At 51.3% G+C, this 71,394-nt stretch overlaps 1 long non-coding RNA gene across 2 annotated transcripts; it reads right to left on the bottom strand.

The window, feature by feature from the left end:
• Positions 1-40,486: 40,486 nt before the first annotated feature.
• LOC122203563 lies at positions 40,487-41,452 on the bottom strand. 2 transcript variants are annotated; one of them, XR_006195240.1, is made up of 2 exons: positions 41,243-41,452; positions 40,487-41,128 (listed from the first exon to the last, which is right to left on the bottom strand). It is a non-coding gene; the product is annotated as an uncharacterized LOC122203563 (long non-coding RNA). The 2 variants fall into 2 exon arrangements; XR_006195239.1 differs by having other exon boundaries at positions 41,257-41,452.
• Positions 41,453-71,394: the final 29,942 nt, after the last annotated feature.

Below are 71,394 nucleotides of genomic sequence, written 5' to 3'. Positions count from 1 at the left end.
GTCACATGGCCACCTTGCATTCGCGGGGTGGAGAACAGGATCTGCCTTCTCCTGGGAAGAGCTGAAAGGTCACATTGCAGAGGAAAAGAGGAGCGGAAAAAAGCATCCGTGCTTACAGACAGACCGCCTGCTACCATATAACCTAGCTGCGAGTGGGTCAGTTTCAAGGTTTCCGCCCTACCATCGTCATAAACCATCGGCATGTTCTACAAATACCAACCCTTTGGCGTCCACCCTTGTTCATCAGTCTCTTGTTTGCTAAAGTGAAAAAACCAACCCCTCTTTTTCATTGTATGTGGCCCAGATCGTAGCTAGAAATGTAAAGCCGTCAGTAGAATATTTACCTGGCGACTTTGGGGTCTGGGACCTGGATTCAAATCCAGGCTCTGCCGGCTACTTGCTGTGTGACCGTGGGCAAATCACTTCCCCTCCCTGAACCTCGGTTTCCTCCTCTGTAAAATGGGACTCATTAGACTGTCTGTCACGGGGCTTTAGGAAGGCTTATGGCGTATGTCCTCGTCACTGACTTCACAAGAGCTGGCTTCCTCAATTATTATTGTTATCATTACCATTATTGTTATTGTTATTCCCACCCCCATTGGCAATTGGAGCTATTTTGTTTCCTTCCGTCCTCTGGAAATTCCTGAGGCAAGAAGTGAGAACGACAGACCATGACCTGTAATCGTGTGAGGAGCTACGGACAGCCGTTTCCAATCCCATTTCCTCCTGCGTCAAGCATCAACGAAGACACCTACCTTCTTAAGTTCTTTTTCATGTTTTTCTTTATTTTTGAGACAGAGAGAGACAGAGCATGAGCAGGGGAGGGGTGGAGAGAGAGAGGGAGACACAGAATCGGAAGCAGGCTCCAGGCTCTGAGCCATCAGTACAGAGCCCGACGCAGGGTTCTAACTCACGGACTGTGAGATCATGACCTGAGCCGAAGTCGGACGCTTAACCGACTGAGCCCCCCCAGGCGCCCCATAAGACACCTACCTTCTTGAAGCCAGAAGACCAAGACGAAATAAATAGCAGCCGAGTGCCCTATTTAACCTCTTGGTGCCCCTGAGAGGGGAGACCGGCAGGAAGGATCAGAAGGCCGGTGGGAAGTACGGAGCGTCGACAACCGCTTTTGGGGCCCAGTCTTTCTTTTTCTTCCCCGCCCCCCCCCCCACACACACATCTCAACGGTAAAAGACCCAGACTGGGCAGTCGTACCACCAGCCACATTTGAAGGCTTTCTGGGCACTAAAGGGAGGGTGATCCGGCCAGAGAAGCCTGTGCCTGGAGGCCTTCCGAGCCCGGCTCTGTGGCTCTGGCGCGTGGGGATGTGTTTCTGATCGACACCTCAGCTCGGAGCCACGCCTGCCAGCTCCAGATAGGGGCCTGACCGGGGCTGGGGCTGGGGCTGGGGGAGGCGGGGGTACAGGTTTCCACCAGCCAAGGCTCTCGGGCTCACCTTGGAAAATGTGCCAACTCTGAAGATCCTGCCCCAGATTCCCGATCTTCCCCAACTCTTTCGTTGCTTCGCTTGAGCCCGCAGCTCGGCACCAACCTCTCTTCTCCGACAGCACCTTTGGGGCTGGGGACCGGGGACAAAGAGGCTGCAACTCTGAGTGGAGGCACGGGCTGTGGGGCGGGGGTGGGGGGGCTGCTTGTGTGCCCTGAACCCCTCTGATCGCTATCCGATCCCTTCCATTCTGGCGGGTGGGTGGAACGGGCATTACTGTTTCCTTTCGTCGGACAGGAAAGCGGGGGACCTCGAGGTCTGCGCTGGTAACTAATGTTTGCCGAGCATTTCTTACGAGCCGGGCAACATGCTAAGTGCTTCCGATGCTCGGGTCTCATTCCAGCCCGTCCATTTTTTCCCGTTTTACTAAGGAGTTCGCGGCGGCCCGGGAAAGTGAAACCACATGCTCCGGGCCACACAGCTGGGAGGCAGCACAGATGGGCTGTGCTGTCGTTCAGAGTCGTGAGCGGTTTTTCTAAACCTTACGGGCCAGGGGTTCGGATGAGCTAATGAGAAGGCCATCCCTCCCCCCGATGAGCTGCCCGCGTGGCGTAGGCTGGCAAAGTGGCCAAGCTTTTTATTTCTTCCTTTTAAATAAATGGTTCTAGGTATCTATTGCTGCATGAAACTAAAACCAAACAAAAAACTACCCGCACGTCTGGTCGAGTAAAACAACCAGTGCCATGATTTTGTAGGCCGGATATATAGTCGCGGCCGAGTAAAGAGGTCCCCGATGGCCGAGGTCTGGCCGGGATGGCTTGTCTGGAGCCGTGTGTCTGGGGCCTCGGTTCTGGTCACCAGCTTGGTTCTTTGTTTCTATTCCACATGGCGTCTGTTGGGGCCGGAAAACCCAAGATGTCTTCTTCCCGCCGCATGTCTAGGCTAGGAATTCTGGAACGGTTGGGGGGACAGTTGTGTCCCTCTCCACGTGTGCCCCTCCGCGTGACTCTGCCAGGATTTCCTCACAGCATGGCCGTCTCAAGGTGGCCAGACTTCCTCCACGGAGGTCCGGGCCTCCAAGGGTCCGTGTTCCAAGAGGTCCAGGGAGAAGCCGGGAGGATTCTGAGAATTCAGCCTCGAAGATTCCAGAAAGTCAGCTAAGGTCCTAAGTGTAGCCGCCACCGAGGAGGGTATCTTGCACCTCCCTGAGAATTCGTCATTCAGCTGTGGCACGTTTTAGGGGCCGCTGCGGAATCCCGGGCAACGGGGCCTCCAGCTGGGGACTGAGCATGGCGGGGGGCTCCAGGGCCCGGCCATGTCTCCCCAGGGCCACACATCACGAGTGAGCGACACTTCCTGTGGCGCTCCACGTGGGGTGGCCCAGGACGACGGATCTGGACGGTGGGGTAAGGCTGTCCCTGCCCAGCTCGGCTTCCATCCCCCTCCCCGCCCCCCACCTTCCAGGGAGGCTTTGCTTCTCCCCGAAGACGCTCTTGCACTCCCAATGCCGTCTCACCATCTAAAGACCCCAGCTGCCACACCGAGCCAAGCGCAGATCCGAGGGCAAGCGCCAAGAGATGGGCAGCCGTCTCCCGCCAACCACGCCCGCTCCATCCATGTCTAACACGCACTTCCACGAAGAAGAGTCCGCACGCGACCAGGGTTCGGCTCAACGAACCGCCACAAGGCGGACACACGTATTTCCCGTCGAGACGAAGACATGAAACTATCCCAGCCCTTCCAATGCCCTCCCTACCCAGGCGATGCCTTCCCGGTCTCCGACCAGCCTCCTACCCAGAGGTACCCATCATCCTGACTTCTAAGACCACAATTTAATTTGGCTCCTTTTTGTGCTTCGTGCAAATGGAATCATAGAGCGCGTCCCATTTATTTTGTGTCGGGTCTCGTTTGCTTTGCGGTGTGCTTCAGATGCAGAATGTGGGTGGTGGCATGGATTCATCTTCACGCCATGCCGTCGAGGGAGCGTACCACCATTTATTTCTTTGAGCGTGCGCTGCGCATTTCACACGCGTCGCCGTGGTCCCGGTAAACTTCGGACGTTGTAAAACATATGCAGACACACACGTACCAATGGTCAAAGATGAGCGTATCTAGAGCGTTCACTATTTTCTTTCTGCATCCCCGTGGATCGTACACGCGCCCAGCCCTCTGTTGGCCCCTGGCTTGAGGGACAGGATTCCGGTAACATAGCTACACCGACAATCATGTGACGTGATTGGATGATCATAGGCTTTTGAAGTCAGGCAGACCCGGATTTGTCTCTGTTTACTAGCCGTGCGGCTCGAAATAAGGAATGTTATTGCCTCGTGTATGGGGGCGCGCGTCTGTGCCCTTGCATTCATCCAGCAAAGGTATCATGCGAACCTACTGTGTCCCAGGCACGGCTCCGGGCACCGGGAGGATAGCAGAGACTTCACAAAACCACAAAGCAGCGGGCAGCGCCCTACGGTTCGAATTTCTGGGAGAGGCGGAAGGACTGGATGCAGCGATCCAAAGAGACCGCGGTGTTTTGGGCAATTCTCGGCGAAGCGCCGTGTTGGGAGCAGACAGCACGGGGTCAACCAGCCCACAGCCTGCCTTTCCCGGGGTTGTCCCGCACCGGACCTTCCATCCACCCAGTGGCCTCTCTGTGTCGGGGCTCTCCCTCCCCGGGTCTGTCTTCCAGTGTGCGGCGGGAGGGGGCCAGTCTCTGGCAGCAGGAGGAAGAAGTCAGAGGAGCTGGGGGAGGCAGGGATAGAGGGGTGGAGGGCGAGGTGAGGGGGGCAGATTTCCGAGACCCCGTGGCTTCATCAACCACCCCCTCCGCACGCCCACCTAATAGTGCCCTGCTTCTCCCTCCCTCTGCCTGAGTTATCTGGACGTGGTGTCTAATTGAAATTGAAGACCTGTTTAGCTGTGTGCCTACAGTCTGCTCTCAAATGTGGGCGACCACAAAGTATGCGTGGTTCTTCACGTTCCCAGGAATCTGACAAAGTGATTGATGCCCAGTGAAGCTATTTCTTCAGAGGTCTGGAGCCAGTCTCTTGCTTAAGCCCTGGAATTGAAGATTCATCCAACACGCCAGTCTTGTGTTGCCCGAGCCTAAGAAGCGCGAAGCGGGACGGGTGCCCGGACGCCCCTGAGAAAAGGCCGTGTGTGTAAAGGCTTGTGTGAAAGCCGGGGTCCGTGCTGTCAGGCCTCCCGGCTAACAAGCCCTGAGATCTCACCGGCCCGCAAAACCCTCGGAGGGACGAGGCCGGTCTGCGAACGACAATAGCTCCCTATCCACGTGATCGCGACAGGTCCGAGTTAGGGGACCGTTGTCTCGAACGAGCAGGCATTCTTTTTTTGTTTTCATCGCAAATCCCTTGGAAAACCTGGGAAAAGATTAGAAATCCTTTAATCAGGATGGATAACATTTGTGCGTACGGTTTGAATAACGGCAACGAATCAGACTTCAAACAGGAGAGGCACTCTTCCAAGGACTTACGTTTGCTTCCTTAATCCTTGGGAAAAGCTCCGGAGGTCAATACCCTTAGGTTGCCTGTGTGTTCAAGGTTGCTCAGGTGCTACGTGAGGGAGCTGGGACATGAACTCTGGAGTCAGATCGGTGGCCCTGCTCCTGACCGGAAGCGCGTGCTGCCCGGCAGGGGCCCTGGTGGGGGGCGATCTAGTCACAATTCTCCGTGGAGCCCATGATAGCGTGTCACGCTTGCTTTCGAACATTCATATTTTACACGTTCGGGTAGAAGCCTGTTGGTTTTGCCCGTCCGATGTCCTTTCCTGTGTGAACCACCTCCGTAAGCGCCCCCCAGCCCCATTTCAGGCCCGATTGTTCAGATCGGCTGCACCCACCGTCTACGCAGGTGGTATTCTAGACTTAGCCAATGAGAGCCGGCATTCCCCTGGCCACAGAGGTTGGCTTTAGAGGCGGGTACACAGTCCAAGCAAGACCGATTGAGTGCCTGAGTGTTGGTTGGGGGACTTTGGATGGAGCTCCGGGAACGAGAAAGTCTCCTTTCTGCTGGGGTTGCTAAGAAGTACATGTCAACATTGTGGATTGATCCAAGGCATGAGCCCCATCAAGCATGAAACGAAAACAGAAAAAAAAAAACAACAACAACAAAACCAGATGCTAGAAATAGAGGGTCTAGATAGACGACCACTCTTCAGTTATCACATGGTCACCTTGATCCATCCATGCCTGATTTCCTCTTCGGACAATATGTGTGTGTGGGGAGGGGGGTAGTTGTTCTGTTATGCAACTGAAAGAGTCCTGAAAAAATACACAGATGTTTTAGCATCTTCTTCCTTTTTCTATCTCTAAACGCACTCAGTCTCTCTCCAGGACACAGATGACACATGGCACAACACTGTTTGAAGCACTCACCCCTTGACCCCTCAGTTATTTTTCAGACCCCTAGGGTAGGTGTCACGTCTCAAATATGGGTTCCCTACATGCTCGTATGCATAGATTCTTAAACAGTAGGTGCTCCATAATTGCTTACTAGCATAATGGGATTAAAAATAAAGCCTTTGCTATCTTGGAATGTGAGCCAAACTTCAAAGAAAGGGGCTGGACCCACTTTGCCGGACAAGCGGCAGGAGCTGAAACCCTGGTTCTTATCACCCATCAGAAGGGGAGGAACGTGGTGGTGGGGGGGGGGGGGGACACTGGAGAGAGTCGTTAACATGCTGTGCCTTTCTGTTTCGGCTGTCCTCTCTCCCAGGACTCTCCTTCCCCTTTATGCAGGCGGTGAATGCAGTTTTCCTATAAAACAGCTGTGGTGTTGCCCTCTAGGGAGCTTCCCATGGCTCCCACATCTAGAGCTCTTGCTCCTATCCCCTGACCTTCTTTTCAGAGCCCTTCATGTTTATGTGGGTTATAGTGCTTGAAGATACACACTAATAGTGTACTGGTGTGACATGTCTTCTCTCTCTGAGACTAACGGTGCCGACCTGGCACGGACCTGTGCTGTTCACCCCTGTACCCTGGAAGTCGGGCGTGGGGTGGAATTTACGTGGCTCTGTTTTCCCACTAAAGGAAAGAGCTTTTGTCTTCGTATACATTTCACAGGTTTGGATACGCAGACAGGGGCTGAGAGCTGAGTTTGGGAGAGAGTGAAAATCCCTCTGGAAAATGGGGCATGGAGAATTCGGAGCTCGGGGAGGTGGAGTGTAGAGGTGGGGTGGCGGAGGGATGAGAAGAAGAGACAGAAGGAGGGGCGCCTGGGTGGCTCAGTCGGTTGAGCGTCCGACTTCGGCTCAGGTCATGATCTCGCGGTCTGTGGGTTCGAGCCCCGCGTCGGGCTCTGTGCTGATGGCTGGGAGCCTGGAGCCTGCTTCGGATGCTGTGTCTCCCTCTCTCTCTGTGCCCCTCCACCGCTCATGCTCTGTCTCTCTCTCTCTGTCGAAAATAAATAAAACATTAAAAAAGAAAGAGAGAGACAGAAGGGAACACACAGACGGAGGGACGGGAGACCAGCCATGGGGCCAGGCTGCCGCATACAGTGAGCGGCCAGGAAACGAATCCCCCGCACCGAGGGGTGGCCAGGGGCTGCATACAGCAGGGACGTCTATTATTAACTTGAATTTTGAAAAATCTTTTTGCGATATAACCCTCACACCCCGCGTCTGGTATCTTTTCGTCTTAAGTAGGAGCTCTGACGTAGCCAGAAATCTTAGGAGACTGGTTTTGCTTTTATTCCTTGCTTGGGTGGAAAAGGAAAAAAGGGCCGTATTCACAACCGGGCTGGGGCTGACGGTGTGACAAAGGGGACAGCCGAGTGATCAACAAACCACGATTTCAGCAAGCCTGACCCTCGAGGTGAAGGATGACAATGAGATCGTATGTCCTCTGGGGGGCGCCTGGCTGGCTCAGTCAGTGGAGTTGCGTCTCTGGACCTCGGGGTCATGAGTTCGAGCTCCATGTTGGGTGTAGAGATTAGTTAAAAAAAATAAAATATTAAAAAAAAAAGATCATAAGTCGTCTGGAAGTTGCTGATATCTGGAGCAGAGCTTAAGGCATGGAATGGGGGTTTGGAGCCATCTCGTATAGAACTTACGGGCAAGGGGATCCTAGTGCGGGCTATTTACCACGTGCCTGGCCCAGGGGCTCTCCAAGTGTGGTTGCTACACCAGCCACAGTAACGGCAGCAGCGGCGCTTAGGAACTTGCCAGAAGTGCAAATTCTTGGTCCCCATCCCAAACCTACCGAGTCAGAAACTCTGGAGGTGGCGCCCTGAGAGCCGAGATTTACAAACCTTCCAGGTGATTCTGATGCATGCTCAACTTGAGAACCATGTGCTAAGCCCTCCGTAGCTTTGTGTTGAGTTAGTGAATACAAAGCTAGAGAGACTGAGTACTTTCATGGCGGCCTCTGTTTTCGTATCTTTGAAAAGGTTTTAGCTCCGTGCCGAGTCGTAATTCATCCACAGCCAGGCTTCTAGTCCACAGGAGCTAGAGTGGGCTTCCTCTCTAACCGCCTGAAACCAGACCGCTCGTGTCCCAGGTAGAGGGTGAGCCTCGCTGTCTTTGGGTCTTACAGTGAAAGTGGATATTTTGAGGCCTCCCTGGGCTCACAGTCCGATGGCAGATTGCCCACTGGACCCAAGAACTCGGTTTTGCTCCCTGATGCGTAAGGAGAGGATAGTGATGGTGTTTCTTCAACATGCCCAGGGACTTTTCGAAATCGTCCGCCCTGGCAGATTCTCTGCGAGAGGCACATTGCTCTGCCTGTCAAGCTAGGATATTAAATTAAGCAAATTTCATCAGATAACACATCTTCTGGTTCGTGTAAATGTCCCACCAATCGCTGAGCTCGTAACTCAGCCTGATTGAAAGCAAGCTGCTAATCCGTTTCACTTTGTAGAAGGGTCCTGGGCTGGCTGGGAGCTTGTCCTTGTCCAAGAGCCCCGTGACAGCCATGCTGGATTGCCCCCTCCTCCACCCCCTTCTCTGTCGGGCTGGAGGTGCTGCCTAGCATCCACTCTCCCCGGTCTCGGACCCCATAACCACGGGAGCCCCTGTCCCCGGGGTTGTAGAGGAGAAGGGCCCACGGCCCAGTTCAGGACACCATGGAAATATAGTTGCAACATGCGTGACATTTGGCAGAACGTCTTCCACCCCCCCTCTAACATTCTGCCCAAGTTCAAGTTCAGGGACCTAGTCCTCTTTCATGCACTGGCCCCATCAAATGTTGGCTCTAGCTCTCAGTAGCTGCCTGCTTGAGTTTCTTTATCTTTAAAATGAGAAGACCACACTCCTTAGAGTGAATATGTATACAACATAATATGTATAATGGTAAAATATGGGTCTCAATAAATGTGGGTGTTCTTGCTATTATTATTTTTAATTTTTTAAAAATTTGTGTTTTTTTTTTAAATTTTTTTTAACGTTTATTTATTTTTGGGACAGAGAGAGACAGAGCATGAACGGGGGAGGGGCAGAGAGAGAGGGAGACACAGAATCGGAAGTAGGCTCCAGGCTCCGAGCCATCAGCCCAGAGCCTGACGCAGGGCTCGAACTCATGGACCGCGAGATCGTGACCTGAGCCGAAGTCGGACGCTCAACCGACTGAGCCACCCAGGCGCCCCAAAAATTTATGTATTTTTGAGAGAGAGAGAGAGAGAGAGAGAGAGAGAGAGCACGAATGGGGGAGGGACAGAAAGAGACAGAGACACAGCATCCGAGGCAGGCTCCAGGCTCCGAGCTGTCAGCATAGGGCCGGATGTGGGGCTCGAACTCACAAACCATGAGATCATGACCTGAGCTGGAGTCAGCTGCTCAACCGACTAAGCCACCCAGGCGCCCCGGGGGTTCTTGCTATTATTTTTGTTTGCTCTATGTTTTTATCTCTAGGTGTCTGTCTCTTTAAAAGAAAATAGATTACCACCAGGCATTGGGTACTTACTCTATACTAAGCATCACTCAAGGCTTTTGACACACCACTCAGGTGATCCGCCGGTCCCCAGGTGACCCATGCTTTCCACTTTGCCTGTAAAATGGGACATGGTTTCTGGGAAGATTTGCAATAGCATGAATCGGGCTTCTCATGGGGTGCCCCGCGGAAATGCTGGAGAAATGGGAGAGATATTATGTTACATTTGATGTGTTTGGAGGCACACGACTTGGGAATTGAGAGCAGGGAAATATGACTTTGGGCGAAGGGGGATTGGCATGGGTTGGAGAAGAGAAGGGAAGGCGTCAGGGCAGGAGGCATGGCCAGGTAACAGGTGCAGTGGTGGAAATGAACATGGGGTGGGTGTGGTCAGAAAAGAAACGTATTCCCTGGTATTGTCTCTCTCCTTCTTTGGGTGCATGGGCAAGAATGGGACGGTGGGAGCCTCCTGATAGGAGGGCGGCACCAACAGGTACTGAAAGGTTGACTAGACCCCGAAGCGGTCAAATTCATGTAAACACATCAACTACCCTGTTTGTCACACCCACGCTCCCGCCCCAGCACCCATCGCTGTGTCAAGCGCAGAATAGTGCCCACAGGGTTTGTTGACTGAATTCATGGACAAGAGGTTAAGATCCCTGGTCACAAAAGGAACCTTGCTTTCCCAGGTAGAACTCATACTCGACCAATTAAACCCAGCCTATACCCGCCTGGGTGGTGTAAAAAATAGGAAGGACTCAAAAATCACTCTGGGTGCCCACCTGAGACTCTGAGTGCGCACTTGGGACGCCGTTCTCCCAGAACGGTCGGCATGCACCCACCCATAGGGTCACCAGGTAAGAAATAGGATGCTCTGTCAAATTTGAATTTTAGATAAACAACATTTTTTTTCTTAGTATAAGTATATCCCAAATATTGCATGGGATATACTTATACCAAAAAAAAATCATCGATCTAAAATTCTAATTTAATAGAGGGGCTCATATTTTTATTTGCTAAACCTAGTGCCTGACCTAGTCCCTGACCTCCCTCTGCTTGGCCAACCACAGTGTAATGCTTGGTGATACAGTAATATTATTGCATAATTCCTTTTATCTGGCATACGGGAATTTTTTTCCCTCCTTGTGGGATGAAACCGCCAATCGTAAATTGCAAAGTTGAAGTTTTTTTCCCCTAAATTTATGCTTACCATAGAAGATCGAAAATCATGAAATAAACCATAATTCATCTAGTTAGAGATAATCTCAATATCCGATATTGCCTTTTGCTTTCTCTTGGGGACACATAGTTTCTTTACATAATTGAGAAAAATACATAATTCTCTACCATGATTTTTCACTTAGCCTTATACTATAAATATTTTTATGTCAATAATAATTCTGACATTGCCTTAAAAAATTTTTTGCAATGTTTATTTTTGAGAGAGAGAGACAGAGCACAGGGGAGGGAGGAGCAGAGAGAGCGGGAGACACAGAATCCAAAGCAGGCTCCAGGCTCTGAGCCATCAGCACAGAGCCCGACGCGGGGCTTGAACTCGCAAACCGTGAGATCATGACCTGAGTTGAAGTCGGATGCTTAACGGACTGAGCCACCCAGGCGCCCCTGACATTGCCTTTTTAAATGACAATAATATTCCATTGCATGGGTATACATGGGGTTTTACATGTTTTAATAATGTAAGTGCCCCAAAGATGAATATTTTTATGTGTAAAATTGCTTTGTGGGAAAGCAGATTTTTTCAGATGTTCCCCTTGTTAATGGGTTCTGAGTTGAACGGCTATGAGCATCTATCTATTTATTGGTTTTTTTTTTCCCCTGTGGATTGTAAAATAAATTCATGTTTTGTGGGTCAAATTTGGCATATGCAGAGAAAAGTGTAAAGGTGGCAATCAACCCCATTTGTAACCCCACTACCAGTAGGCAATATGCCAACGTTTGCCTGTGTCTGCTTCTGAAGGAAGACTCCCGAAGGTCCTGGCATACAGTTGTTTTCCAGATAGGTTGTATCATTTTACATGAGACCCACAGAGAACAGGCTGAAAGTTTTCCACAATGTCACCGTTACTTAATACTATCCTTAAAAGGAATTAGTAATTCCATAGTTGTTTTCGTTTGGGGATCTTTGATTTCCTGGTGAGTTGGAATATTTTTCAAAATACAGTATACGCTGCCGTGTGAAAGACGCGTGCATGTTGCAACTGTCTGCCATCAGACGATTATCTGTCTTTCGTCACTCCTTAACAACCAGCCAGTGCGTGTCCGTTGGCCAAGAGTGAGCTTCCTGCGGGCTGGGACCATACGTACCTTTCCCTCTAAATTCCCCTTCAGTGATAAGCGCCTAGTAGGCACTTTAATCACTACTAATTAATCATCAGTTGACTCCCTCCAAAGATCCCTCCAGAAAGAAATTGCTCTTCAAGGACAGGATTCCTGAAGCCCTCTGGAATGCTATCACGCCATCATCCACTTTGGCTCACTCTTACCCGCGTTAAGAGGAATAGATCGGAGGGCCTCCTGGAGGTATGTAGTCACCTATGAAAGCAGCAACTGAATAGTCTTGATGGCTAGATGATGGAAATCAAGAGATCTCAGACTTAGGTAGACTCTCTTCTCTGTGCCGGGAAAGACACACACACATGTTTCTCTCTGTGTCTGTCACTGTGCTAGCTTAGCAGAGTGGATGAGTGGTACCCAATGTGGATGGAGAGCAGAGAAGCTTCATGAGGGCAAGACCTCAACATCCTGCTGGCATTTAGGGCTCGGAGGGAAAAGGACGGCCGTGGCCCAAAGTGGCGGACAGTTGGGGACCACAGAACCGACCGGTCCCAACGCTGAATCCCAGTGCCTTTTCTTAATGTTCAAGGGGTCCCTTCTAGGCATTGCCAAGTTCCTTCCGCTGAACAGGCACACGGATATTGAAGGGGAACATCTCTTCAACACGTATTTCTCCAATGTCTCTTTTGTAGCGGGCACTGAGGTCCAGCAGTAAACGAGGTGAAGGAAGGTCTTTGGTTCTCCTCTTTTAGAGTCTGCGAAGAGATCGCAACACCCTTAATCAGTGTGACTTAGACTGACTTCTGTCTGTCTGGCTTGGTTCTAGAGAGCAGAGGTTGCAGGGGCAAAACGTGGCCAAGGCAGGATTCCAGGTAAATGAGGTTAGCGCTGGACACGGTCATGATCTTGGAGCAGCGCTTCCCTCCCCTGAAGAGGTTGCTCTTGACCCATTCCCCAAACTACCGCGCTCCTCTAAGACCTTGCCCGGCTTCCTGTGAACGTGAGCCACCAGACACAGATGGGGCCAACCAGGACTGGAAACTAGACCAGTGAGAACCTTTCTCTCCACTCCTGAGATGACCACGCCCATCCCGATGATGCCTGATTCTTTTTACAGATCGGAGGGCTTTGTTCTGAAATGAGATTTCTTCAAGTGGGTTTTGTGGGGGATACGGATATTTACCATGTGCCTATTCCATGCAAGATACGGAGTTACACAAAGACGGACAGTTGCCTTTGCCTGCGGGACAGCTCAGAGCCTTTATTATGCTAACGTGCGCAGTGAGTTTCAGGGAGGGTCAAGACAATGCAGCATTTCTCAAACTCACTTGACTGTAGACACCCTGTTTATTTTCGTCTTTCCTCTTTTGTTTGCAAGACATCACAACCACTTCGGTTCTATTCCACAATGCCTGTTAACCCATAGATCTGTGCATAATGTGTTCACGTTGATATTCTGATATTAACACAAAGCAAAGTTAAACATGGTCACCAATGTAAAAACCTAGGAGAGAGAGGAGGGGGAAAAACCCCACACCAAACCGGGAAGTCCTGCGTAGATGCTTGGCCCAAAGATTTATGCCCGACTCTTAAGAGGCCACCTAATTGAATAGTTACAAGCCTAAAGGTTAGACCTACTGTTCCCTGACTAGTTTCTTCATCTGGGCAGGATTTAATTGTGACATCTACACTTGGCCGTCCCTTCCTGTCATCACGGTTAGACAAGCTGACTTCTTGAGAAGCAGCCATCCTGTGGTGTCTTTTTTCTTTCCATGAGAAAAACGCATGGGGGGGTTGCAGTTTGCAAAGCGTCCCATAAGCCAAAGCTGCCGCTTGACCCCGCTCGGAACTTTGAGACCCTCGGATGGGCTTCATGCAAGAAATCCTGTTCGACGTTCTAACCTTGCCTCTTGGGGCAATAAATTAAGAAGGCACGGGGGCTTTCCCCCGCTCCACGTCCAAGTGCTCAGTGGCTGTTGGTGAGAGCGGATGGTGCGCTGGGGTTGCCGCAAGTTCCTACTGGAAGTGAATGAATCTTTCTAGAAGCTCGCTGCTGGATCCCCAGGGGAGGTGCCTCTCGCTTTGATCTCTGAGACCAGAGCTTCACAGAAAAGCGCAAAATGTTGTCATGCCCGGGTCTGTGGCAGGCGCACCCTTGGAATTTATTGCTGGAATGGATAAGAGACAGGCTGAAAACACGGAGACGGGGCTCGCGATTTCCCAGCACTGCTCCCGGGGGGCTTCTCGGAAACCCTGCGTGCAGTCCCCCTGCGAGCAGGGCAACAGAGGGCCTCGCCTGTTCCTGCTGCTGTCCTTAGACACCGAGAACGGGAACAGCTCACCCCAGCTGTTTCAAGAACTGGGATTCAATTTGGAGAAAGGGTTCCAGAGGCAGGGAGCAGAGCAGGAAAAGGAACAGGCAGGACTTGGGGGTTGGGAGAGGGGAGTTGGAGCACCGACCCAGCCGTGCATCTGCTCTGTAACCCTGGAGAGTCTTCCCGTCAGCAAAATGGGAATGATATGCACGTTCACCCACCCCAGAGGCAAATCTTCCCGTCTTCACCCACCCCAGAGGCATTGTGCGAATACAATCAGCTTATCCCGGCAATGCTCTCAGAACAAACCCTCTCAGAATAGTGCCCGGCATTTGGGAGACTGGGATCAGCAAACTGGCTCGAAGGCCAAATCTGCCCGCAGCCTGTTTTGGTAAATAACATTTTACCCGAACACAGCCACACCCACTTCTTTGTTTTCTCTCCCTCGAGATCTTTTTTTCTTCTCCACAAAGTACTTTTTTTTTTAATTTTTTTTTTTTAGTGTTTATTTATTTATTTTGAGAGAGAGCACTCGTGCCAGCAGGGGAGGGCAGAGAAAGAGAGAGAGAGAGAGAGAGAATCCCAAGGAGGCTCCGGGCTGTCAGCGCAGAGCCCTGCGCGGGGCTCCATCCCATGAACCGTGAGATGGTGACCCGAGCCGAAATCAGAAGTCTGATGCTTAACCGACTGAGCCACCTGAGAGCACCCAGGCGCCCCTGTGGCTGTCTTCACGTGGCACGAGACGAACAGAGTAGTTGGGGATGGAGTCTGTGTGGCCTGCAAAGCCAAAAATATTTGCCTTCTAGCCCTTTACCAAAAAAACGTTCACCCATCTTTATGTAGAATATTAGCTCTTGGCATTTACATGACTCAGAACAATTCCCTAGGGGTATTATGAATAAAATGAGGATAAATACATCACGGGCTTTAAAACGTGTTGAAATGAGCCTATGTCTGATGGAAAGGGATGGTTTACTAAACCACTCATGCAGATAATAGAATTTTATGTAGAAGTTTTTAAATGCTTTATTTTTATAATTTTTTAATGTTTATTTATTTTTGCGAGAGAGAGAGAGAGAGAGAGAGAGACCGACAGAATGCAAGTAGGGGAGGGTCAGTGAGAGGGAGACACAGAATCTGAAACAGGCTCCAGGCTCTGAGCTGTCAGCACAGAGCCCGATGCAGGGCTCGAACTCAGGAACCGCGAGATCACGATCTGAGCCGAAGTCCATTAACCGACTGAGCCACCCAGGTGCTTGTATGTAGAACTTTTTAAATGATGGGGTGGGGGTGGGTGGGGTGGGGAATGGCTTAATTCTACGAAAACACACACACACACACACACACACACACACATGCATGCACACGGTTCTCCCCACGTGCTAAGCAGTTGCCAGGTATTATGTGAGCCCCTCCTCCAATATCCTTGGGAAGCGGGTGCTATTTTTATCCCCATTTCACAGAGGAGAAAGTTGAAGCTCAGGGTGTGAAAGTGAGGTGTCCAAATTTCCACAGGGTGGAAGGCAGGCAGATTCAGAACACAGGCTTATCGGTGTTAAACGAAACAGAAAAAGAAAAAGAGAGAGAGAAAACCAACAAGCCAGCCGGCCAACGAGTACATGTAATAATATCTAATTCTTGTAAAAATAAGTATAAATATGTGCGTGCGTGTACATATCTAGGTATAACAGGGAAGGCATATATTAAAATGTTAACAGAAGTTACTGTGGGGTCATAAGGTACTAAGCAGTATGTTAAAATTTTCTTCCTTACATCTGATAATGTCTCCCCTTGAACCTATGCCATCAAGAGGGAAGGAAGATTTAGAAGAAAATGGTTTGGGCACCGATAGGTCCTGTTTGCTGATCCTCCTACGTTAGACCTCATTCCCAGCTACGTTAATAAGGTCCCAAAGCAAATGTCAAACTTAGTAGCAACCATTCCAGGTGCCAGGAATCAGTGCACCTAAGCTTCCGATTTCCCTCCAGGGCTCAGACCCACGCCCCTTCCCCCATCCCCCCCCCAGCTCTCCCCTCAACCCCCTTCCCCCCTGTACCCTCCCCTCCCTGGAGGTCACAAAACAGCCATGCCTCTCTCCTTTCTTGGAGGTCTGTGACTGCCTCCGAACTTTGCAGAGACTCCTGCTTTTTATAAATATTTTGGAAGCATCTCAAGCCTTACAAAAAAAAATAATAAAATAAAAAAGCCACTTAAACTTAGAAGAGATGCATCTTGACAAATCAAGGAGGCCATGAGATCATCGTTCAGGTTTTTATTGTATTTTCCCTTACTCCAGAAAGTGGGAATGCATCCAAACCAGAATGTGGACTGCCCTTTTGTATTTCTGGGAGAATAAAAGGAATCTGGCTATGTCCTGCGAAGCATCCGACATTCACATATTTTTTCTGGCCCAGACGTTTTGCCAAATGTCAACGTTACTTGCAGAATGTGGCTGTTTTTATTTTAATCTGCAAATATCACTCCTGTGAATTATGACCTTTCCCTGGTTTGGGTATTAGAACGGGAACCGGGAAGCTAGTGAAAGGGGATGCAGGCAAGGGAAGGACGTTTTGGAAAATGCAAACTTAAGAGGCATCTGTCGAAACATTCTTGTTAGAAATGTTTTTCCCACTTTGCTCATTTTGAGAAACTTATGATTTTTTTTTTTTTTAGAGGTTTGGAACCATCACCTTTCCCCTTGGGGTTTCATTTTTACTGCAGTAAATTCATACAGGTGGGGCTGGAAATGTGTATTAATTGAATGACAATTTATGCCAAACATTCTGCTGTGTGCTGAGGGCAGATTCGTGCACAGGCAGGCAGGGTCCCTGTTATTACGGATATGATGAGTGAGTGCAGAATACAATTCAATGACGTCAAGGGTGCAAAGTATTTTGGAGGCTATACTGGGTGATATGGGAGCATGTAATGATTTTAACCTCGTCTGAAGGGTCGGGGAGGCTTTGTGACAATTGGGTTGAGTTATCTGAAGGCGGAGGGGACGGAGATGGGGGTGTTGGGCAGACCAGATGTCTTGGGCAGAGGGAACAGCCTACGTGAGGGGCTGGGGGCTGGGAGAGAGCACGGCATCCCGGAGAAACCAGTTTCCTACTGTAGGGTTACAGGTAAGGGTAGCGACGAGTCATATTTTAAGAGCCTCCTGGCACTTACCGACGTGCATCGGAGAAAATTGTGCTTATAGATCGTACTCCGTTTAAAATCTGAGCAGGAGACGCGAACATCTTCTTGAATTCTGATTCATTTGCACTTGTGTTCCCAAGGCTAATGAAATAATGAGACATGGACAAATCAAAGCCATAAGGTATGTTTTTTTTGCTTTTATTCCAAGAGGCAGTATGCGTTCCATATACACGCCACGTGTTTCTTCTATTCGGGAGCAGAGGCAGTCCCAGCGGATGGGAGAAGAGGGCACAGGAATTGGCATTCTTGCTGGGGAAAGGTCAGCCCGCTTGCTTCCCTCACCCCAGTATATCCTAAAAGATCTGGCTCCCCCCAACCCAGACTTTGGCCTCAAGGGCATTTGGGATGGTAATCAGAAACTACTTGAATGAGCTGCTTCGCGGTAAGTATGATCACGGCCCTTCTCCCATCGGAGGAAGGGCGTGCGCAGAAAGAAGCATTTATTGAGCGCCTCCTAGGCGCTGAAGATGGGCGCACCGTTCGCCTTTCAGCCTCACGCGTCCGTCACCTCACCATTTCTGCGATCATTTCCATTCTAGAGAGGAGAGGACCCGAGCTCAGAGCGCTGGGGCCTCCGTTCGGTCCCTTCCACTGTTTGCCTCTGAGTTCCATTATTCGCGGACCCTCCAGAGCGGGGCTGATCTGGCCCTGCTTGGGTCTCCCAGTGACCCCTCTCATCTCCTTTCCTGTGTCCTCCACGCACTAAGAGCTTCCTGAAGTCAGTGGAAGGAGCGGAGGGTGTTTGTTCTCGGAGGACTATTTCAGAACCGACCACCTGAAGGGGCGAGATGCGGGGACTTCTACGATTCACCATTGGCGCGGAGGGGGGCGGGGAGGCGAAGAACTCTGCCCCACTTGGAGGGTAACCCGCACCCCGGACAGGCGCGCCCAGAGCAATTTAATTTCTCTCTCCTGCCCCTCGGTCAAATTTATCCGGTGGGGGCCGTTAGACTCCTGGGTTCGGGTCAGGGCTCAGCTGCTTGCCGCCGTGCGACCCTTAACCTCCCGTCGCCTCAGTTTCCTCCTTTGCCAAATGGAAATATTAATACGAGGCCCTCCGGCTTTGACGTGCTTTGTAAATGCCCAAGCCCACAGCAGATTGTTTTAATTTTTACTTTATTGTCTTTGAGGGGTCTTTGACCCCAGTGGTCTCAAAGGCCAAGTGTTCCCGGCTTGGAGTTTTTCAAGAATTGACAATTCGGCCGCAAGTTTACGTCGTCCAGGGTCGCTAAGGAAGCGTGGCAGAATCGAGAACTCGGCTGGGTTTCGGGGGCACTGAGAGGTGCATCTGACTTCTGGACTCCGAGTGAATTCTACCGTGAAAGGGCCGGCTCATGGGCCTTCTAGAAGTGGCCTTGGGCAGATAGAGCACGACGATGCCGAGTCCTTAATCAGGGATAAAAGCCTTGAAGTCTCAGAACGTTCCTGCTCTTGGCTTAACACCCAGAACAAAGGCTAACAGGTGCTCTGCCCAGGGGGGCATGAATCTCTGCACCAACATTTCTCACTTCCTCCCTTGGCACCCCCAGGGTGGGGGAGAGGGTGGGGGGGGACCCCCTTTCAGGGCATTTCCCCAGTTTCCTCCCTCCATCCCAGAAATGGTGGTCCAGAAGCTCTGGGAGGACACACAAGGACCAGACATCCCAGCATCCCAAGACATCCCAGCATCCACTGATCAAATCAGCCCAATGGACCCATTTTCTTAGTGCCCACAGGGGTCTTTCCTAACAGGCCGATGTTGAGTAGAGACAGCAGAGAAGCTTACAGGGGTAGGGGGTGTTTGGGTTGACTGAGGCTAGCATTACATTTTAAGGTTGATTTGGTTCCTGTGAAGGGGACCCCAGATTCTAACGTGTCATTCCTGGTCAAAGCGATTCCTTAGGAGAAAACAAACTGATGAAGGTGTTAACACTCTGGGGTCTGGGAACTGACTTAGCTGGTTCAAATTCTGATTCTATCCCAACTGTGTGACTTCAGGCAAGTTGTTTAACCTCACTCAGCCAATGTTTGAATAAGCCTCCCTGGAGAGATGCTCTCTTCTGGGGTCCTGTAGCTGCTTCTTATGTGTCTATGAATTAAAGGTCTTACCAAAACAAACTGAACCATCATGCTATTTATCTACCTATCTACCTATCCATCTGTTCATCCGTCCATCCATCCATCTACCAATTCATCCATCCATCCATCCATCCATCCACCCACCCACCTATCTCCATCTATCTGTATCTGTGTATACTAACAAGTATCTACATCCAGATACCAATCTAAAAATTAGCTCTTGTGAAGGACCCGCAAGCATGTCACTAGCTTTTCACAATTGAACAATATATTTTGAAATCCTTTCATGTTAATGATTATACATACAGGTGCGCCTGGGAGGCTTAGTCGGTTGAGCATCCAACTCTTGATTTCAGCTCAGGTCATGATCTCATGGTTCTTGGGATCGAGCCCTGCGTCGGACTCTGGACTGACAGCATGGAGCCTGCTTGGGATTATCTCTCTCTCTCTCTGTCTCTGTCTCTGTCTCTGTCAAAATAAATAAGTAAACTTAAAAAAATAATGACACATACATATCATTCTTTACTCATTGCAAAATAGCCTTCTTAATTATATAGCCTTCTTAATTATTTCCCTGGGTTAACTCCTAAGAATGGACTAGCTGGGCTATCTGTAAAATACCAGGTATCAGCTTGCCCTTCAGGAAGGTTCTACCAGTTGACACGTCCACCAACAGAGAATGAGAATGCTTGGTGCTGTTACTACTCATTTTCATGGTCAGTCTCCTCCTTCTGATTTTCAGGGTTGACAATGGAAGGTGCCATTTAGCATGCTGTCACAGGTCACTTCCTGCCCCGGGGGCGGTGGGGGGAGGGGTCCCTTAAAGCCAGGTTTGCCCGGTGGCTGTGAGGCCTCCAGCCCCTGTAGTCACAGCGGTTAACAGACGAACGCTGGAGGGCTCACAGCCTGGCGTCCATAGGAAAAACCCACAGAAAACCAATGGATCCTCTGTGGTTAACAGAATTCTAGACGTAGAGCCCACAGCCCTTTAACAAACGGGGAAACCGAGGCTCACGGGAGGCCAGTGAACTTCCCAAGGGGGCACAGGGGGTCCTTGTGGGGGAGGGTCTCTCCGCACCCCCTCCCAGAACTTGCTTTCTCCCCCAAGCTCAGCAGCCCGAAGCCTTAAACCCTTTCACTTTGAGAGAAGCTCTCAGATCCTCTTGCGGTTTTTGATTCCTCTTTCGCAAGAGCACTTTGCATTTTCTCCTAAATTCCTTCCAGCTGTCAGGTAGGAGAGCCCCCTGATAAGGATTTCCCTAGTGTGGGAGAGAAACATTTACCAGAGGTAACTGAGCACACCAGGCTCCCTCCCCGACAGTTTCCAAGCATATGGAATATATTGTGGTTGGACGGAGATATATTTTAAGAATTTCTCCTGCATCTTTTCAGATCCATTCCACCAAGGATTACTACAGGTGTCATGAAAAGTGGGCTTTTGCTCTTTCCCCCCGAGGAGGAGGAGGCAGGCTTTGGCGGTAGAATCGGCTCCACGGGTATGGGAGCCAGAACGAGCCTCTGCCCACGACTGGAGAAAGAGCCTGGGACCTAACCTCTCCAGGGTCCCCAGGCTTGGTTGCTTCTCTGTTTTCCCTGCTGGGATGTGAGTGACAATGATAAATATTTATTGAGTGCTATCCCCGACTCTACCCCATTACCATCTAGAGTTTCCTTCCTAACCCTTCGATGGTTTCGGCCAGTTCTTTGTTTGTGGTCTGCCTTCCCTCATGAGGGCAGCAGCTTTCTCTGTGCTGTTCCTTCCCTGGCTTCTAGAATATCGTCTTTCACATAGTTGGTACTCAATAAATACTTGATGAATAGGCTGACCTTTGCGTATTTATTCCATTACTGGATGTTCACAACAGCCTCATAGGGGAGGAATTGTTATTAACCCCCGTTTCATAGGGGAGAGGAATGAAACACAGAGAGGTTAAGTAACTTGACCTAGGTCACACAGCCTGCGTGTGGCAGATCCTAGACGCACACACAGGTCCACGTAATTCCAAAGCCCGTGTTCTTAACAATCCATGGGAGACTCAAGGGAATCGCTTCAGGAGGCCAAGTCTTTGGGCGGACGCCCTTGCACCCAGTGTCTGTCAACCCCTAGGCTGGGTACTGGAGCCATCATGGCGAATAGGACACAGTTGCTGCCCACAAAGAATTTATTGCCTACTGGAGAAGTGAGTCAGCAGTCAATGGCAATGCTGTATGATCAGTGTTATGATAGGGGAGTGCTCAGGGGACCAGGGCAGCACTGAGGAGGACATCTTTGCCACAGCCAGGGAAAGCTTCCCAGAAGAGGTGACATGGGATACCCATCATCATCTTCACCTTTAACATCATTGTGCTCAGAATGGTAATTTACTGGGGCGCCTGGGTGGCTCAGTCGGTTAGGTGTCCGACTTCAGCTCAGGTCATGATCTCGGGGTTCGTGGGTTCGAGCCCCGCGTCGGGCTCTGTGCTGACAGCTCGGAACCTGGAGCCTGCTTCGGATTCTGTGTCTGCCTCTCTCTCTCTGCCCCTCCCCTGCTCACGCTCTGTCTCTCTCTCAAAAAATAAATAAACATTAAAAAAATTAAAAAAAAAAAAGAAAGGTAATTTACTGAGATCTTTGTTTCGCAGACCAGGCCCAATTCTACACACGTTGGAAATGTAGTTCCCAAAGTAACCTCGCAGGATATTGCTATATTTATTTTATAGACAAATACACTGAGACCCAGTGAGGTCACCTAACTTGCCCACGAGCCAAGGTCAGAGGCTGCGCTGAGATTGGACCTCAATTCTTTCTGGTGCTAGAGTTATTGCCCTCCATTTCATCTGAGGCCTGAAGGGTGTGTGTGTGTGTGTGTGTGTGTGTGTGTGTGTGTGTGTTGGGGGTGGGGGACCACCAGATAAAGGGGAGGAAGTGTGTTCTCCGAAGCGGGAATATTGTGAGCAGAAGTTAGGAGGCAAGAGAGTCAGATCTCTAAGGGAGAAGTAAGCAAAGCATTCTAGAAGCTGTACTCCAGGGCCCCAGCTACCGGCAAAGCCTCCTCAACTAAGACATATCGGATCCAGACACATGCCTATGGCCCAACTGTGTCTAATCAGCAGAAGTCATGAGGTTAGCATCATGTGGTAAAAATGTGGTTTGTCAGACAATAGGCTTTATGGGCAGGGCTACGGCCTATAGCCAGGGCGAGCAGAGGTGGCCAATGGCCACATAACACTCAGGCCAACCGACTTCCCAAGACCCATGCTTCCAGGCTGGTCCAAGAGGTTGCCTGGCAATCCCAGCCTTAGGTCCCAGACCCCGGTCTTCCCTTCCACTGGATGGACGGATCTTACTATTGGAGCGATCAAGGGCCCAGGCAATCAGATCGACCTGGAGATTTCTCTCCCTCACTGAACCTCGCAGGGCCCAATTTTCTGTGTGTTTTCCTCTCTCGCTGGCATGGTGTCATGGTTCTTTACTGAAACAACATCTTTATCGTAGAGTATCCGGCCACTTCTTCAAATGTATTCAGATGCTGAGCTCCCGCCTCCTTCCGGAAGCATCCCATCCACAGCTGGTCCAGGCGGTCAATGAACCACATGGTTTCTTTCCAAAGGACCACTGATCCGATTGTGTGATTCCTTAACCGTAGCCGATTGGACCAGCCGATTGAATTATGCTACGCCTGCTTGGATCATGTGACCCGTAAGCCCCCAACTGATCCCTTCAAGGACAGCAGGCCATTGTTGAACAAGACACCGATGATCTGTGAGGAGCGGCACATAAGATGAGTTGTTCATCCATTACTACCTTCTTTTGTGTTAATTTTTTTTTAGCGTACCATTTTAATTCCTCTGTTGACACTTTCACTAAATTTTTTGAGTTATTTTCTTAGCGGCGGGTCTCAGGGTTCCAATTTATCACAGTCTCCTCCAGATCAGTGCTAATTTAGCTCTAGTAAAATATACGAACTTTACCCTACGATAGATATAAAACATCATAAAGTTGTTAAGGTATATTGAGCATTTCTGCAAACCAGTCTCTATGCCAAATACTTCCCAAGGGCGATATCATTTAATCTGAAAAGTAAAACCAAACCATAAGGTAGTGTTACGATTATCTCTATCGCAGAGATAGGAAAAATGAGGTCTGGAAGTGTTTGAATCATCTGCTCAAGGACGTATTGCTAGCAAGCAGTAGAAATGGAATTCTAACCCATGCAGTATGACTCTCAACTTTGGTAATGAACACAACGATTTCAGGCCAGATGAAAAGGTTGTGAATCCAGCGTCACTCTGGGAGTTAGACATAAGAACTTGAGGGCTGGCTCCTAGACTACCAGCTCAGAGCTAAGAATTGCCAGCCTCTTCCTTCCTGTGCAGTATTCAGTTCAAGAGTTGATCAACCCTCGGTGAGTGTCCACTAGGTCCCCAGGGCTTGGGAGAGGCATGTCACAGACACATCTGTCAGAATCTCTTTTGTGCCTGGACCACTTCTCACTACTATCCTCCACTCTGAACCCCTCCCCCATGCATTCATTTGGAAGACATCGGATTGTCCCAGTAAGGGAGCATTGAAAACGCAGCCAAGTGCAACTTGTATATTTTCCACCTTCTCAGTGAGCCTGAACTAATGGGTCAGCCCAAAGTGGCTCAGAGGAAATCAATACTTTTCCCTTGGTCCCTGAGCTCCATGATGAGCCTGATTCTGATTGCCTCCTCCTGTTTAACCCTTCCCTGCAATCTTGGCAAGGATGACTCACTGAAGTTTCTTCTTTCTGATGGGGCAGAAATTCCCTCTCTATTTACTCTCCCCAGAGCTCTGGCTGAGACCACTTTCCCCTCTGTCCTGCCATCTCCCAGACATGTCTGCTTTGAATCATTGCCTTAGCGTATCCAGGGAGCAAGGCTACCCCTTTAACAAAAGGCAGGACTTGACGCTGGGGCTGATTCAAATCTTGGAGTAATTCCATCCTTCTTTACTCACTTGATACTAGAGGAAGTCAATCAATAGAATGGTGGAGAAGGTGTTGATGGCTCTGACCACCTCCCCCAAGGACTGTTCACGCACCCCACCATCCCCCGCCATGAGACAGATCTGTGTCATTTAACCCGCTTTCAGAATTTGAAAGCACTTTCTTCTTTGGCTCTCCGATCATTTTTTCAATTAGGATCAAACAGATGCCACTAATCTCCTTTAAAAGCTAGTACGTGACTGAGCCAGGACTCGAACACAAGTTGTCTGACTTCAGAGCCCAAGCTGTGTCTTGCTGGTACCCATTACAACGCATCTCGGGACTACGGTGCTTGCCCCCGAGTGATGTGGATGACTGTTCTGCCAAGCCCACCCTGACGGCAGGAAGAGATTCCCGCATTTTACAGAGGGATAGAATGAGCAGCAACGGGGGCGGAAACGTGAGCCAAAGGACCCCAGGATGGAAGAAACAGAAATGGAAGCTGATGTCCCTTCCTCCCGTGCTTGCCACTCTCCACGCACAGATGCTTTGAGAGCATTCCTGCATTGTTCTCAGCACAAACATCCCGACTTAGTCTGACATCTGAAGAAATCAAGATACAGGTGCAATTGCGAACACCAGCACCGAAATTGATAATAACTTAATGAGACAGTTTCTCTGTTTCCTACCATCCAAGTATAAGCCGTCCAGGGCTGAAATGGCAGCTCTGTGGTGGCGGATGTCACGTGCTTAGGCTTCTTCTCTCTGTTCACATCCCATTGGGCTGAACTTAGTCACATGACCATAACTAACTGCAAGGGAGGCTGGGAAATGTAGTCTTTGGCTGGATGACCATATAGGAGCTAAAATTTGGGGGAATCCCTTACTAAAGAAAGAAGGGGAGGACAGATAGTGGGAGACAAAAGCAGTTTCTTTCACAAGTATTCAAACTGCTGGCACTGACATTTATTTTTATACAACACACACTGTGTGTGTGTGTGTGTGTGTGTGTGTGTGTGTGTGTATTTGAATCCCTTGTACATTCACTACCACACAGAGAATCACACATGATATTTTGGTGTGATTCCCCCCCCCCCCCTCCCCGGACAATTTGCATCAGTCAGGTCCCAGTAGGAAAGACATGGCACGCTCAAACAAGTACTTAAAGCAAGTTTAATATATAAACTATTTACAAGATTTGGACAGGGTATAAAACCTCAGGGCTATAGCAACAGTGGTGTTATCGGTCTGTGTTCTCTCAGGAAAGTGGAATCACAAAAACCTTGGGACGCCTGGGTGGCTTAGTCGGTTAAGCGTCCGACTTGGGCTCAGGTCATGATCTCATGGTTCCAGCCCCGCGTCGTGCTCTGTGCTGACAGCTCAGAGCCTGGAGCCTGCTTCGGATTCTCTCCCTCTCTCTTTGCCCCTCCCTCTCTCTCTGCACTCTGTTTCTCGCTCTCTCTCGAAGATAAATGAACATTAAAAAGAAAATTTAAAAACAAACACTTTTGTAATATGTCTGTGTCTGTCCATATTTATCTATCATCTATCTATCTATCTATCTATCTATCTATCTATGTATCTATCTATCCACCCATCCACCCACCTGCCCATCCATCCATCCATCCATCCATCCATCCATCAATCCATCTATCTATCTATCTATCTATCCATCTATTCATCCATCCACCCACCTGCCCATCCATCCATTCATCTATCTATCTATCATCTGTATGTGTGTGTGTGTGTGTGTGTGTGTGTGTGTATGTGTGTGTGTATGCATTTCTATGAGAAAATGTACACATCTTGTCCAAGCGAAGTCATTATTTTTGTTTGTTTCTCTTCACGCTTGATTTCTTTGGGGAGCAGATAGGAGATAGACTGCCTCGAAATTGAAGAGAAGTTTCCAGTCTTTCTTCTACCTCTTGTTAGTGGTGATCCTGGGATAGCCACTTAACCTTTCTGCGGTGTGCCATGTTGATTTGTCAAGGGGGGATCCCGCCAGCTGCCCCCATTTCTTCTGAGAGCTCTGATGGGAAAGGTCTGACAAGACAGGCTGGAAATGTTTTCTCAGGGGATAGAACACTCTACAAAGTGGACAGACATCTTGGTGAAACCCAATCAGGAATTCATAACCCAACACATCTTACTTAGCCCCTTCTTTTTCTGGGTCATAGCAACTTCAGCAAAGTCAGCTTAGCCAGGCTCTACTTTCAGGATCAGAGTCATAGAAAGCTCTTTACGATGCCCTTCCAGGCTCCCTGTGATCTGTCCTTGGCCACCTTCAGCCTCCCCTCTCATACTTCTTCCCTGTGCTCACTCCAGCCACCACGGCCTTCGTTCTGTTCCTTGACCAATCTCTGTTCATTCCCACATCTGACCTGTAGCTCTGGCTGTTTCCTCTGCCTAGAACCCTCTGCTCCCATATCTTCACATGACTGGCTCTTTTATAAAATAAAAAAAATTTTTTTTTGAAGTTTATTTATTTTGAGGGAGAGAGAGAGAGTACACGCATGTGCACAGGTGTGCACGCAAGCGGGGGAGGGGCAGAGAGAAGGGGAGACAGAATCCCAAGTAGGCTTCGTGTCCTCAGCGCACAGCCTGATGCAGGGCTCAAACTCACGAACTGTGAGATCATGACCTGAGCTGATACCAAGAGTGGGACACTTAACCGGCTGTGCCACCCGGGTGCCCCTGAAAAAAAATTTTTAAGTTTATTTTTGAGAAAAAGAGACAGGGTGGTGCGGAGAAAGGTGAGTCGGGGGAAGGGCAGAGAGAGAGGGGAAGAGAGAGAATCCCAAGCAGGTTCCACACTGTCAGCGTGCAGCCTGATGCGGGGCTCGAAGCCACAAACTGTGAGGTCGTGACCTGAGCGGAAATCAAGAGTAGGATGCTTAACCGACTGAGTCACCCAGGCGCCCCAGCTGGCTCTTTTATAGGGTACAGGTCTCTCCTTAAATGTCCCCTCCTCAGGGAGGCCTTCCGGGACTGCAGAGTCTAATATCCCCCCCCTGTGACAATCATTCCTACATCGACACCTTGTTACATTATGCTAACAGCACTCATCCTTCTTTGAAATCCTTATTCATGTCTTTGTTTATCCTTACAGTCCTCCCATTAGGACACACCCTCAGCAAGAGAGAGGACTTTGCTGCAAAATAGCATCTGGGATGTGGCAGGCACTCAAAAATGTATCAAATAAATGAATCACAAGACCATGCCTGGGGAGCGGGGAGAGCGAGCTCCGAATTATTGGTTGGTGGGGCTGATGAGTACATAGAAAAGATACCCCCATTTGACTCCCCTGGCAGAGACCATTACCTATTTCTCAATACCCCCCCCCCCTTCCCTTCCTGCACGCCTCCAAATTTTAGCTAGACACTTGACCAGTTAGACTAAAGATTACATTTCCCAGCCAGCCTTGCAGCGAGGCGTGGCAACGTGTAAGTCAAAGGGAAAAGAATGGGTTGTTTTCTTGCCTTCAAACATAGATACACATCTATTTCCCCGCAGGGACTACTGGTAGCCAAAGCAGAATCAGCTGCTTTGCAGAACCCTGGTTTTGTTACAAAGTGTGGGCTGCTCAGACGTGGTTTCTTTGGGGAAAACGGGGTCCATCGTGGAAAACACCTGCCACTCCGGGGGTGGAGCACACAGCTGTCGCAAAGGCATCTGGGAGTCGCCGACTCCTGAGCCCTGTGTTTTAGCGCAAATATACACGTGGCTGTAAGTTCCATCAGATGCCCAAAAAGGAAGGCTTAAAACCCCTTTCTCTTTCTATTCCAGATTCCTCCTCTTTTTTTAAAAAAAATTTAAATTTTTTTTAGCTTTATTTGTGTGTGAGAGAGAGAGAGAGAGAGAGAGAGAGAGACAGAGCGCGAGAGGAGCAGAGAGAGGGAGACACAGAATCCCAAGGAGGCTCCAGGCTCTGAGCTGTCAGCACAGAGCCCCACGTCGGGGGCGGGGAGGGGGCTCGAACCGCGAGATCATGACCTGAGCCGAAGTCGGACGCTTAACCGACTGAGCCACCCAGGCGCCCCTCCTCCTCTCTCTTATGCTTTCCTTACTGTGGTTGTGGCCTCAGGCATTTTTGGGACTCATCTGAAGGGAAGTTGAGTTGGTAATGTGTTTAGTTTGGATTTAGTGGTATATTTTTCTGCGGTTTGCAGTTATTCTGTGTATAGTGATTGCTAGGCTTTCTTAGCGGCTTCTAGGAATATGCCTACTACCCAGGCTGTGGCATGAACCTGTCTGAAGCCACCTGGCCCCAGAAATATGTGGAGAGCGGAGGAAAAACCTTGCGGGAGGCAAGATTGAATTGTCTAGCGTGGATGGTATTTTAAAAATTAACTGTTTACATAAACAGATGGACTATGCACTACCCCCAGCCCCAATGTAGGGAAAATATTATGCAGGGTGTTAGGCAGTTCGTTAATAAAAAGTATTACGCCTTCGTAATGGATTTTGTGCCATTTCTGATACTTAATAACTTTTGAAAATTTCTTGCGATCTCTTGTCTCATGCTAAATAGATGTTCTCTTTCATATTTGCTTGTCCACTGTACTTTTGTTGTATTTTCCTTAAGCGAACCCCCTGAACAGTGTAACCTTCAGGCCCCTCAAGCTGTGACCCCGCCCCCCGGTAACGGGGCAGGTGCAGCGGTATGGAAGACAGTAGGACACATCCTCAAGCATTTTATTGACTAGAGGTTTGACTTCACAGCACAAGGCGTTGATATTTAAAGAATCCTCTGTCCCAGAAATTGGTGAACCACAGCCTGTGGACCAAATGCGGCCTTCTGCCTATTTTAGTAAATAAAGTTTTATTGGAACATGGCTGTGTTCATTTGTTCGCGTGTTGTCTATGGCTGTGTCACACTACAATGGCAGAGTTGAAGTGTGCAAAACTTCAAATATTGACTCTCTGGCCCTTGACCAGGAAAGCTGACCCTGCCCTATACCGTGGGGGGCACTCCTGGCCAGCTGTGAGCCTAAGCTGTTTGCTCAGTGTCCACAAAGCTGTCAGGAGGAGTCACAAGGCTCTCTCACTGGCCGCCACCCAATCCAGGAAACGTTCGTCAGAACCACCCTTTTCCAATTATGCCTTGATTACATTACTCTTCTGCTCCAACACTTCCGATGGCTCCCCAGTGCCCACAGGACTCCAGACAGGCACCCACCTGTGGGCAGGCTCTACCCCATCTCTCCGATATCCTCCCCTGACCCACACATTCTCTCTTCTGGCCACGTAGCTCCCTGAAGCTATTTCTGTCTCGGTATCCGTCGACCCCAGGAAGATATGTGGGGAGCTGGGAATCAAACGCCTGCACTGCCTGACTTCGAAATCTATTCTTTCAGCGACTGTTAGATTGCTCCGCTGGCAAAGCATTATTTCTAGAATCCCAAGTTGCAGCCCGGGGACATGGTCACCCAGCGAAAAACTACATTTCCCAGGCTCCCTTGCAGCCGCTTACAGCCATGTGAGCGAATTCTGGCCAATGGGATGAGAGGACGAATCCCAGGTACAATTTCCTGGTCGCGCCATCCAAGAGCTGGGTCCTGTTCTCCACTTCCTCTGATCCCCTTCCCCCTTTCCCCACCTTCTCAGACCACGGGAAACCTTATGTTGACGATGCAGAGAAACCCAACGCAAACCCCAACAGCCCTCCGTCACTTATGCTCAGGCTATGGCAGAGGGGAGAAATAAACATATCTTTTTAAAGCCCCATTTATTTTGGCCTTTGCTTTAGTGCCTGAACCTTTACCCTGACTAATAACCTTCTTACCACTATCACTCCTCCCGATGATTACGGTTTTTTGTTTTGTTTTCCTGAGACGGACGTAGCGAGAGGCTGGTAGAATTGGCACTGGGGGCTGATTAGCCTTTGGAAGGTGCCTTGCAAGGCGAGGGAACGGACACCCCAAACTTTCCGGGTGCCGTCAGCTTTCACGGAGGGAAGGCAGCCACATTCTCAGACCCCACATCCAGATCTCAGAGCGGCTGCGTTTGGAACACAGCCTCGTGTCCTGTGCGCATTCCTCCGGCCGGGGATATATTACAGGCAAAATAAACAGGGCTGACTGTTTCCATCTCAACTTCGCGCTTTGCAGGAAGGAAGTTGGAACTTGGATAAGGGACAGGTTTTCCCCAAGGGGAAAAGAGTGGGTTGATTTGGACCCTTTCAGGGGTGGATTAGGTTGGCTCCTCTTCCGCTGGGATTAGTAAATGTCATGCTTCGGAACAAACAGGCTGAGGATTTGCCTCTCCTACTTGGCCATTCCGGGGCCCTGGCCTCTCCTGGGTGTCGGTCAAGTGCAGCGGTAAGTGGTATTATGCAGGAAGGCTGCACTACCACAAAATGCTTTTCCAACCCAAGGGTTATATATACTGCCTAACATTCCACCAGCAAGAAATGAATAACTTTGGCTTAAGCATTACCCTCTTCCTCCCCAATCCTCATTTATGGGGAAAGAACAGCTGGCCCTATAAAAATAATTGGAGCTACAATTTATGTTGACTGGGTTTCAACTTCTAAATTCTGCGCAGTGCTTGGTGGAGAAAGCCAAGAACGGGATCACCCCTGTTCCCCCAGCACCCCTAGGAAACGCCTTTGAAAGAAGCAGAATGCGGGTAGCTCATCAGGGTCTCAGCGTGAAGTGAACCATCGGGGGTCCAATCTTGCCAGGAACTCGCTTTTCTTGTTCGGGCCCCCAGGGATCTGGGGCCCATCTTTGCTGTCACTTTTAAAGACTGAGTTGATTTCGGCTCCTGAAGCTGTCCGATACATTGTTTGGCTGGCAACGTGGGCGTGATTAGAGGGAAGTTAAAGAAGGAGACTGTAGAGGTGTGGGCAGGATGGAGGGATACCTAAGGGCTAGGGAGTGTTTTGTGAATAGCAGTAGTGAATCGGGGGGAGGGTTCCTAGACTTAAGGGGGAAGGAGCAGTTACCGGAACTCAGAAGGAGACACCCCTGTGGAGTCAGCTGCTTCGAGAGAAGCTGTGATTCTTGGTTGAGGTCGCGTCCAGCCCAAGGCGAAATATCCCGGGGTTAAGACCGTGACCACTGGCTGAACCCAACTGGAAGCTGCTGAGCGTGGGGGCCCACTGGGGCAATCCACGCAGGCCCCCTCCCAGACTCAGAGGCAGGGGGGTGGGCCCAGGGTACATGGGACATCGCCACCACAAGTAGCTTTGAGCAATGTCCAGATATAATCAGAGCTCCGAGAAACGACCATCATTCAACAGAGCCCCTCCTAACATGACAGTATGTTCGGGGGTGGAAAACGACTTCAGGCAGTAACAGGTGACAATTCTGGAGTGCTTTCTGCACGCTAAACACTGCGCCACACATTTTCCCCACGTTGTCTTACTCAGTGTCCACGACCAACTGATGAGACCCCATTTGTCAGAAAAGAAACCGAGGCCTAAAGAGATTAAGCTGTCCGAGGTCAACACCATTGGCAAACGTCACTGTTCAGAACTCCCTGGGAACCAGGCTCTGATGTGGAGTTGAGCGTGCAGGGGTTTATTAGGGGGTGCTCTTAATCAGCACCCACGGAAGGGAGGGGATGAATGCAGGGGTGGACGGAGGGAAAGGCTGAGCTGTGACTGAGGCTTCGAATTTTTGTTGATGGCGTGGAAAGCTCTGGAACTAGAATGACCCTTCATTATTTAATTTTTTTAATGTTTTATTTATTTTTGAGAGAGAGAGAGAGAGAGAGAGAGAGGACAAGTGGGGGGAGGGACAGAGAGAGAGAGGGAGCCACAGAATCTGAAACAGGCTCCAGGCTCTGAGCTGTCAGCACAGAGCCCGACGTGAGGCTTGAACTCATGAACCGGGAGATCATGACCTGAGCTGAAGTCGGATGCTCAACCGACTGAGCCACCCAGGCGCCCCCAGAGTGACCCTTTAAAGTTGTCTCAAGGAGGGCCAAGATGGCCAGGCCTTTGCACTCCTGCCCCCATCGGCCGGTGGACGTGGGCCCCTCCCAGAAAAGTGTGGCCAATGTGCCATGCAGGTCTTGGCAAGTGATGGCATCCCTGGAGGGAAGACAGCTGCAGACTTTTTGCAGACAACACCTCCCCCCGACCCCATCTCCACCCCCCCACCCCCCACTGCATCTGCGGGTGTCACGGCATCACCATAGCAAGCGGCAGGGCCAAGGCTTCGACTCTGATGGGGCAGTGCTCCCCCACCACATTCCTCAGAATGAGCTGCACCACAGTCACACCGAGCATGGCGTGTGTCAGCTGCAGGCCAACCTTGACGTTTGCTTCACGGGGCAGCCTCTTCCATAAGCTCGTTCCCCAGCCGGGCAGCCACAGATGGTTTGTTCCTGTTTCCGGCTGGCCTGTGAGACCTTGAGGTGCATTTGCTCCGGCGTTCGTCCTCCCAGCTTCCTTGGGATGCGACTGAATGTGTTGTGTCATCTCGGACTATTCCAGAATAACCCCTGCGAATCCATCCCTCCCGTCCCGCCAACCTTTCTCCCCGCGGAGGACCCACGCAGCAGAGTCTCTTCTAATGCGGTGGGGACTTTCCAAAGTCAGACTGACTCCTGAAAATCCCTCGGACGGTGCCAGTTTGGTGACCAGTGGACTATCTCTCAGTCAGGTCTAACAGGGCATTTGCTCCTCAATGCCAGAACAGATTGCTGTTTGTGTGAACGTCGGTGAAGCCATCGGCTTGCCAGGTGGTATTACGATAAACGTCTTTAAACTCTAGTGTCGCACCCCAATTGGCGAGGGGCGTGTGCGAGGGGAGGCTCGTGGGAAAGGAGAGGGGCACGGATGTCAGGTGGGTCGCCGGACCCATTCCTGACTCTTCCCCACCCTGCTGTGTGCTCCCAAAGGTTGTTTGATGGCTACAGTCCTGGGTAAGCTGGGCTCGCTCACCCTCTGGCTTCTGGTTAAATTTGCCCAAGGGGAGTCAGTCACCAGGAGCCTGGAGGGTGAGAAGGGAGGGGGTGTTTGGTCCTTGTCTTCCCTCCCTGGTGCTGCAGTTTGCAGTGCCTCCCTTCGTGCCCCGCAGGCTGGGGCTAGTGACGGTCCCCAGGGTGCATCACCTCCCTGTTGCTTCCCTTTACCATGCCCACCCCTCTTCCCAGCTCCCTTCAGTTAGCTCTTGGGTTTGCATTGGTTCCTGCAAGGACGCCAGCTGATGCATGGCACGTCTCACCCACGCACTGGGGTGGTCAGTCAGCAAACGGAGCGGTCGAAAGAGCCATTTCCCCGTGATAGCCTACATGGTTTTTTGAGTTCACAACTCTCCATTTTTGTCTTGGCCTGAGAGTCAGTCTTCTGTTCTGATGGGGAGAAAGGTGGTGCAATGTGTTCGAGAGTAACCCTACTTGCCACATGGCCCTGGATGAGTTACATCGTTTCTGTCTTGGTTTCCTCATCAGCCAAATAGGTATCATGGTGGTACCTGCCTTGTAGGGCTTCAAAAGGATCAATGAGGCAATATTTATAAAGCTTATACTAATTTAAGCGCTTGAGAAATGTTACCTAGTGCTACCTATGGGTCCTCCAGTTGAGAACCTCTGTCCGTTCAGTCCTCCCTCATTGATTCAGTCAACATCTATGGAGGGCCTGGCTGGGCGCACTGTTCCTAATTGACTTTATGGACAGTTCTCCGACATTTAGGCAGCGTGGGCCAACCGTGAAGGCTTCCCTTGCTGCCCCTGAAAAAGTATCTTGGGCCCAAGACAGACCGACTATATAAATAAGCCTTGATAGATACTATGGCATGAAATTATTATAAGAAAGTTTTGAGGCAGGAGGCAATGCACCCAATTTATGGGTAACTATAGTTCCAATTCCACATGTTAAAGTGAGAATGCATGGCAACAAGCATGGCTCCTCCAGTGTTGATGGGAGTATAAACCAGTACCATCCACTTTGGAAAACAGTGTAGCCTTACCTCCTGGAGTTGATGATGGACACACCCTGTGGACCAGCCATTCCATGTTTGGCCATGCCTTGGACACAATCCTGTAGCTGTGTTCTGGGAGACACATGTGACAGTGCTCACAGGAGCGTTTTGTGTGAGGCGATGAGCTAGAGTCAACCCCAAGGTCCCTCATAAGCCGAATGGGTAAGTAAAGTGTGGTACACCCACATTCCGGAAGGCCAATCAACAGTGACAAATAGATAAGTTTCAGCTGCATACTTCAAAATGGACGACTCCGAAAGACATAATTTTGATCTAAAACAACTCACAGAGAATCATAAACAGCTCATGTCTATACCTATAAAATGCAAACATTGGTAAAAACACAGACAATGTGTTGTTTAGAGATGCAGAGGTATGACAAAACAGTAAATAAAAGCAAGATAACAATTCCCCTCCCCCCAGAATAGTCCAGGTAGAGGTTACTTTTCAGTGGAGGTGGGGAGGAAGAAGGATGCAATGAAGGAGAGGCACTGGGACCTAAATGCTAATTATTATTTTTGTTATTGCTAATGCTGTTTCCCCGGTGTTCCTTTTCTCATTGCTCTGTAAGGTGCTCGTATATATTTGTTATGCTCTTTAGAAGGGATCATATATTTCAAAATAAGCCGGAAAAACCTGAAGCTCGGAGAGGTGACGTCAATGACCTCAAGTCACACCGCTGGTATGTGGTAGGATCCCTGATTCCCAAGGCTCAAAGATGAGCCGCTACACCACACCTCTTCAATCTGTGGGTTGGCAGAAACATAGGAGGGCAACACATCGCTAGACGAAAGGGGTTCAGAAGCAGATGACTGAGTTTTCATACAACCAATATTTATTGAGTAACTGCATTGTGCCAAGCGCTGTCCAAGGTGCTGGGGATAGGGAGGTGAATGAAACAGACCAGGAATCTGTCCCCCTCACACTTGGCATTCTAGGAAGGAGGGGGACTCAAAAAAAAAAAAAAAAAAAAAAAAATTGGTAAGTGTCGTGAATACAATTTTTAAAGAGAAAACGATTATAATATTGCGTTTACGTAACTTTGAAGTTTCTGAGATTCGGACCTTGGCGTTCAAATGTTCATAGGTTTCTAGTTCTTTCGTGAGTTCAATGTTTGTTAACCTCTTTTGGTACAAATGATACAAATGATACACCTACTTGCTCTGAATACCATTTGTCCGTGTAGGAGCTTGCTAACAATGTTTAAATATCAAAGTAAAACTTGACTTCAAAGCCATTGTGAGTTAATTTTCTAAGAATAAGGGTCATGTTATACTCCACGAAAAGGCCTTCCTCACAATGAAAGATATTTGTGTTTTCTGAGTTCCTTTGGTTGAATTTCAGGTCTGACAAAACGTACTCATGTTCTCATGTTTTTGAGTTTTTCTTGAAATTTCTCCCTCTCATACCCATGCGGTTGTATTGCTTTACCAGTCTTGGGCAGAAGCCGATAGTTTTGAGGGAGGAAGCCCACAGGACCCGGGCACTGGTCTTCACTCCTGCATAGGTCAGGCTAAATCTGACCCCCTGACATGCTTTTGGGCAATCAGGGGAAGAGGCCACAGGACACAGTGAATTGTCAGCTTGGCTTGGTTCCAAGTACCTCGACTTCCCTCCCTCATAGGCAAGGGGGCGTAGAGGAAGATAAGAATCCACTAGACACGGTGTTAACCACATCTTGCCTGCAAGGTGTTATATGCCTTAAGACATGATTATTGGATCCGTTTTACATAGTGAGGAAATTGAGTCTCAGAGAGGTGACCCCACATGCAGGGTCACACGGAGTCATGATCAGCATTCACACTCAGGTCCATTGGCCTATGGAACCAGATGGATGGGTGGTTCCAGTGAGGGGGCCAATGTTCCTGAAAGACTGGGAAGAAAGATGGAAACCATGCCCTTTACCTCACCCCATCCCCCAGCTATGAACCCATCCCTGTGGGGCCTGGGAATTGGGTCAGACAAATCAAATATACAAAGCCCAGCCTTTGTTTGACTGTCTTATCTAATGTGCCTTCCCCTCCCCTGGGCAGCTGGGTCCCATCAGATGGGTGGGGGCTGTTAGAGCATGAGCCTCTCCCCCGCTCCCCCAGCTTTGGAATCCCTGAGTGACCAGGGGAGCTTGGGACACTGGGGACATCAACAGAGAGAAAAGGGGGTGGGCTGTGTTGGTGACAGCCTGCCCGAGACACTTTTTCCTCCGTTGAAGCCAAATGAATGGATGTTGCTCTTGAGTTTCTGTGATGCCCTCCACCAGGCTATATGATGCTCTCCCCTCCACCCTCAAATCAGAATGAGGGACACAAAATATTTGCCCCCAATTGATTCCAGCTGATGATGACTCAGACACAACCCTCCCATTTCTACCTCATCACGTAAGCCTAAAGTTGTGGGGTTTTTTCTCCTTTTCTCTGTGAACAGGAGTAGAAACAAATTTTTCGGGCTTTCTTGGCTTCCCAGGAAAAGTAAATCTTTAAGGGATGAGACCCCTGCGTAAGCCAAGTATAGCAACATTAAGGATAAAAAGCAGGAACTGTCGACGGTGGGCAACATGTGTGTAGGAGAAGGGGATGACCCGGGGGTGTGGCCAGATCCCCTTCAGGTCTCGCACTGTCTGCTTAGGTAAACACTAAGCCATGGGGCCATTCTGGGCACACTGTGTTGTGATTATGACTATCTTTTAAAACAATCTTCTTTGTATTGCCCGACAGCTTAAACGCTTTCCTTACCATCCATGTTACTGAGAAATATTTATTCTGTTTTCACAAATCTTATTTCTTTTTTTTTTTAATGTTTATTTATTTTTGAGAGAGACAGAGACAGAATGCGAATGGGTTAGGGGCAGAGAGAGAGGGAGACAGAATCCGAAGCAGGCTCCAGGCTCCGAGCTGTCAGCACAGAGCCCGACGCGGGGCTCGAACTCACGAGCTGTGAGTTCATGACCTGAACCTAAGTCAGACTCCCGACTGACTGAGCCGCCCAGGCGCCCCTCACAAATCTTATTTCTAACAGCATACACACTCCATGCAAAGATATTGGAGAGCTCCAAAACTAAAAAACATAAATGGCCAATCATCTCATAATCCCTAGACTAATTGATAACATAAGGGAACGTATAGGTGCTTTGTTCTCTTCTCCCAAACACGATATTCTTGTTAGTGGAGGAAGTAGTCCGTATACGGATTTGTACTGTGTGGTCTGCATTTCATGATGTCACACATACACTTTGAGACACAGGTTCTACAAAGGCATTTGCAGGCATGGCATGGGCTGTAGTTGGAAGGATGCATCTTCCCAAATGGTCCTTTACGTTGATCATTTTGGTCATGCCCAGCCTCCATCGGTAAGGTGGCGATGGCCTCCGCCCAATCTCCGTTATTGGAGTCCTTGTCCCTTACTTGATTGGGACTTCCCCTACAGCAGCAACTGTATCCAGTTCCCTGCTTCACATCCAGCCCCACCTCTGTGCTTGTGCAGAGAAGGAGCTCAGTAAAATGCTGGCTGGCCCTTCTTTATTCTCTTTCTAGAAAGCCCTGAAACTTTCTGGAATAAATAGCTTCATACCTTCTTCCCGAAGCTTCCTTTTCTTCTCCCCCTTGTCTTCACTGTTTCTTTCCTCTCTCTGTCTTCTGTGCCTTAACCCCGCCCAGAGCATTGCCGGGACAGGCTTGTGACCTCTCGCTGAGGTCACCGATTTCCAGGAGTCTGGGGTCTCCCAAGACTACAGCAGGGATTCCCAAACTTCCAATCAGCAGAATCATCCAAGCAGCTTGTTAAAACACCGAGTGCCGGCCCCCGGCCCCGGCGTTTCTGACTCAGGGAGGGGCCCGGGAGTGTGCATTTCTAGCAAGTTCCCTGAGTGCTGCAGAGACTGCACTGTGGAAGTCACCAGCCTAGCACACAGCTGCTCTCAGCTGACCACAGGCCTGGCAGGTGAGGAGAACGGGAGGGCCCAGCCTCTAAAGCCAAGCTTACGACCAACTTGGTAGGTTGCCTTGGGCAACTGGGTTCTGTGTTTTCCTCTATATAGAGGCAACATGGTAGTATCCCCAGCAGGACGCTTGCAAAGACACCGTTTGGAAATGCATTCGGCACAGTGCCTGGCCTGTGGGTAGTTCTCACTACGTATCACGACATCTTAGTCTGTTTGGGCTGCTATAACGAAATACCATAAACTGGGCTGCTTATAAACAACAAATATTTCTCACAGTTGTGGAGGCGGGAAGTCCAAGATCACGGTGCCCGCAGATTCGGTGTCTGGTGAGAGCCCGCTTTCTAGACCTATATTTTCAGGGAGGCTCTGGCCTTTACCCAAGGAACCCCAGGATTTTCAGGGATTGAATGAGACCAGCATAGGGGCGCCGCCCCCCAAGATGGTGGGAAGAGGGGTTCAGTGGACCCAGATGCCAGGGAGGCGGCCCCAGCCTGGCGGGCTCCCATCTCTGGGGGCCGTCCTGATGCAGACAGCAGCACTGAGCATGGAAAGAGAGGTTGAAAGTATAGAGATAAATGCTAATCTCCAGTGTAAACATTTCTCAGTGCTGGACACTCTCTGAATGTGCCATAATCCCCCCTGGGGAGGGGACGAGATAACTTGGGAGGCTGAGGCCAGTGCGGGCTAGCGGAAAAGGAGATTGGGAGGAGATGGGAAGAAACAGGGGCCGAGGACGCCCATCATTTATGTGCCTGACAACTCTGGGAGCAGCCTGACTGGAGACAGAGGGAATCTTCCAATGGGACAAGGGGTAGAAAGACTGGCCAGGGTGAGACAAAGGGGGGCAGCAGGCACCCTCCCCTCATATAACCCAAGAAGGCCCAGTCTAGGTATTGTTCAACGATGATGTGCCATGGACTGATTGGTAATTTGAGCCAGGTGACCTTGGGGGTGACCTTGACAGGTTGTTTTCCCTCTCCAGGCCTTGGTTTTTCCATCTTTTAAATGGGGATGTAGTCCCCCCTCCACCTGGGAGAGTAGAGATGGTGCTCTTGACCTCTATGCCTCTGGATGAAATCAGGCAAAAAGAGACAGCTGGATCTTTCTCGAAAAACAGAAGAATTTCTTGAGAACAAGCAGAGCGGGGACACAGGTGGGCGGGCAGAAGAGGAAAACGGAAGTTGTAGGCAAAACCGCATGGCACAAAGAACAGAGCCGGACTCATACGCGGCTGGTCTGAGCTCAGCTCCTCCACGTTCTGGCTGGGTGACTTTGGGCAAGTCACTTACCCTCTCTGAGCCTCGCTGCCTCCATTGTTATAGGAGCATAAAGACAGTAGCTGCCCTCATGGAATGGTAAGCATGAAATACGACCGTACGTATAAACTGCTGAGCACAGCACTTGTCACATAATCAATTCTCAGGAGACGCTGGGTGTAACGTCTACCCGAGGCTGTTGGTGGTAGCGCTTGTGGGCCACGGTCAATGGTATTTTCCAAAGAGGCCTGTAGTCCTGTTCCTTGTCCGCCATGCTCTTTTGCATCCTTACCTCACTACATCCTCCCCGAGGGGGGATCCGGGTGGCCGCGGTGACCCATTTGTAACCAACGGAAGTCCAAAAAGGTCACACTGCTTGCACCTCATTCTCCTGAAATGCCTCTTCCCTAGCTGTTCCCTCCTGGAACCCAACTGCCATGCTGGGAGACACCCGAGCGACACGGAGAGGCCACATGCAGGTGCTCTGGCTGACAGTCCCAGCTGAGCCTGGCATTCCAGTCCCGAACCCAAGCACTAGACACGTGATCGAGATGTTTCCAGGCGATTCCAGCTGTTCAAGTCACCAGTGGCCATTTGTCTGCCAAGCCGAAGCCCCAGGTATTGGGGAGCAGAGATGTCATCCCCACTGCGCCTTGTCTGGATTCCTGACCCGGGCAATCTGTGAGCCAAATGGAACGATTGTCGTTTCACACCACTAATTTTGGGATGATTTATGTGGCAACCGATAACTGGAATGTGGGCCGGATGAGGTTCCGGGCCCTTGTAGTGCACACGGGTCAAGGGCTTCTTAGCCCTTTTGTTGCCTCGTTGAAGTTCCAGGAGCACAAACAGCCCCCGTGCCTACCCCAAAGTGTGTTGGGGGATGTCTGGACTCACCACCCCACTAGGCACACACTAGGGGTCCTGCTAGGGCACTGGGCATTCGGGGGATTTGCCTGGCAGGGTGCCGTCCCTGCTCCCCCGCTTTCGCAGTGTCAGACCAGAGTCTTTGTGCTCACGCGTGGTGCAGCAATGACGCTGGTGACGAGGGCCACAAATCACAAAGCTGTGGGTGAATAACATCATCTTGGGATAACAGATCTCAAAGGGCACCAGCTCAGGGAGAAGTTTCACATAATAGCTACGGAAATCGGCTAGTCTCACCAATAATAATAATAAAGGCAACAGCAATTGCACCCCACGGGATTTTCCATGGCAAATGACAGAAAACCAGAAACTGACTTAAGCCCCAAAGGCAATTTATTGGCTGGCGTAGCTGAAAAAGTCGATGGATTGTGGAATGGCTTCATCTAGCGGCTTTCTTTCTGTTTCCCTACGTTCAAACTCCCCGCCTTGACTTTCCCAAGCGGCTGACGGCAACTCGAGGCTCCTGTGTTCACCTGCAAGGCACCAGAAGAACACGCTCCTCCGCTAAAAGATCCGGCGACCGTCTACAATGCATCAGCCTGATTGGCTCTCACCGGGTCACATGGTCTCAGCCAGCCAATCCCAAAGGCAGGAAGAGGGGGCGGTGATTGGTCATCCTGAGTCACATGGCCGTGTTCACGGGGGAGGGGGGCGGAGTGCACAGCACCGAAGCCACGTGGGCTGGAAGTGGGAGCAAGCTCAGTTGCCCAGAGGGAAGTCGCAGTGTGGTTATCGGACGCAGAAGCCGCGCTGAGCGGGAAAGCGTGTACCCGCGTGGCCGGTGGCGGCTGTTAGCCTGGGGTGTGCCCGGCGTTCTCCCCGGGTGGTTATGCTGCCACCCTGTCCAGTCGTGATGGTCCCTGTTTTGCAGGTAGAGAAACAGAGCCCTGGAGAGGTCAGGCCACTGGCCTCGGGGCCCACAGTGACGGAACTGGGGTCTGAACGCCGGTCACCTGCCGACAAAATTCATGCCTTGTCTTCTGGCATTCTTTCTATGCCAGAGAGCCCTCCCTCCTTTCGTTCACCAGCAACAAAGACAAAACACTTGTGATGAATGACATTCTTACGTTTCAACACTTACTAGGAGTCCCGCTCGATTCCTGCTGGGAGATAGCCATCCTTCCCTTTCTCCCGGTCTCCGGCGAGCGTTCTAGAACGCCAAGAGCATGGAGATGAGGTCACTGTAAGATCAGCCTGACGTGTTTTTCTTTAGTTTTTATGATGAGAGCTTTCAAACATACACAAAGTCAACGGAGTGGCGTAAGGTCGCCCCACGCACCCATCACCAGCTTCCACGGTAACCCCCCCGCTCCCCACCCCTCCGCCCTGATGAAGACGTTGGGGATGGTTGTCACGGCTGAAAAAAAATCGACTTGAATTCATTTGTCGAGAGTGCACGGAATGACCTTTGGTGGGAAAGTTAAGTTCTAAAATCCCCCAGAAAGGCAAAGCCCACACACGTCCCTGAAAAACGCCTTGATACCTCATTGTCCCTCAGATCTAAGGACAGTTTGGTGTTTCTTCATTTGAAGTGATCAGATCAAGTGGCCGGCTAGGGCCAGGTTGTACTAAACTCTGTCACCCCCCCCCCCCCCCCCCCCACCCCCGCCCCGGAATCCTACTCGGTGCACGGGAGCCAAGAAGAACCCGGGAGCCCTTGTTCCCATCCGGCACCGTGCGCCCACTTTGGGGCGAGTGCTCCTGGAGCAGAGTGGTGGTCGGATGGAGAAACCGGCTGGGAGAGGTCACCCCCGCTGTTTAAATTCCTTTCTTCTCTCTAGCGTGGTTTCCTGATGCACGCACATGCACGATACCGTTTCACCATCCAGCTGTCCCGCGCTGTGGCATTTGAATTCCTCTCAAGCCCGATAGCTTGTGAAGTGGGCTCCGGGCTTGGGGCAAGCCCGCGTCCTGCAGGGAGAGCCCCAGGCGCATCTCAGCTGGGACAAGCCTGGCGAGAGGCTAGGGCAGAGGTGACAGGTGGCAGCCACCGCGTCCCGCGCCTCGGAGGGGGGCTCTTGCTGGCTAGTGTCCCCCCCCACCCCAACCCCGCTTGGTCTTCCCCTCCGGGATCGTCCTCCCCAGCGGTGCACGGTGAGCCTGGGAGGCAGAGCCCTGAGTCCTCCTCCCGTTGCTGGCCTGCTGGGGCCAGTCGACTTGCTGGGCCATTAACCAGCAAAGCCACAGCAGCCATAAAATTAATTTCCTTCCTAATATATACAAGACTTTCTCTAGCAGAATTATGGGCCGATATGATCAAAGTGTGTAAGTGATGTGCTTATGCTATCAGTTTCAACCCCTTAATGTCCTCCTGTCAAAACAAAATCCTCCAGAAAGGCTTTGAGGGGAATCACGTGGGCATAATGGCTTTCCAAAAGAGAGCCCTAAGTACTTGGTAACATATACAGAGCCGACTATTAGATCGGCTGGTGTAATTGTCCTTATATTTTAATGTAAACACGCTTATATTAGCCGGGCGCTTCATCCCCGGCGCAGACCCGGAGGTGCAGAGCAGGTGGGGGAAGGGTCCGTGGCTTTAGTGGGAACACGGAGCGGGGGAGGAGGCTGTCAAGGCCGGGACACGGACAGGAGGTCAGGGGGCGTGGGAGGGGAGGGGGATGCGGCGGAGGGAGGCAGAGGCAAACTGGGGAGACCTATCTGGCTTTTATTAATAACACGAATGGCTCCCGGGTGGCACTTTGAACTTTTGTTTTCCCCGGAGAATTTTCCCATCTCGGTTTCGCTTTGCCCTCGAGGTCACCTCTGCAAGGTGGACTGGGAGAGGGAGGACCCATTTCACGGATGGAGAAACTGAGGTTGAGAGAAGGGTCTTCGGGGCTGGCTGGCAGGAAGGAGACGTGGACGCAGAAGCAGTAAAAGAGAGAGGAGTGAGGGGGTTATTTACGGAGGGGTAGGCTGGGTTCAGGGAGCTAACGGGGACGGAGCAGGTGATATAGAGGTTTCCAGAGCCTGCTGAGAACAGGAGCTTCCGAGAGCACCACCTGGAAAGAGCCACCGCCTTTGGCAGAAGGACGCTGCCCCCGCCAAACCCATGGAGGGCTGGCTCGGAAGGACCCGGGGGAAAGACACCTCCCTCTCTCTTCCTCTTCCCTCCCTCCTCCCTCTTCCCTCCCTCCTGGCGTCTCCCAGAATCCAACAGGAAGCCAGAGGACAAAGGGGCCTGGGCCTTGGGCACAGCCTCTCAGAGCACAGGCAGGGCGAAGGAAGGCGGAGGATGCAGAATTTCCAGCCCGGGGTTGCATGGGGGGCCCGTTGGGAACGCTCCCCCCCCCCCAGACTTTCTGCAGCCCAGGATTGTTCCCCCCCCATACGGCAAGCAGCAGCAACTACGGCAGGGATGAGCCCTCTCTTCTGGAAGGCAGACCTCGGAAGGCCGCCGAGAGGCCACAGTCCACTGTATGACACCCAGTGGGGCGGATGGCAGGATCTGGAAGCTTCTGGACGTCTCAGACTTTGGCTTTACTTTACGAAGCCTCCGGTACTGTGCACCGAGGTTTCTCTGTGGGGAGAGAGCATATTTTCGCCGAGTGAATCTAGATAAGAGGTTGGGTGCCTGAAGCCTGGGTAATAATAGAAAGACAGCTGATGATTTATCCGTGCTATTCACAGCCCGCTGATATTATGTTGTCCAGCCTTCCCCCCTTGGCTCTGACAGACCCCGGCCCTCGCCCCCGGGAAAGCCTGCCCTAAAGGAATTTGGGGCTTCCGTGTGCCAGGTGGCCTGCCAGTGGGTCCCCTGCAGTCGCTCATTTAATGTTCACGTCCTCACGACTCCCCCGGGGGAAATCCGTAGCAACACCCACATTTTACAGGCAGACAGATCTTTGCGGAGATCTGGTTCCCGCAAAGGCCAATCGGGGGCTTTGCAGAGGGCCTTCCGGTAAGTTCTGTCTGAGTGCCAGCTCCCAGGTAACTAGTGACGGTGCCCGAGATCCCACAGCCAGAAAGTCGCAGTGCTGGTGTTCAAACCCGCCTCCCGAAGCGGGTCCTGGAACCACCGATGGGCCGGTCTGGTGTGCGCCAACTTGCCAACAGCCAACTGTTATGTCTCCAGGACTTTTGTGACCCCGCAGTGAAACGTAGCTATTATTAAAGATTAAATTGTATACTTTTGCCATCAGGCGTACCTGGGTGGCTCGGTCAGTGAAGGGTCCGACTCAGCTCATGATCTCACGGTTCGGGAGTTGGAGCCCCGCACCGGGCTCTGCGCCGACGGCACGGAGCCTGCTTGGGATTCCGTCCTTCTCTCCCTCTCTCTCTGCCCCTCCCCTGCTCATGCTCTCTCTTTCTCTCTCAAAATAAATAAATACACTTGAAAGAAGAAACGTATAGGGGCGCCTGGGTGGCTCAGTCAGTTGAGCGTCCGACTTCGGCTCAGGTCATGATCTCGCGGTTCGGGGGTTCGAGCCCCGCGTCGGGCTCTGTGCTGATGGCTCGGAGCCTGGAGCCTGCTTCGAAATCTGTGCGTCCCTCTCTCTAGTTCTCTCTCTGCCCCTCCCCCACTCGTGCTCTGGCTCTCTCTCTCTCTCTCTGTCTCTCAAAAATAAGTAAACATTAAAAAAAAACAAAAAAAGAAATAAAAAAATAAAAAATAAAAAAAGGAATGTGTATATTTCTACCATTAAATACATTCTATTAAACAAAGGTAGCAAACACTCGGAATGTATGACGTCCCACGTTCCTGAGGTCCTTTATACCTGTTGAAGCTGTGTGTGCAAATCCCACGTGATGGGGGGCTATGTAACATCTTTTCCAGCTGCGTCCTGTGATGCCGGCCACGGTGGGAGGGTTGACACCGCGGAAACTGGCGCGTGGTACAAATCAGGGCTTCCCCCCGCCCCCACCCCCACCCCCACCCCCACCCCCAAGAGAGGTAGTTGCTAAATATTTAGTAAGTCATTGCCTAGAACCCTGGCCCCTTTGCTTCTCACCTGAGACCCGTCCGAGCACCCCTGCAGGAGAGCGGAGGCTACGTATGACGCAAAACACAGAGTCACTCCCGTTTGGAGGGTGGGCGGGCATCCGGCCCCGATGTCGACTCAGGTCAAAGGGACGTGGGCACCGGTGAGGGCGGCTGGCCATGGGCTACATCGTTGCCTCGTATGACACCTGGCTCTTCGGGCCCGATTTCAAAGCGTCTCTTGGGAAGGCAAGCGTCCTGGGTAGGGCCAAGGAGGCCGTTCATTTCGGGCACTGCCACCATCTTTCATGTAACGTCCTGCCCCCGCTTTGGGCAAATTCCTCGCCTGGCGATAAGAGCGGCTCGTCTCAGGACTTTCCCATAGTGCTGACAGTTTTAAACCAATAGATTTATGAACTTTTAAGTAATAGAAATATTTAAGGCAGACCTATTTGTCTTATCTACAGAGACTGGAAGACTCCTCTTCAGAGAGGGAAAAGTAAACTCATAAAAGGGAATGATGTTGTTGGACGCGGCCTGCGGAGACGGGAGGCGGGACCCCTCCCACTGTCCAGATAGTGTCCTTTGCTGCTGCCGGTGTCCTGGGCCTGCCTCACCCGCCTCCCTGCCGCTTCTAGGCGTTGCCAGAAATTCGCCCGGTAATTCTGTTGCCCCCCGCCGTGTTCGCGGGGCCCGGTTTCTGCTGTTTGGCTCCGAACACCTTGGTGGATCCAGTGACGACGAGATTGATTATCGCCATGGCTAACATTTATCGAGCACCTTTATGTTATATGCCAAGCACCTTGCTAAAGCACTGTGGTTCCATTTAATGCCCTGGAAACCTTGGATGGTAGACAGGTGGGCTGTGGGGGAGAGGGGAAGGTGGTCTAGATTTTTGGGGATCCCTCTTTAAGAAAAAAAAGTATGAAATGACCCTTTTTACCAAGCCATAGGACCCTGGAAGATGTCTCCAGGGCCCCACCCAGTGTCTTGAAGGAGCTTGGGACGGGGAGGAGACCCTGATGCTTAGCTTTCATGATCTCCATTTTGCAGATGAGAAGACCGAGACCCAAGAGGGTGAAGTGACTTGCTCAAGGTCAAGTGGTTGCCAAAGGGTAGAGGCAGGATTTGAACCCAGGACTCACTCCAGAGATTTTGCTCGTACCCGTGACTTCTCATGACTTTGAGCCCCCATCATCGGGCCAGCTGGAGTTTCCTTTTTGTTCTCCGACAGATTTCCTTTGGACGAGGGACGCTGCATGACCTCACCTCGTTCGTTGATGGGGCCACGTTTCTGCCCAGACGACTGGCTATAGGTGCTCTTCGTCCGCACCCCTGCGAACCCTCCTCGTTCCCCGAGGTGCCACCCAAGCGCCTCTCCCTCTCCTCCACCCTGTCTCGTCTCCTCCTGAAAAGAAACCACGAATGTTCCAGCCCTCTGCATGCCGTCCCTCCCCCGTGTTTCTGTCTCGCCACACAGCCGAGCCTTCCGCAACGTGTGGTTTCGTGTGTGCCTGAATCTCATCCCCCCAGACGTGCTGTTAGATTATTGGGATAAAGACAGGCTCTTCTCGTGTCTTGCCTGCATCTCCCTGAGCCCGTTGCTCTGTTTTCTTTAACCCTTTATTATACCAATATATTCTGAGCATCTACGAGGTGTCGGGCACTGGTTCAGTGCTGGGGGTTCAGGCGTCCTTGGTGTAACCACTGTCCTCAAAGAGACGACATGCATTCTACACGGCGAAAATGGGTTCTGGTGGGGCAGTGCTGGGAGCTGTGGAAACCCAGAGTGGGGGCCTCCGACCCCGGGGTGGGGTCGGGGAAGTCTTCCTGGAGGAGGGGACATCCAAGCTGAGGTCTGGAGCAAGCCAATGGGGAGGCATTCTGGCCAGAGGGAACAGAACACGTAAAAGCATAAAGGCAGGAGGGAGTGTGGTGAGGGTGGGGGATGAGAAGTCCCTCGGTGGCTGGACACGACTTACAAGGAGGAAGCGTTGTCGGGGCGACTGAGGTCAGGAGGGTGGGCCGGGGGCCTGGGTCAAGACGACCTTTGTGAGTTTCACTGCAGAGTTGGGACTTGATTCTGAGGACACTGCATGTTTTAAAGTAGGGCAGTGATGCGAGCCAAGCGATCACTTTGGTTGTGGAGGACGCACTGGGGCAGGAGGGAAAGAGAGGTCAGCTGGGAGCCACAATGGCAATCTGAGAGAGAGAGAGTGAGGACTGGAGCCAGGGAGCGGTCACCAGGAGAGGGCGCATGCACTGGTCTCTCTGCCTCCACCACCCGGGCCTTCTCACCCTTCCTCCAGCTCACAAAGCTTGGTCCTACCTCAGGGCCTTTGCATGTGCTGTTCCCACCACCCAGAACTGTTCTCCCCTTATATACAACCATGGCTCCCCCCTCCCTCACCTCCTTCAGGGCTCTGGTCAAATGTCACCCCCCTCAGAGACTTCCTTGGCACACTGCCCCTCCTAAAGTAGCCCCTCACACCTTTCTGTACCCTGGTTTTGCCTCATTCTTTCACTTAGAGCCCTTGTCCCTCTCTGCACATTCGCTTGTTTATTTCCTGTTTCCCTGAGCACAATATCCAGGACTTGGTTCCCTTGTCCATTACCTGGCACCTTGCTGATGCCAGGCCCGCAGCAGGCACTCAGGAAATATGTGCTAGATGAACAGTTATGGTGGGCAGGGGGCACAGACGAGTGGTGGTTGATTGGGGGGTAGCAGGGGTGGGGTATCTGGTTCCTGACTGGGCACCAGAAAGAGAATGACCGGCTTCATTTGGGATGTTTGGCCTTCTAGATATTTGCCGGACCTTTAAGGGGAGAGACCCACCAGGGTCAAGGCTGAAGATGTGAGTTCTGAGCTGGACGTACAGACTTGGGGCTTGTCCCCAAATGGATGGAGTATCAGACAAGCGTAGGAAGTCCTTAGGGACTGTTTATAAGAGTCTCAGCCAGGAAGGGGCCCTCACAGAGGCAGGGAGGAGGGCCCTGGGGCTGGCAACAGCAGGAAGGCATCACCTTCGGTACCACCAGCCTCTCCAGGGAAACGGAACCGGTAGGTGATGTAGATATCGTTACAGATATATAGACACGATTTTAATTAACATATGTATACGCACACACATCTACATATGTATTCGTTAAAATTAATTAAAAATAAAATGCATACACATATGTGCATATATGTTTTTAACTGTTTTTCACTCTTAATCTCACGAAGCCCATAGGGCAGGCTGGAAACGCTTGGGTAGGAGTCATGCTGTCGTCTTGGGGTAGAATATCTTCCTTTTCAGGGAAATCTGCTTTTGCTTTTAAAGCCTTTCAATGGATTGGACAAGGCCCACCCACAGCCTGGAGGGCCATCTCCTTTACTTAAGGTGACTGATGGTAGGGGCTTGTTAACCACGTGTGCGCAATACCTTCTCAGCCACACCTAGGTGAGTGGGATTGAGTAATGGGGTGTCGGGTCGTTGCGGCCCAGTCAAGTTGACCCATCAAGCTGACATCGCACCACCCCGAGGCCGGAACGGGCAAAGGGGGTGTGGTTGCCAGGATCTGATAAGAGCTGTGGCCAAGGAAGAGGGGCCACTGATGGGAGCCTTTGGAAGAGGGGTGCAGCCAGCCGGCAGCCCAGCAAGGAGGGAGCAGGGAATGAGTACCAGTCTTCAGCCTCCTGCTGGTGCCCGCCCCCCCAGCCTGAAGCCAGAGGGCGAGGGAGCCCACCGATGCATCCACGCTGGCCAGCTTCTGGGGCACAACGCAGGGGGAAGTGAGCGTGGTGGAGGGTGGACCCAGAGAGCAGACAGGAATACTCCAGCATGGGACAGGTGGCAAGGGGAGTGGCGGGAATCATCCCGGCCCAGTGACTACAATGGGAAGGACTGCAGGGCTGAGAAAGATGCCTGAGGAGCATGAGCAGTCAAGGAATGACCAGAGAAAATGTCCCACACAGGGAATGGGGAAGGAATGGCCAGAGGTGTGGAGGAAGTGCAGAAGAACCCAGAAGTGAATGAAGGAATCCACAGAAGCCATGGAAGCCTCAGCTAACAACCCGGAAGTGGAGCTGGGTCCTGGACATTGGGACTGGGTGGTTCCTGAGGGTGTTCAGATTAAGGACGGGTGGAATAGAGTCAGCCATGTTCTGAGTGGCTGTGGGGACCTACGTCAGGACAGGTGTCCTCAGGCTCCTGGGGTGAACTTGGGGTCCAAAATAGGAAAGTATGGGGGCCTGGACCATAGACACAGGAACCAAGGTGGAGAAGAGAGGAGGATGGATGCCTGAATGGACAGATGGGCAGATGGACAGATGGATGGATGGATGGAGATGCATAGATGGATAGGTGGGTGGATGGATGAATGGACAGATGGATGGGTGGACAGATGGATGGATGGATGGATGGATGGATGGATGGATGGATGAGTGTATATATGTATGTATGGATGGATGGATGAGTGGAGGTATGTATGTATGTATATATGGATGGATGAGTGGATGGATGGATGGATGGATAAACGAATGGCTGGATATATGGATGGAAAGATGGATGGACAGATGGATGGATGGATGGGTGGATGGATGAGTGGATGGATGGATGGATGGATGAGTGGATGGATGGATGGATGGATGGATGGATGGATAGATGGATGAGTAGATGGATGGATGGATGAGTGGATGGATGAGTGGATGGATGGATGGATGGATGGATGGATGGATGGATGAGTAGATAGATGGATGAGTGGATGGATGGATGGATGAGTGGATGGATGGATGGTTGGATAAATGAATGGCTGGATATATGGATGGAAAGATGGATGGATGGATGGGTGGATGGATGAGTGGATGGATGGATGGATGGATGAGTGGATGGGTGGATAGATGGATGGATGGATGGATGGATGGATGGATGGATGAGTGGATGGGTGGATAGATGGATGGATGGATGGATGGATGGATGGATGAGTGTATATATGTATGTATGGATGGATGGATGAGTGGAGGTATGTATGTATGTATATATGGATGGATGAGTGGATGGATGGATGGATGAGTGGATGGATGGATGGATGGATGGATGGATAAACGAATGGCTGGATATATGGATGGAAAGATGGATGGACAGATGGATGGATGGATGGGTGGATGGATGAGTGGATGGATGGATGGATGGATGAGTGGATGGATGGATGGATGGATGGATGGATGGATGGATAGATGGATGAGTAGATGGATGGATGGATGAGTGGATGGATGAGTGGATGGATGGATGGATGGATGGATGGATGGATGAGTAGATAGATGGATGAGTGGATGGATGGATGGATGAGTGGATGGATGGATGGTTGGATAAATGAATGGCTGGATATATGGATGGAAAGATGGATGGATGGATGGGTGGATGGATGAGTGGATGGATGGATGGATGGATGAGTGGATGGGTGGATAGATGGATGGATGGATGGATGGATGGATGGATGAGTGGATGGGTGGATAGATGGATGGATGGATGGATGGATGGATGGATGGTTTGATGGATGGATGGTTGGGTAGGTAGGTGTATAGGTAAATGGATGAATGGCTAGAAGGTAAAAAGGAAGGAAGGAAGGAAGGAAAGAAGAAGGAAGGAATCCTCATACCTGTACATTCTCTGCTATGGCTATGTCTTCAATCCTCATAAGGATCCTGTGAGTTTGGGTTGATTTATTCCCATTTCACAGACTAGGAAGCTGAGGCACAGAGAAGCTAAGTAGATTGTCAGAGGTCACACATCCAGTTCATGCTGGAACTGGGACATTCACAGCCTCGCAGATTCTGCAGCTTGTTTTTACAGTGAGTCTTCCTGAGGCAGACAGGCCAGGACCGCAGCCAACCCACCAACAATGGCAGCTTCTACACCACCTGAGCTTGGACCTTGGTTCTCTCACTGAGGAAGTAGATGGTCCCACACGAGGTACTGACCTTTCCTGTGCCTCTGTTTCTTCAGAGAGAGCATGGGGACAGCAGTAGGTCTGACATCAGTGTTGATAAGTTTAGATAACTCTGTGTACACAAAGCACCGAGAAAGTGCCTGGCAGCCAGCCAATGAGTAGCGGACAGAAGATTCGAACCCCAGATCTGACCTACGTCGTAAGTTCTTTTTCCCCGTTTTTAAAAAACGAGATCTGTACTTTTTTCAAACTGCTTTTTGTTTGAACCTTTATTTTCTTTTGATTCTTCGTTTTCTTTAAGCCGGGTTCCGGTGGAGACAGAAGCATTTGCCCGGCCTGGGTCCCACAGTCACTGAGTTTAGTTCCAGACGTTTAAAAGTCGGAAAGCAACCCCCGAACACTGGCACTGTTTGCCCACACCTGGAAAGGAGGTGATTGTTAGTGAGCTTTGCTGTCCGAAAGGACAAGACTTGCCCACCGACCACGTGTCTTTGTTTTACCGATGGGACGCGTGAGATGAAGAGAGAGTAAGGAGTCTGAGTTCAGACAGGGAGGAAGTGACAAAGAGGGACCAAAACCCGGGTGTCCTGACCTGACCCCCCCCCCGACCCACCCAGGGCTACCTCCTCGGGGGCAACTGAGAAGACCAGGGACATCCGTCATGGGGGGCGGGCCACAACAACAAAGAGAAGAGGTTAATGTCCCAAAGGGAAAGATCTTGTTCTGGTCTGGGCTGTGCTGTTAGTGCCCAGATGGTCCTGGCACTTAGTAGGTGTTCAAAAAACAGTCTGTTGCATGACCATCTGAATGAAATATCCACTTTCTCTTCTACGGTCTCCGATCAAGCGTCTACAAACTTCCTGTTGCACATGGTAGAATTGATACTGAGAAAAAACTACCACTGACAATTATAAAAATACTGGGGCGCCCGGGGGCTCAGTCGGTTGAGCGTCCGACTTCGGCTCAGGTCACGATCTCGCAGTTGGTGAGTTCGAGCCCCGCATCAGACTCGCGGCTGTCAGCCTGTCCGCGCAGAGCCCGGATCCTCTGTCTCCATCCTCCCCCCACACCCCTCCCCTGCTCACACTCAAAAATAAATAAATATCAAAAAAAGTTATGAAGATACTACTGCTAACAGTAATAATAGCGACCACCTACCTCGCCCCTGCTGTGTGTGTCGATCACTGTGCTCAGCACCTTACACATCTTATGTAGAATCACAACACGCCCCATTTTACAGATGGGGAAAGGGAGGCTCGCGGCGGCAAAGTCACTTGTCCGGAGTCACACAGCGAGGGCTGTGGGTATAGAGGGACACAACTCCCAGGCCCTGCACTCAGTTTGCACAATTAGTTGCCTTCCTGGCTCACCGGCAATGAGTCCTTTTTTTTAAAGTTTTTTTTGAATGTTTATTTATTTTTTGGGGGGGGGAGGGGCACAGAGACAGAGACATAGAATCCGAAGCAGGCTCCAGGCTCTGAGCTGTCAGCGCAGAGCCCGACCTGGGGCTCGAGCCCACGGACTGCGACATCATGACCTGAGTTGAAGTCAGAGGCTTAACCGACAGAGCCACCCAGGCGCCCCAATGAGTCCTTTTTGATAACTAAGGTCTGAGTTTCTGCTTTGGCGACGTTTCTAAGTGCCAGGCTTCTGCTGCATGCTGGGGATACTTTTTGCCCAAGATGCCCCAGGGAGCCAAAGACGCTGAAGACATTGTCCCGCCCACCGGAGGGATGCCCGGGGTAGCAGGGGCTTTGTTGTCCTGAAACTGGACTTTCCGTGTTTACCGCGCCCCCCCTCCCCCCCCCCCCCCCGCCCCCGCTTCTAAGAGGAGGCAGTTTCCTCTTCTACATCCTGACAGTGCTCACTGACCGTCCCACCCTAACCGGGGTCAGCGGGCGTCTCAGGCAGTGCACACCCTGGGCACCCGAAAGGCGGGGTCGAGGGTCGCACCTCCGCGCCCCGCTACCCCCCACATCGCCGGCTCCCCGCAGTAGGCGCGCTGTACACGTTTGCTGACGGACCGCTGATTGATCAGATTCTGTAAAGTGCCTGCTTGGCCACATGAGCCCAGAGAGGCTTAATAAAGGCTTTTTGAAGATGATAAGAAACAGAGCTGCCTTGTTAAGATTCCGGGGGCCTCAGATTCTTCTTCAGTAGCAGTATCTTTCTCTCTCTCTCTCTCTCTCTCTTTCTTTTTTAAGTGCTGGCAGATAAAGTCTGCTGACCGTCCGCTGGGCGACACTGGAGAAAGAGCTTTAGGGCTTTCTGATTTTTAAAGGGATACATTAGAAGCAGCTCACGACATTAAGATCATCTGGGTTCCAGCCAGGACGGACGGTGGGTTGGCAGCGTTGTCCCCATCCCCGGTCACAAAGCGGAGTCAGGGTAAGTTTGAGCAAGACTGACTTTGCAGAGGTCGGGATAGCCCTGGGCTGCCCCTCGGGAGGCTGGGGTCGGACCCCGCTCTGCCTCTACTGACTCCTATACCCCTTTGCACGCCCGAGCCTCAGTTTCCCCAGCTGCAAAGCCAAGGGCCAAAATGAGTGCACCCCAGAGCCCTCTGCGGCCCTGACCTCCCACGTCTGGGGAGTCACTTACAGTGAGATTAGGCTTTCTCGTTGTCCAGGCACAAGACGAGTTGAGGAAGCCGAGTCGTGGATAAGGCAGCATGGCTGTCCAGGCAGGTGGCTGGCCAAGCCAAGAGAACATCAGAAACATGCCTCTTCCCCATCCGGAACCCCGACTCTGGCAGGCGCTGCTCCCAACAGAGGACACCGTCCAGGGAGGGCTCCCCTGCCCGTGGCCCATCTGCCAACTTCGCTTTCTTGCATCTGGGTGAAACCAGCCCCTTGCAGAGGCGAGGGGAGAGGGCAGAGAGAAAGGAAGGTGGGGAGGGGAGAGAGAGAGGAGAGGTCCACCGCAGAGGTTTTTTAATTTGCCTATTTATAGGTTTCCTTGAGAATCTGAAAAATCTATGGAGCCTGCTCCTTGGGAAAAACACTCACGTACAAAATTTTGCCTCTAATTTTCAGGGGTTTCTGAGCACACCGATCCCAGGTCAGGAACTCCTAAAATAAAGGCTGTGTATGTGGCCACCTTATGGAAGAAGGAGGAGGAGGGTGCGGGGAGAGGAAGAAGAGAAGAAGGAGAAGAAGAAAGGTGGGAGGAAGAAGCAGCAAGAAAACAATTCCGGGGCGCCTGGCGGGGGGCTCAGTAGGTCAAGCGTCCGACTTCGGCTCAGGTCATGATCTCGCGGTTTGCGGTTCGAGCCCCGCGTCGGGCTCCACACACTGATGGCACGGAGCCTGCTTGGGACTCTCTCTCTCCCTCTCTCTCCGCCCCTCCCCAGCTCATGCTCGTGCTCTCTCTCTCTCTCTCTCTCTAAATACATAAACACACATTAAAAAAGGAAAAAAGAAACAAAAAGACTTTTCACTTAGGACATGGTCCCAGGATCTTAGAGACAGGATTCGGATCCCGGCTCTGCTCCTTTCCAGTTGTGTAACCTTGGCCACGTGACCCAACTTTCTCAGCTTCGGTTTCCTCGTGTTTCCCACCGAGGTGAGTAAGCATATCCTTTGGGCGGTCCTTCCCGGGTCCCCTACCGCAGCGTGGCCTCTGAGCCATTATTGGAAGCTAGTTTGCTCAGAGAACATTGCCTCTTGAGGCCCCACCTTGTCCTGGGGCCCCCTCGGGGTCAGACCAGGGGCTGGGACGCGGGTAGCGCGGTCCCCGCCCGGGAGTAGCAGCCGCACCTGGGAGCTCTAGGAATGCAGAGTCTGGGCCCCCAGCCCGGACCCATGGGATCGGCAGCTCCATTTGTAAGTCCATTCCCAGGTGGCCCAGAGGCGCATGCCAAGGCCAGAAAGACCTTGACATTACCCGCCCCTCCCCCACCCATCCCACAGATTAGCGTGAGCCAAACCCGTGCTGACGCAGAGCCCCGGGAGCCACCCGAGCCTCGCTGGCCTCTTTCTCTTTTCCTGTCTCCACCTTCTCGGGACTAGGGTTTCAGCACTCAGCTCTTCCCCGACGGCCTCCTTCTTGCTGATTTGTCACCCGCCCTAAACCCCAGCAGCCAGGTTATAGTTATCACCAGGTACGTAGAAAGCCAGCAATCACTCGGCACGCCTGTAATAGGAAGAAGCTGCCGGCCGAGGTCCCAGGGCAAACGCGCTGGAAAAAGACCAGATCTCAGCATGGGGTGCAGGTGGGCCGCTGGCCACGAAATCCCTCTGCCTGGGACAGAAAGCATGAGTTGAACACAGGAAAAAAAAAAAAAAAAAAAAATCAGGAACAGCAACAATGATCGCTTACTAAGTCTTACCATGTGTGGGACACCACACGGGGGCCCCGATCGCATCATCTAATTTAATCCGCCCCACGACTCTGCGGGGCAAGTATTCGTATTCCATTCCGCCGCTAAGGAAATCGAGGCCCAGAGAGGTGAAGTAACTTACCTGAGGGTCACACAGCTGGTGGGTGGAAAAAGCACAGATTAGAGTGACCTTAGCTCTGATGCCACAAAGGGGGGCCGTGGGTAGAGCTGGTCTGCACGTTGTTAAAAGTTTCTTTGAATCATTTTGAAAATTTCACCTACAGCCTGCGTTTCCGGAGTCTCTTGGGAAATCGGAATGCTTTTAGCCTTGCCCTTCTGCCAGCCGGAAGGAGTGGCGGGAAGGGACCGTGGAAGTAAGTCCCCACCACTGACACCTTCTGAAATCTACTGACCCTACTGGGCATTTTAGGTTGAACGCCTTGATGATAATGATGAGAGTAATAGCTGATATTTATTGAGCGCTCACTACATAGTAAGCACAACGCTACAAGTTGAAAAAAAAAATGTTTAGATCGTGCCCTCAGGTGCTTTGGAATCCACTCCGCCACTCCCTCTCCCCAGTGTTTGCCCAGCGTCAACTTGAATGCCTCCAGGCACGAGGTGCTCACTACCTGTTGAAGCTGTCCTTTCCAGGGCTCCACTGGGCGCCTTTAAAATTCTTCTTTCTTTGGACCCCCACGCTGCCCGCTCTATTTCCGCCTGCGGACCGGGCCATCCAGAGTCAGCCCACGGCGTGTTCCACACGTCAGCCCTTCTGGAGGTCTGAGGCCATCGGGCTTCTCCTCGAGCCCCCCATGCCGGTGTTGGTGGCTCCTGGCAGGCAGACAAGTTCCCGCTGGGGCTGTGCGGGATCTGAGGGAGGGAGCGGGGGAGGGGTTCCTTGTCAGCCTGTGGCTACTCCCCTATGGGGAGTAGTGCTCTCCTATCGGGTTCCAGGAGACCCCTCACCCCAGGTGAGCGAGCCAGGCTGCACCTTGTGCCCTGCTCCGCACCCTTCCGGGCAGAGGGGAGCCCAGGAGCTCCTGGGTCCCTCACTTTCTTTATGACCCTCCCCTTCCCCTTTCTTTGTCTTGCTCCTTCATCCATAAAAGCCCTATTTCCTCTGTGCTCTGTGTCCTCCCTCCCCTCTCTGAGGCTGCCTCTCTGCTCCAGTCCGCTGTCCTGGTCCTTCCCTCCCAGGGACACCGCGCCACCCGCGCCCACACGGTCTTTCTAAACCCTTCCCTTGCATATCTCTGCTTCTCTCTTTTCCCCACTGCGTGGTCCTCATGGGTTAACCCCGCACACATCTGGCGAGCCAGCCAGCACGACTTTCTATGAAGTTTTAATACATACCTTCCCTAGGACGTCCTTAGCCCTGTCCTTCTCAGAGTGACCCCCCACCCCGACCACAGTGATCTCATTCCCTCACGTGGTTTCGAACGCTGCCAGGATCCCGCCAGCCCCCAAGGCCATCTCCAGCCCGTCCCTGTCCCCAGGGCTGCAGACTCTTACCACCCAACCCTCGGCTGGGTGGGTATCTCCATCCGGGCCCACTCGGCCCCCAGTTGGACCCACCGTCTCTCTCCCGGACCCCAAGGCGCCATCCTCCTTCACCTCTAGCTCAGCCAATGACACCAGCATCCACCCAATGGTCCGAACCAGAAACCCAGGGCTGTTCCATTCCCCTCCCTCGCTCCCCCACGTCCCAGCAGCCACGGGGTTCTGCCCCCAGCCCCTTCCAGGGGCTGCACGTCCTCCTTCGATAACACAGTGAATGATTGTTGAATGAATGCATTCCAACCTGCCCGATGGGCTTTCGGCATCCGTTGGGGGCGCCTCCAGCTGGGTCGCCCCCCCCCCCCCCCCCCCGGTCTCCCTGGCTTTTCCAGTCTATCCTCCGTGCTGTGGCCACAGCCATCTTGTAAAAGTGCAGCCTTGGCTGTGTCCCTTCCCTGCTCAAACACCTTCAATGGCTCCCCACTGCCTCCAGGTGGAAGTCCAAGCCATCAAGCCCTCCGCCCTCCGCCATTTCTCCAACCTCAGTGCCCCCTCCTCCCCGCCTGGACCTTGAGCTCGCACCGCACAGGATGCCTTGCACATGCCCTCGCCTCTCTGCTTTGGCTTGTGTTAGCCCACCCGGCCGGCACGCCTTTCCCTGGTCCCCGTGCCCCGTTCATTCCGACACATCCTTAAGGATTTCCTGAAGCATCTATAGTTCATCTGCTTTTACACGGCAACGGCGATCCTCTTGCCCTTCCCTGCAGCTTTAACATCCACCAGCGTTCGCGTGGGCACGAAGCCGAGAAGCTATCATTTCACCAACCACTTTGCTATCGCTCTGGCCCGTCGTTTTCAGTGTTTCTCGGTTATAAAGGGTGCTGAATATTTCTAGCTCTGAATATGTATTGCCCCGCATTTCGGAGTCTTGGGCTAGAGTCTTGAAAGCAGGCTCGTTGTGCATGAACGTGGTTTAGATTAGATACTTGGCTAAAGCTCTTTTCCAAACGGGCCGGCCCACCTGCGCTGTAAGCGGGTCTATGGTCGGTTCTAGAATTTGGCCTCCCCACCTGGGTGTCCCTGGGGCGGAGAGAGAAGAGTGAAATGTGGTGTTGGCAGCACGGCGAATTGCTGTTTAGATAGACGCAAACCCACTGGAAGAAGGCAACGGGGCTCCGTTTACAAGGAGTCAAATGGTTTAAATGTGGAACCCGAGGCGCCCGGAGAGGCAAAATGAGAAGGAGGCTGTCTAAAGACCTACCCGAGTGACCGCTTGAATCCACAACTGTTGGGGAAATAAAATCAACTTTATTGCGTGAAATGGGTGCATGCCAAGGAGATGCTTTTACGCGAGAGAAGATCTGATCTGTTGACCGTCCAACTTCCTCCAGGTTCATGGTGTGGGGTTTCCGGCAGCCCCTCCCCCCCACCCCCTCCAAGCCTCAGCTTCATATCGTTTGAATTCACTTACCCAGAGCGAAATCCAACCGTAAGTAAAAAGAGACTTTAAAAAGCTTATTTTAAAAATCCTCATAAGGTGTTTTGGACATCAACTAGCTCTTAAAAATCATGGCAGTGCTTTCGTGATCTCAGTGCAAATGATTCTGAACCATATGGATTGCATTTTCCTCAAATTCCTCCTGGTTCTAAAAGTGAAAGGCAGAGGAGTCAGAGAATTTGTACGTGGCCGTTTAGAGATTCGATCTGTGGCTGAACACCGGGAGCCGTGGGGTTTTGGAAGCAGGGTTCCAGATTTCTGGAAGTGCTCAGGAGAAGACTGTTCTGTTCAAACTCTAGAGGCATCTTTGATTGGGGGTTCCTGGGAGGGCATCCCGCACCCTGAAGCAGCAGCCCCCCAAGCTCTGATTCGTGAATCAAAATTTCCTAAATTGCTAGTCAGAGATACCGATTCCAAGGCTACACCCCAGCCCTTCTGAATCAAACCTGCTGCCCTGGGGCCCCTGGAATCTGTATTTTTTTATTTTTATTTTTAATTTAAAAAAAAGTTTGACATTTTTTATTTTTTATTATGTTTCTGAGAGACGGAGAGAGACAGAGCGGGAGCAGGGGAGGGGCAGAGAGAGGCGGGAGACACAGAATCGGGAGCAGGCTCCAGGCTCCGAGCTGTCAGCTCGGAGCCCGTCGCAGGGCTCGAACCCATGAACCGTGGGGTCATGACCTGAACTGAAGTCGCAGGCTCAACCGACTGAGCCACCCAGGTGCCCCTGGAATCTGTACTTTTAACGGGCTCCCCGGCCGCCCTGCTGGGTTCATCGCTGTTCCAGGTCAGGATTTCACAAGCTTGGCTCTGTTGACAGGTGGGAACAGATAATGCTTTGTTGTAGGGGGGCCGGGTGATGGTCTCCACCCACTCAACACCAATAGCGCCCCCTGCCCACGTCGTTGACAAGCAACAACGTCTCCAGGCATTGCCAAGTGTCCCCAAGAAGGGAGGGGAGGAAAACAGCCCCGGTGTAGATGACTTTAAAGTAGTCAGCCGGTCAGCGGATGTACAATTGCTTGCTGGTGTGTGTGTGTGTGTGTGTGTGTGTGTGTGTGTGTGTGTCTGCTGTGTGTGAGTTGGAGACACATCTGTACCTAAAAACAGAGACTGGAAGTTAGGAAGGCAGGGGTACCATCACGTGTCGTGTATTTTGTACCTCCCACCTCACCTACTATTCTGTACATGTTCATACATCCTATGTGTGTAGATTGCCTTCTCCCTCATTCTCCACTCCCTCAATATTGTAGGGGTTCTACGGCTTCCCTTTTGCCCTGGCCTCGCGGCTGTGGGAGGAACACACGTCCTACCCCTTGACTTTGATCGCGTGCCTTGCGTTGGCCCCCAGGAGGCTCGGGGAGGTGGCTGGAGCAAAGGCTTCAGATGCGTCTGACTGGTCGCCTTGTTCCCTTGGCCTCCCCTGTGGAGAAGGCCCGCCCCGAGTATCCGCGGCCCCTTCCGCCCCTAAAATGAACTCATGGAGACCAAACCTGGGCCCGACGGAAAGCCTGGAGTCCAGCCTGACCCAACCGAGCCTGGCCTGGATCGGCCAAGCCACGGCCAACCCGCAGACCCGCTAGGGCAAAACAATAAACGTTTGCCACCCACATCAACGCAACAGGCCGACGCTCTCGACGTTTCCCCCGAAAGACAGTTTGGCAGGGCAGCTAAGAACTTAGGAGTGGAAGCCGCAAAGCCCAAGTCGCAATTCAGATCCCAGCTCTGCCACTTTCTGGCAAGTCACTTGACGGCGCTGACCTCCGCTCCCTCATCCGTTAAATGGGCACATGAGATAAAGCACGAGGCTCGGCTTCCCTGCCTCGTCACTGGGCTTGTGTACTCCTATGCGCTTTGTAGATTGGGGAGGATTAAATGAGGCCATGCGTGCGGATCCTTCAGTGTTGGTGCCTGGCACGGGGTGAGCGCGTGGGCCACGGGAGCTCATTGCATTATTATGCGGAAGGTTCGAGGACCTGGCGTGTGTGCTCCTCTTTTCTGCCTCCCGCCCTGTCTTTCCTTCTTCCTGTCCTCCTGTCCTCCTCTGCTGCCTTCCTGCCTCCTTACCGGATCCTGACCGCAAACACCTACCGAACGCCTGTCGGTACCGAACACCAGGCCCTGGGCTTGGGACAGCAGGATCTGGAGCCCACGTGGGGGCAAACGCCTGGCACAGACTCCGGGCTGGGGCACAAGATCCCGCAAAGGGTTAAACCCCGGGTAACCGGGAGCCAAATAAATTCTGCCCCGCCAAACACGCCCCAATCATCATTAGTCACGGCTTGTTGGACGGCAGGCCCCTCCCCGGCGCTTATCTCCCCGGCTTCTGTCCTGGGCCAGGCGACCATATTTCATGTTCTGAAAACAGATGACCCCAGGGTCAGGGAAATGAAAGCCCCATTCAACAGGTCGGCCTGGGGCTCAGCGGGGAAGGAGGGTGAGGGTCAGTCCAGCAGCTCTGTCCGTGTCCGAGCAGGCCCAGAGCACGTGCCCCAGAGGCCCAGGGCATGAGGCTCGCTCTTCAACACCAGGGGTCAGGCCCCAGGGATGGGATCATCCGGGTGACGCCGAGCCGCCCCGCCCCGCGCTTTGCCTTCCAGGAAGCAGCCAGGCTGGGGGCGGGGCCGGGAGGCCGTATTTGCATAATGCCTCCCATGATGCTTCCCTGCAGCTTTGGGGGTGAGTCACCGCCCAGCTGGGGGATCCCGGGACGGGGCTCCAGTTCCAGCTGTGGGGCTGTGCTCGCCACCCTGGGAGCCACGCCGGGAGAGGGGCAGGTGTGATTCCTGTCCTCGTGGAGTTTCACGGTGGTCCCCGGAGGGCCCGCTGACCCACCAGGCACCGCTGGAAGGTTTCAAGTTCTCTACAATCGGAGGGAAGCAAGCCTAGGGTTACGGAAGCCCGCGGAAATCAGATGACATTTTTCCTCCGCGGAAAGAAAAATAACACGTTTCAGTAGTTAAAGCTGCATCGAAGACGGTCTCTAGGGGGCGCCTGGGTGGCTCCGTCGGTTGGGCGTCCGGCTTGGGCTCAGGTCATGATCTCGCGGTCTGTGAGTTTGAGCCCCGCGTCGGGCTCTGTGCTGATGCCTCGGAGCCTGGAGCCTGCTTCTCCCCGCCTCTCTCTGCCCCTCCCCTGCTAGTGCTCTCTCTCTCTCTCAACAATACATAAACGTTAAAAAAAAAATTAAAAAAGAAAAAGAAGTGCTCTGTGAGCTCCTATTAACGTTTGAAAAAAACGTTTTACTTATTGATTTTTTGAGAGCGACCACGAGCAAGGGAAGGGCAGAGAGAGAGAGAGAGAGGGCGGGGGCAGAGGATCCGAATCCGGCTGTGAGCTGACAGCAGCGAGCCCAGTGCAGAGTTCGAACTCACGAACCTCAAGATCACAACCCGAGCTGAAGTCAGAGGCTCAACCCCCTGAGCCATCCAGGTGCCCCAATATATATTGTTTAAGTTATTAGACATGCCAGGCACTGTGCTAAGTAGTTTATACAGTCTGTAGGCCTCATTTATCTTAGTGAGATAAATCTTTCAAGCAAATCTTGAAATCTGGACGTGGGTGTAGGTGGTTTGTGTGTGGGGGGGTGACCCTGGGAAGCAGAATGTAGCAGAAGGAAGGGAGGCGAGGAGGAACGCAGAGGTGTGGGGTGGACTGAATGTTTGTGTCTCCCCCACCCCCACCCCGCAAGTTCATAGGCTAAACCCCTAACCCCCACCATGATGGCATAGGAGGTGGCTTTGGGGAGGGAGGGTGGTTGAGACGAGGTCATGGGTGGGGAGCCCATTGGCACTGTGACCTTGGATTCCAGCTTCCACGACTGTGGGAAGTAAGTCCCTGCCATTTGAGCGGCCCGTCTGTGGCCTTCTGTTAGCGCAGCCCCAATGGCCGGGCGGTGTGGTGACGAGTGGGTCACCGCGCTGGACAAGCGGGACGCAGTCTCCCTGCCGCCCCTCTGAGGAGCCACGCAGAAGGCACCTCTGAACGTCCCCCAGAGAGGGCCCCGGAGGCTGTAACAGGGCAGCAGAAAGCCCATCGGCAGGGAAGGGAGTTGCCATCAGCAAGCCCGGGAACCTGCACCAAACTGGGGCCGAACTCGGGAGATGGCGAAGGAGTTACAGCAAGGAATCTGCGTCCGCCTCGTTCTCTCGGGAAATCCTGGCGAGGGCACGGTGCGGTGGGTACCATCAGGGTCCCCTTCTGCAGGTGGAGGGGAACCACGGCAGGGACAGGCCCAGGGACCCGCCCGGCGTCACACAGCTGGAACCAGGGCCGGAGCTCCCGCCTCTCCATTTTCTCCAGCCTGGACTCCAAGACTAGAGGCTTTTTAAAACCGCTCTGTTCCTCAGTTTCCACATTTCGCTGTTGTGAGGTGAAAAGATGAAATATTTGAAAGCGGGTTAAAAGGTTTGCGGTCCTATGGTAAGTCCTTAGGAAGCGCACGTTAGTATTTGGGTCAGCGGTTCTCCGAGCGTGGTCCCCAGACCAGCAGCTTCCGTCTCGCTCGGACAGACCCCTCCCCAGAGCCACTGAGTCAGAAACCCCGCCCCTGGAGCCAGCAATCTGTGTTATAACAACCCACTGCCCAGCGGATCCTGCGGGAAGTTCATTCGTGAGCCGCCGTGTTCACCCTCCTCTGGCTCTCCCTCCCCAGAACGCAGTCTGGCATCGTTGTGCCGATGGCTGCCGGGTCGTCTGCCCCCGAAGCTTTCTGGAAAGATACCAGAAAAAAACTTCTGCCTATGGCTGTCTGTCGGGTTTGCCCGAGAGCTCCGCTCCTTGGCGGTAAGAGTTGGGGCCCAGTTTCCATGCAGAGATTAGCAGAAGGGGTAAAGTGGAGAGTCATTTGCCACTCACACTTTAGTAAGAATGAGCTAAGGGCGTAAAGCTGAGAACAGGTTTCACTTGAAGGGAAACTGGTGGAGGTTCAGAGTTTGGGCAGCTGCGGGGAGAAGGTGAGGCACCCAGGGGAGGCGGGGATGGAGGCCAAAAGAAGGGAGAATAAGGATAAAGGCGGACCTCCTGTCTATCATTTTCCCCCAGGTGTAGTGAATGTCATTGACATGTCACATTGCATTAGGTTAGGGTGTGCAACACGATGGTGTGAGATAGATAGATACATAGATATGATTTTTAAAAATTGGGTTAATGAGACCATTCACCGTAGGTAGGATCTAGCTAAGAAAACAATGAAACAAAGCAAAACGCCCTAGGACTTTCCAGGGGAGGGAGCTTAATACAGGGAATTGGTTACATGGTAGAGAAGGTGCTGAAGTCACTCAGACTAGAGGTATCGAGGAGCCCGTAGGTCTGGAGAAACCAAAAGAGGAGATTACCAGAAGTCAGGACTGTCTGGAAACAGCTAGAACCAGAGTGAGGGCCGCTCGGTAGGAGCCGGGGTCACGGAGGAGGAGGCTGTCTGATAAGAGAGTCACAGAAGAGACCCAGTCGCTGCTGGAGGGGCCACCGGAGCAGAGTCAGATAGAGGTCGAAGTTCCCAGGATTCTCCTCCCTGTCTACCATTTCCCATTAAGGCTGCCCATTGGCCAAACCTACCCAGAGGGCAAAGGAGCTTGGGAAATGTTTTCCAAACTATGGAGCCAATTAAGCAAAGAGTGTGAATTAATCTGAGGTCCTTCCTTCCTTCCTTCCTTCTTTCCTTCCTTCCTTCTTTCCTTCCTTCTTTCCTTCCTTCCTTCTTTCCTTCTTTCCTTCCTTCCTTCTTTCCTTCCTTCTTTCCTTCCTTCCTTCTTTCCTTCCTTCCTTCCTTCCTTCTTTCCTTCCTTCTTTCCTTCTTTCCTTCCTTCTTTCCTTCCTTCCTTCTTTCCTTCCTTCCTTCTTTCCTTCCTTCTTTCCTTCCTTCCTTCTTTCCTTCCTTCTTTCCTTCCTTCCTTCTTTCCTTCCTTCTTTCCTTCCTTCCTTCTTTCCTTCCTTCTTTCCTTCCTTCTTTCCTTCCTTCCTTCTTTCCTTCCTTCCTTCTTTCCTTTCTTCTTTCCTTCCTTCCTTCCTTCCTTCTTTCCTTCCTTCCTTCCTTCTTTCCTTCCTTCCTTCCTTCTTTCCTTCCTTCCTTCCTTCTTTCCTTCTTTCCTTCCTTCTTTCATTCCTTCTTTCCTTCCTTCCTTCTTTCCTTCCTTCCTTCTTTCCTTCCTTCTTTCCTTCCTTCCTTCTTTCCTTCCTTCCTTCTTTCCTTCCTTCTTTCCTTCCTTCTTTCCTTCCTTCCTTCTTTCCTTCCTTCCTTCCTTCCTTCTTTCGTTCCTTCTTTCCTTCCTTCTTCCTTCTTTCCTTCCTTCCTTCTTTCCTTCCTTCCTCCTTTCCTTCCTTCCTTCTTTCCTTCCTTCCTTCCTTCTTTCCTTCCTTCTTTCCTTTCTTCCTTCCTTCCTTCCTTCCTTCCTTCTTTCCTTCCTTCCTTCTTTCCTTCCTTCCTTCCTTCTTTCGTTCCTTCTTTCCTTCCTTCCTTCTTTCCTTCCTTCCTTCTTTCCTTCCTTCCTCCTTTCCTTCCTTCCTTCCTTCTTTCCTTCCTTCCTTCCTTCTTTCCTTCCTTCTTTCCTTTCTTCCTTCCTTCCTTCCTTCTTTCCTTCCTTCCTTCCTTCCTTCTTTCGTTCCTTCTTTCCTTCCTTCCTTCTTTCCTTCCTTCCTTCTTTCCTTCCTTCTTTCCTTCCTTCCTTCTTTCCTTCCTTCCTTCTTTCCTTCCTTCCTTCCTTCTTTCGTTCCTTCTTTCCTTCCTTCCTTCCTTCCTTCTTTCCTTCCTTCTTTCCTTCCTTCCTTCCTTCTTTCCTTCCTTCCTTCTTTCCTTCCTTCTTTCCTTCCTTCCTTCCTTCTTTCCTTCCTTCCTTCCTTCCTTCCTTCTTTCGTTCCTTCCTTCTTTCCTTCTTTCCTTCCTTCCTTCCTTCTTTCCTTCCTTCTTTCCTTCCTTCCTTCTTTCCTGCCTTCCTCCCCTCCTCCCTTCCATTTCCTCCCTCTCCTTTTCTTTCCACGCCGCCTCCCACAACAGTAAACAAGAGAATACTGGTAAACAGCATGGTCAACCAGGAGGTTCACGCGGTTTAGACTAGATCCGAGAGGACGTCCTTCTCTGAGCCCCTGCAGAAGCAGGGTTGGCGGAAAGGGAGGTCAACTGTCCACACTGCAGGCCCCAAAGATGAAGGGCTGGTTAAAAGGGCAACCCAGCTCTCAGGATGAGACGAGAGCTTCACGGTGAGGCCCTGCAGAGCCTCCCTGGCTCAGGCCAGCCTGGCTTTTCTCAAAGAACAGGTTTCTCTGATTTCTGAAGGCTAATGAAGCCAGTTGGGGATTGGCGAGATTTGTCCTGCTTCAGACAGATTATTCCATGTGGGAGAAGGGGGTGGTTCAGGGTTCACCCCTAACAATTTTCCCTGCAAGCATCTCCCCGACCGTGTGAGCGTTGAGAATGTGAAGTAACCAAGAAACTAGAAAATGCAACTTCCGACACTTGGTTGGCCGTTACCATCATAGTGCAGCCATAATAAATAGCACTGCATCTCGAGAAAAAAATCCATGTGTCTAACATAGACCGCACTCTTGCTCTGTGTGTGTGTGTGTGTGTGTGTGTGTGTGTGTGTGGAGTCACTGGCACAATTATTTTAGAAAATGCAGGTTACTTGAAAACACACGTGGCCGCCTACAGCTGGATGGACTGATTTCCGTTTGTAGCTCAGCGGACCGTGCTACATGTATCCTCCTTTTCCATTTTGCTTCTTTTTAAAAACGCTTTTTAATGTTTACTTATTTTGAGAGAGAGAGAGAGTGGGGGAGGAGCAGAGAGCGAGAGGGAAAGGGGATCTCAAGCAGGCTCTGCTCTGGCAGCACAGAGCCCAAAGCAGGGCTCGATCTCGTAAACCGTGAGATCATAACCTGAGCTGAAATCAAGAGTCAGATGCTTAACCGACTGAGCCACCCAGACCCCCCCCCCCCCCCCTTCCATTTTGCTTCTATGTGGAAGGTTCTGGCCCCTTGCACCCATGACTGTGTTTCCTCTGCACCCCCACGTCCCGCCCGCACCCCCCCCCCCCCCCCCGCCACCTGTCACGGCCGTGTGCACTCTCACCTTCGTTCTTTCCCTCCTGTATCTCTTTGTAGGCAGGCTGCCCTCATCTGCCGCCTGGATTCCAAGATTGCTGAAGTGCCTGGAAACTTCCATCTCCACGCGGGTCGGGGAAATAGGTCTGTCCTGGGACCTGAGAGTCTGCATTTCTAACGAGGCATGTCCCCGGTGGGGTGCGGGAAGTCAGAACACGCCATGTGGGTCAGGAAACAAATAATCTGTCACACCCGCCCCACCCCTCCCTCTCCCAGTTGATGGTGACCGTGGAACTCATATTTGGTGAACAGAATCCAGGCCAGGCCCCCGTGGGCCTCGTGTTAGCCCAGGGACCCAGGTGATACCATTCACATCACCTTACGTATGAGGAAACAGAAGTTGAGAGAGGGGAAGTGATCGGCCTTGGTTCTCCATCTAGAAGTGAACAGAGTTAGGGTTTTAAACGCGGGCACTTTGAAGTTTTTTTTTTTAATCTTTATTTTTGAGAGAGACAGAGACAGAATGCGAGTGGGTTAGGGGCAGAGAGAGAGGGAGACACAGAATCCGAAGCAGGCTCCAGGCTCGAGCTGTCAGCACAGAGCCTGACGCTGGGTTCGAACTCACGAACTGCGAGATCATGACCTGAGCCGAAGCCGGACGCTCAACCGACTGAGCCACCCAGGCGCCCCTAATGCGGGCACTTTGATGGCAAAGTGCAGACACCTAGGCGTGCCTCCACGCTGCCAGAAAAGGGTGGGACAAGGAGCAGGGACGTGAAACCACGGCCAGGAGCGTCCTGAGTGCAAAGTCAGTCTACTGTGGTGTCTCTGCAGAGCTGGATACACGTGGTAAGGGCTTGGTAGGTATTTGAGGGATGCATGTGTGGGCAGGTGGAGACATGCGGGGAACCTGCCCTGGGAATTCATGTTCCTGCACAGTGGGGAGCCCCCTCCCACCGATGCTCCGGGCTGCCCTGCACACACCTGCCGGAGAAGAAATTCTGGCCACCCATCCCGTTGTCCCTGGTACATCAGGGTGCACCTATCGCTGAGCCTGGGTATTGCCTCACTACAGCCAAGAGGAGGGCTGACTAGAGCAGAGAACCTCAGAGAGATGGCATAAAACTTTCACCCCGGGGTAGCGGTGAGATCAGAGCCACCTCTGGGTCTCAGCACCCAAGGTACGTCCACATTTTGAGTGGACACTTGTCATTCTCGTTGGCTGCTCAGTCACCCACTCTTCTTCCAATGTCTAGGGAGCACCCCACTCGCTGCCTCTCAGGGGAGGCAGAGATCACCTCCCTCTGTGGAAACTGAATGCCAGGTTCTTGCTTTCCTGGCTTCTCTAGCAAGCAGGATGCTGACAGGAGACCTGCTACTCCCCATCAGGTGTCCACAAGCTAAACTTTGAATGGGAGAGAGAGATACGAGTTGGAGGGACAGTGGAGCCCTTATGTCCCCTCCCCTTCTCACTCCCTGAGCCCCATAGCAGTGGCTGCCTAACTCAAAAATGGCGGCCAATAACTAGCCCAACACTGAGCCATGGTGGCTACGCCGTCCCCAGTTACGGCTCAAAATGGCGGCCAATAACTGTAGCCCAACACTGAGCCATGGTGGCTACGCCGTCCCCAGTTATGGCTCAAAATGGCGGCCAATAACTGTAGCCCAACACTGAGCCATGGCGGCTACACCGTCCCCAGTATGGCTTCTCCTTTGCTTGCTTAGTCACCAACCTGATTCTCTGGCCATCTCCATCCTTCTAGTGCCCATTTAACAAAATCCTTTTCTGCTTATATCATCCAGGGTTGACTTCTGCTTTTGCAACCAAGAACTCTGCTGGGTAGAGCAGAGATTCACACAGATTCCTTATCTGATTCCTCATCCTTATCTTCCTGATCCACACAGATAAGGGTTGCAAGTAATAAAAACCTTAAATAATTTTGCCCGTGTGATAGACATGGAGATGTGATGCCCACTTCCCTCGCCAGGGAGAGTGTTCTGCTCAGCCCTATGGAGTGCGGGTAGCAGATGACCTCAGTTGCCAGCTACTTCAGGGTCTGCCTGAGCTGTGGAGGGCTGCCTTACCCAGTATCTTCCCCTCTCAGAGCAGCCTGAAGCCAGAGACCAAGCAAGGAGGAGACATAAAGATCCAACCAGTTTGCTCCAACAAGGGACACTTGGGTAGGCAATACTCACCCCAGACACTTCTCTGGGTTGGCCAAAGTCTGTCAGACCAGGAACACGCTTTAACTTCTTGTGTCCTATCCTGACTTCTCTCTCTTTCACAGGGAGCTGATCCCTCATTGACATCTTAGATCCCAAATTCTGTCCCAGCATCTGATTCTGGAGAACCCAGTCTGTGATACCTTGCAATCTTATGATAATCTCCGATGAATCAGGATAGGCTTTGCTGCAGTAACAAATTGCAGTGGCTTTAACACTACAAATGTGTATTTTGTATTCACGGTGCATGTGTATGGTAAGTCAGTTGGGGACTCTGTTTTCCACAGTCCTTAGTTTAGGTCCCAGGAGGACAGAGGAACCACTATGCGGAATAGTGCCTTAGCAGAGGTAAGGAAGGTGCTGGATGATTCTCACTGGCAATTAAATGCTCTGGCCTGGAAATCATAACTCATTGTCCAGAACTAGTGAAGGAATCCCACTCAATGAGAAGGGGAGTCAAGTGTAAATCCTACCGTACCTGGAAGGTGGAAATGCGAACGTAGTTGACAGATTATACTAATGACTACCACTCCCTTCATTTCAACAGTGAAGGCGGGTGTTTTATCCCATATTCAAGGAAAATGAACCAACATGACACAATTGGGGGGGCTTGTATTTGTTAAAACTTGGCGTACAGGACACCTAATGTACATTTTTAGACTTCTAATTTTAAAGGTAGTTATGAATTATTTTAAAATGAAATTTAGATCAATATTTGTGACCTCTTACTGGCACAAGAACAGACACTCAGATCAATGGAACAGAATAGAGACCCCAGAAATGGACCCACAAACGTATGACCAACTAATCTTTGACAAAGCAGGAAAGAATATCCAATGGAATAAAGACAGTCTCTTCAGCAAGTGGTGCTGGGAAAACTGGACAGCGACATGCAGAAGAATGAACGTGGACCACTTTCTTACACCATCCACAAAAATAAACTCAAAATGGATGAAAGACCTAAATGTAAGACAGGAAGCCATCAAAATCCTAGAGGACAAAGCAGGCAAAACCTCTTTGATCTTGGCCGCAGCAACTTCTTACTCAACACGTCTTTGGAGGCAAGGGAAACAAAAGCAAAAATGAACTACTGGGACCTCATCAAAATAAAAAGCTTCTGCACAGCGAAGGAAACAATCAGCAAAACTAAAAGGCAATCAATGGAATGGGAGAAGATATTTGCAAATGACATATCAGACAAAGGGTTGGTATCCAAAATCTGTAAGGAACTTATCAAACTCAACACCTAAAAAACAAATAATCCAGTGAAGAAATGGGCAAAAGACATGAATAGACACTTCTCCAAAGAAGACATCCAGATGACGAACTGACACATGAAAAAATGCTCAACATCACTCATTATCAGGGAAATCAAAATCAAAACCACCTTCACCTGTCAGAATGGCTAACATTAACAACTCAGGCAACAACAGATGTTGGCGAGGATGCGGAGACAGAGGATCTCTTTTGCATTGTTGGTGGGAATGCAAGCTGGTGCAGCCACTCTGGAAAACAGTATGGAGGTTCCTCAAAAAATTAAAAATAGAACTACCCTACGACCCAGCAATTGCACTATTAGGCATTTATCCACGGGATACAGGTGTGCTGTTTTGAAGGGACACATGCACCCCCCTGTTTATAGCAGCACTTTCAACAACAGCCAAAGTATGGAAAGAGCCAAAATGTCCATCGATGGATGAATGGATAAAGATGTGGTATACACACACACACACACACACACACACACACACACACTGGAGTATTACTCGGCAATCAAAAAGAATGAAATCTTGTCATTTGCAACTATGTGGATGGAACTGGAGGGTATTATGCTAAGTGAAATTAGTCAGTCAGAGAAAGACAAAAACCATATGACTTCACTCATAGGAGGACTTTAAGAGACGAAACAGATGAACATAAGGGAAGGGAAACAAAAATAATATAAAAACAGGGAGGTGGACAATACAGAAGAGATTCATAAATATGGAGAATAAACTGAGGGCTGCTGGAGGGGTTGTGGGAGGGGGGATGGGCTCAGTGGGTAAGGGACTTAAGGGATCTACTCCTGAAATCATTGTTGCACTACATGCTAACTAATTTGGATGTAAACTTTAAAAAATAAAAAATAAAATAAGAAAACTATTTGTGACCTCTGAGGCTCCTCCTTCACCGGCCTACCTTCTGCCAAACACATTATTAAAAGCACAAGTGTTATAGCCATCCATCCCTGGGCTTGTATCTTGGTCCCACTACCAGTCAGGTGATTGACTTTGGGCAAATTAGGTCACCTCTCTATGCCAAGTTCTCTCATTAGTTAAGTTGATAATTGTATCTATCTTGCAGGATATTTTTGATGATTAAATTGCATAATGCATTTGAAGGGCTAGGTGTCAAGAATGTGGGATTATTTGTTACTGCAGCCAAAGCAAGCCTCTCCTGACTAATACATGGATGACTAGATACTTCTCATGCACGGACTCATGTCCTCTTTTTCTCATGGCTTGTCATGGCTGCAGCAGACTCCAAGCCTGTGCTGGGTTACTCACTCTCTGCCCTGGAGCTTGTCTAATGCATGGCATGAGATGGCCAAGGAAACCGTAGGCCACGCACACATGCACAATCCAGAGGGGTCATGAAGAGAAGTCCAACGGGCAAGCCTCAACCACAGGACAACAGGAACTGATGGGTAAATGCTTTTTCCGTATATCTCTTGAAGGGACAATTCTGACAAGCCTTCCATATATGTCCTTGGAACGTCCCTGTGGATTGAGCACTGGTTACCCATAGC

The sequence above is a fragment of the Panthera leo genome, chromosome D3, assembly GCF_018350215.1.
Source record: "Panthera leo isolate Ple1 chromosome D3, P.leo_Ple1_pat1.1, whole genome shotgun sequence".
Taxonomy (NCBI): Eukaryota; Metazoa; Chordata; class Mammalia; order Carnivora; family Felidae; genus Panthera; species Panthera leo.
Note: the sequence above shows the minus strand (reverse complement) of the source record. Positions and strands in the feature narration are given on the sequence as shown.